The sequence below is a fragment of the Passer domesticus genome, chromosome 1 (assembly GCF_036417665.1).
Source record: "Passer domesticus isolate bPasDom1 chromosome 1, bPasDom1.hap1, whole genome shotgun sequence".
NCBI classification, from domain to species: Eukaryota; Metazoa; Chordata; class Aves; order Passeriformes; family Passeridae; genus Passer; species Passer domesticus.
The window spans coordinates 103,892,247-103,964,335 of record NC_087474.1 but is presented as its reverse complement, the minus strand read 5'-3'; the positions used below and the strand labels follow the sequence as shown (position 1 = coordinate 103,964,335).

Sequence of the window (72,089 nt, the reverse complement as noted above, 5' to 3'; positions counted from 1 at the left end):
AACAAGTAGCCATGAATACATAACCCTAAATTTTGATGATAGTTCAAGTCCTAACTACATAACCATAAAAAAACCACAAAACATTTAATAAGTTAAAAAGGCATCCCACACTAAAAAGTTAAATTACATCCAAATTTGGAGGTTTTTTTAAACATTTTTATTCTTCCCAACACCTCTCAATAATCAGAACAGGTTATTTTGAATCATTAGCAAAACAAGAATCAACCATTAGTGCTGATAAAAATCATAGTACTTCTAATCAAGTTAGTGAATTGCAAAGTCAAAAAATAAAAGTGATAAGAGCGTGGTTTCTGTTTGAATTAATTAAAGCTGTACCAGTTTATTTCAGCCAGTAACTCAGCCATATGTCTGTCCCTAGAGGGACACAAATTATGGTTTATTTCAATAACTAAAGTGACCTGAGAAAAGTTCACAACACAAACAGGCAGCATCAGCCTTAATCTGATTTCAATTTACTTTGCACACAGAAATGAGCTGGTGTGAAGACCAAAGTAATACTGAAATCAGTGTAAAAACAGTAGAAGCACGACCAATAATTATGTCTTATTTTTAGCTCTTTGCCCTAGCAGCCCCTTCCTTTGCTATGATTTGTTAAAGAGAACAAAGCACTCATTAAGACTTATTTCAATTTGCTCTTGGCCTGTGCTGCAGGTCATCCTTTTGTTTTCCTTAGGTTGAAAGCCTGCATGGTGCTCCCCACCCCACTGAGCCCAGCTTGCCCAGCAGGGGTGACTCACCCTACACTTTGGCCTTTCAGGGAACATTGCAGCGCGAGTGTTTTGTCTGTGAGGGGCAGTGGGGTAATGCAGCTACACTACCTGCTTTCATCTCAAATGGAAGAGTAATACTGAAAAGGGCCCTTGCATCTAGGATATGACATCCTAGTGAAGTTCTTTCTAATTAAAGATTCTTTCTACTGAACAAGTAGCTAGAGCTTCGCACTGTGCATTAGAAAGATGAACACAGGGGGCTCATGTCCACATTCAAAACTATGATTAGAGGGGTTTAAAGAAATTATTAAAGACTCTTCCTTTGTTCACAAAACCAAACACCTGTAACTCATGCTAACACTGCTAAGCTCCTGTAAAAGAGAACTTAGCCAACTCCCTTAGAAGAATCAAGAGTAATACCTGCATCTTAAGTGACTGTACGCATAACCTGAATTCATACAGTCTTTTTACTCACCCATTGTGTAAATGAACCATTAAATCACATAATCAGATCAAGGGGGAAGACAGCAAGAACAGGAACAGAACGAAAGCCTGTTTTTCAAAAGTATAGCCAATCAAAATGAATGAGAAATGAGGTTGCAAGATTACCAGGTCCACTCCATTAGAGGATAATCTTTTATTTTTTTTCCTCTGCTCTATACTGGCCAACGTCAAATAAGAAGCTTTTTGTTAAAGTCATAATAGCAATAATGATTTCAGTGAATGATGCTCTTAAAAGCCACTAGACTGAGGAGATCTGCTAGGTATGCCTATCTCCTTGATATGTTTTGTGATCCCTAAAGTATCACCATAACTATGGAAACAGAAAAATACTGTACTACTATGCTGAGACATTATTGTAATACAGAATGGGAGACTGTTCCCAGGGCTCTCATGTGACTGTATTTATGCCAGTTATAGTTTCTATATATACATCCACACTTGCAATGAATGGTCTAAAATACTGTTTTGAAAATTGCGTATTTCACACCTCCAGGACTAATCCTTAACAATTTACAGTCGTGTTCAGGAGTGACCTCTTGGTCATTTTTCATCAAATGGGCACTATGTAGAATTTCAAATTTCTGGATCCCTAGAGAATCGTTGATTTTTTTGAATGTATTTTACCCTCTTAGAAGAGGAAAAAGAATATTGATCTTATCACACAAAAGACCATTGTGAATAATACTGATGAAAGGTTTCTATTAATATTAATAACTGTAATCTATCTGTCTGACTAATGAGTAAAACATAGACTGAAGAGGTCAGAAGTTAAAAAAAATTGCTAAGTTGCTCCAGGATTTGATCCAAACTCCCTGAAATATAGGCATAACTTTTCAGTGGGCTGACCTATAATGAATAAGACAGAATGCAGAAGTCCTTTTGAGCCCAGTGAGAGACATATTTGTACAGAGTATTCCTGATGTTAATTTTTACATAATATTAACTTTGCATGCAGAGAAGTTTTTGTGAGTTTTAAAAGGATTTTCTGCTATCTTAAATATTCACAGATAAAAATTTGGGCAGGTATTTTAGTTTTTCTCACAAGTGCTTTGAAGGGACAGAGCCTAGAGCCACGTGGGCATGACTTCTGGTGGGTGTGGTACTGGAAGGTTGGAGCAGTGCAGTGCAGACTGGAGGGTGCGCTGCTTGGGTGTTTGTCTGTTGCTGGTTTTCAATTTCTTGGAGAATGTCACCTGCAGGAATGTCCACCATCTTGCCTTTGTGTCCGGAAAACCTGGGAGTGTCACTCCCAGGCTGTGGAATCATTTGCCGTGTTGTTTTTGTCTGGGCAGCCATATGGAACTTGTTGGGGTGCTGAGCACCTTTTTGTGTGTAATTCACCCCCTCTTTTATACACTTTTGTTACTGATATTGTTGCTGTTACTGCTCGTATCTTATCTCATTGGTGGTTATCAGTAGATGGTTGTCTAAAGCCATGGCCTCAGCCTTTATCCCTCTCTCACTAGAGGAGGGTGGTCTTACTTGGAGTCTAATTCAATGCTGATTTTAAACCACTACATCAGAGTTACAGGAAGGAAATCCTCCTCTGTCCAACCCAATGTGCTTCCTTGAAAAATTATACCCTGCACCGTTTTAATAAGCACTAAAATATTTCTTCATAACTATTAAATTATTTTTTGTGGGAGACAGTTGTATTTAATTTCTGTCACATTTTCTTCATTATCACTATTTTACATTTAAACCCTGAACAAAAGGCCACTTAACTCTTTTTCCATATATTCATCTACCAAATAAATTTTAAATATTTCACTTATAAACTAAACTTCCTTACATTATGATTTTCCTTTGAAAATTAATTTGTGCAGCTATAACTTGATTCTATCACTATTTTATGATCTCCTTTGCTTTATTTGTGCTAAACTTGTATCAAAGAATCTACAGCAGTCTGCCAATAGACCACACTATAATTATAAAAAAACCTCTACTGATATTCCTTATTTTAAGGCATCAGCCTCCACTGAGTTAACCAGAGCAAAACTCTGCCACTATATCAAACTATAAACATACTATCAAAGTGCAGTTCACTGTGTGCTATTGCACAACCTCACTCTATTAATCCCTGACAACTCACTCTAAATTACTACTTTGCAGAAGTTGAACTCTCTTGAGTAAATTTTTAAAGCTAATTTTCCCTCATTTTCATTTTTCACTCTGTAATTCCAAGTTCAATCTATTTGTACTGCTGTCAACTACTTATATGTATATATATACATTCCTAAATGTACATATATTAGGCATTTTCGTATCCTTTTTCAAACCATTAGGATAGAAACATAGGCTTTATCCCCCTAGACACCCTGCTATACCTCATTAGACTTCTCTCTGTGAACGTGTTGCCTGTACATTATAGGCATTTTTAGTATTTCAAACACTCATTTCAGTCTTTAAATGTTCTAAAATTCAAACCAGACAGCTGAAATATTTCAAAAAAAAACTTTCATGGATTTTTACCAAGGTCTTTTTAAAAATACAAATGCACATAAAATAAATTCCATTAGTTTGCTAATTTTGTAATGCTGTGGAAAAGAAGGACTGACAAGAATTCTCAATTAATTGGATCAGTACAGTTTAGGCCTTTTCTCTCTTGAAATTGCTCAACTTCTACATCATCTGTTCTGACAAAAATATAAGATTACTCCTATTAAAAAATTTTCTAGGATTATTACTGAAATTTGATGATCCTCCGTGAAAACTAGACTGATGTTACAAATCTACATTTCTACTCCCTACTTACCATCATCAAAACAAAAAAAAATTTAACAGACATCTAAAATCTGTGTCTCAACAATACATTCTTTTGGCTGAAACGTTTTGTACTAAAAGTACAAAAAAAAGTTAGGAAAATAAAGGTTTGTATGTGACCACTCAGACACAAGAAGAGAAAATTATATGCCAAACGGGAAGGTTTACCTTAGATATTAAGGCCTCAGTCATTTCTTTTTAAGGTCTCTGGATTTTTAAATTTCTTTCTATCTTTTAATTTAATGACATTTTTAAGCAGAAAAACTGCAAAAATGCAGACTAATCATTGTCCTATGTAATTTAATTATAATTTGAAAACATGATGTAGAAGCTTAAGAGCTTCCATATAAAGCAGAGAAGCATCAAACTTCTTTGTTGGATTCAGGAGGAAAAACTATCTGGTGGAAATCTCAGCATCATCTTTGGCCCCAAAACTGTGCTGAGAAACTTATTTGACTCTGAATCATACCAGTCCCATGCCAAAATACCCCAGAGAAAAGTTCTTGAGGAACTATCTGGAAATCCCAGATGAGAGAAGGAGAAGAAATCAATGAACAGGCATGAGAGTTTCAGAGGGATGATACTTAGGGCTTCAGACAGTGCTTTTGTTTTGTATTTTTTACTGGGGAGTGGTTACCCTTGTTAAAACAAAATGATTTGTGGTTTGGTTGGGGGTTTGTTTTATTTTGTTTTATTTTTTCCAGGAAAAATAACTGAATCCAGGGTTAAAATTATTTTTTGTGACCATGTTTTATGTCTACATATGTAGATTCATTTATATTTGTATGGAAATAGCAGTCTTCCTGTTCTCTAGACCAATTCAATTTGAGTCTGGACACTGGCCATGAAGATGCTTGTACTACAAACTAACTAAATTTTAGTGTAAATAATCAATATTTACTGCTGTTTGAACTTATGTACATAACAAATAAAAAGCAGAATAACATGCAGGGCAATTTGGATGTGTATAGCACAACAGGACATCATAAACTTTACAATACAGGAGGGAACTCATTCCACTGAAGCACAATCCCCAATTTGCCCAAGAGTCTGGCTGCCTGGCACTGGCTGATTGTTTCTCCCAATCCTCCTTCCCTTCAATTTCACTCAACATCTTCTCCAGTTACACTCCTCTATTTTATCCGGTATTATTTGAAGTGCTCCCTTGTAGGGAACCTCATGGAATTAATGGCCCACTATGCTTTCTGTTTGACAGGCAAGACTAAAGACTCTACTCAGACACTTCTCTTTCCAGTAAGAGCTCATGCCTACATACAAAATATTTTGGCTGAGATCCTAATCATCCCACAATAATAATTATTAATACATATTTCACAATAATATGTGTGAAAGATAAAAAATATTAAAGAGACACCAATCTCCCTCCTTTAACTGGCAAGAAGCATGCACACGTGTTAACACTACCACCTCAATGACTTGTCAACCTATTCTGATAATATATGAGAAATCTAGATGGACTTTAAACTACTCAAAAGAAGTTCTCAAATGCATATCTTACAGACATATAACCTAAAATTAGTTGAAACTGTTCAGAACATACTTTTTCATGAGCAGAGGTAACATACTTTTGATTGAACATATTTATAGGTTTGAATTTCTTAAAGAAGGTCTTTAATTCAGTGCTTTGGGCTCAATGTGGGTATTCTGGATAAAGGCTATGTCCCGAAACTATAACAGCAGCCTACAAAATTTGACTGTAAAACCTAATTTTTTCATACTGCATTCCAAAATAATGTTCTCAAACCCAGGAAAAAAGTCAGATTTCAGTTTGTACTTAGGAGTTTGATTCATTTTCCAGGTGGTTTACAAGGGAAAGCCGTCTATGGGCAGGTGCAATAATTTCAAATAGAACGTGTTCATAAGTGATTATGCCCTTGTTTGATGGAGATCTTCCAGTTTCTCATTGTTAACAAAGTCTTTTGGAACTGTTTTGAGACAACCTTAATGTAAAAGTAATACTTTTTCAGCAAAAGATGTGTTAGCTCATCAGCTAAAAAGTTCATATATTCTGGCATACATTTATTACACCATGTTTGATCTAAAACAAGTTTGATTTTCAGACTATTATATTTTAGTGAGAAGATAAGATTTGTGTAATCATTTTCAATAAAATGAAATCGTGTATATTAATAACATTTATATTACTTATATTTCCAATAAAATCAAAATGCCTAGATTTCCTACTTAATTGCATTACCACTGATTTTATTATATTTCCTGTTGGTATAGACTGCTCAAAAATATTTGAAGTTTTTATCGATCTAGTATGAAAGTCAAGGAATTCCAGATGCTAAATTTTACTGAATGCTTAATTCCATTAATATATTCATGACTATGAGCACAGAGGTAATTTTCTGGAAAGCAAATAAAAAGTGCCAATACATATGCATATGATTATGAATAAATTTCATGGAAAAAAACCAACCTCCCCAGCCCCAGTGTGGCTGGGGATCAAAATTATTCATCAATAGAGGTAAAACAAAAAAATACATACACTAGAGATAGGGTATTGTGCAAAAATTTAATTTGGTTTGCTTTCTAGCACGTACTCTACAGTTCAGGCAGAATGCAAGTGGATTTCTAGTGGATTTCTACACACAAGAAATGTTTATATTTAAAAAAAGTCACTTGTCCTTATTTCTTCCAAGTAATACTGCTTCTGCTCACTTAATTTCTGTCTTTGTGTGGTGATTTGTTAAACTAAGAAAAGCCTAAAGTAATGAAACCCAAAGATCTAAGGAATGGGTTGTAAAATTATGGCTTCTGCTTTGTTATATCACAAAATTAAAATATGCAGGTGAAAATTGTCACATATTGCATCTGACGTATATAGACAACGTTCTAAATTCATATTTTGGATTTCAAAGATGACAGCATCAGAAACTGCTCTGAAAAATCAAATAATATATTATGTCATTCCAGAAATAAATAAAAAAAATCAAAGGACAGAAAAAGAGATGGATAAAATCTTATAATAAAATTCATAGAAACTAAATAAAAACATCCAAGAGCAAATATTTAATTTATTGAAAGATTATTTAATAGTAACTACCTTATCATGATGTAAAGAATAACCCAGTATCCATACTGACAGAAGATGAGAACATGATTTTACCTTGTATTCATAAAATGCCTTTCACAATGCAGTCTTAATCCTAAGATCACAAGGCAGTCATAACAAGTAAGCTAAGCAGCAACACCAGCAGGAAAGATTATTTTAAAATAGAAATCACACAAGCTAGAACCTTCAAAAAGGTATTCATAACACATTGAATTTACCCACGTGCTTAAGCATCCTTTTAAGGATCAGGGTCTATGCTAATGACAAAACTGATAGGCAAAACATGCAGATGGGTAAGGTCAAGAAAGAGGAAAGAAAGAAGAACAGTAACACAAAAATATGTTCCACACAGAATGTGTGAGCTGCTGCCTGCCAAGTGGTTAGCAGTAGGCAGTACTGTGTAGGCATCGTGGAAGAAGCCAGGCGTGCAGAAAGAGCATGAGGTCTGCTTGGCTCCTCATGCTGGAGCTTCATAAGTACCACAAGGAAATATTTGCTCAAAGTCAGTCCTAGTACTTCACCAATGAAGAACCATCAGAATCATAACTACTGATCCCATGTCTTCTAACTGCCTAATTCAGCTAAATAATCTAGCTGGGCAAATTTACCTTTTCTATTTAAGTACTTTAGGGACAGAATAGTGATTCAGAATAAAGAATATATGCAGCTGGAAGTTTCTTATATTACTTTATATGGCATGTTTTATCTCATTGAAAATGAATTTTTTGCCAATAAATCCTATGTGATGTGTTTAAGATTTTGTAGCAGTAGCATTTAGTCTTCAATATCTGGAGAAAATTTGAGAGCAGTGGGTTAACAAGAACAATATGATGTTTAAGAGACAAGTAGAAAGTCTTGCACCTGGGGGGAAGCTAACCAACCTGCCCAGAACAGAATGGGATCTGTGTGGCCGGGGATCAGCCTTGCTGGGGTGGTTCTTGGGGTCCTGGTGGACAACAAGCTGAACACAAATCAGCAGTGCACTTCTGTATCAACAAATCATATCCTGTATTGAATCTGCAGGAGCATGACTACCAGAGCAAGAGTGATGATCATCCCACTCTACTCAGCACTCCTCAGGCTGCACCTGGAGTTCTGTGTTCGATTCTGGTCCCAATAATCAAGAGCAATGTGGAGAAATCAGAGGGGCTGCACAGGATGACCTTGAATATGACCAAAGGACTGGAAGAGTTGCCTTGTGAGGAAAGACTGAAGGTGTTAGATCTTTTCTCCCTGGAGAAGAGACCGCTTTTGGGGAACTCATCACAGTATTCCAGTACTTAAAACACAGCTACAGAGAGAACAGGGGCTCTTTCTTCACAAAGAGTGACATGGAGAAGACCAGAAGCAACAGGATAGGTTTCATCTCAGCACAGAAAAAGACATTAACTACCAACAACCATTCACTGGAATGGGATGTGGCAGAGTCCCCATCGAAAGAGCTTTTTGAGGTGCAATTGCACAGATTGCTAGACAATCTCATCTAGGCTCCCATTCTCATGAAAGATTGGATCAGATTATCTTCCCTTCCAAAATAGTCTGTCCTGTGATTCTGTGATATTTGTCACTATAAATTGTAATTGTGGTTTTATAACCTTAATTGATGACAGGCTTTCCTTGCTTTTAGATCTAAACAATCTTGGACTTAGATCCGCTGCCTCCATATGGTTCTTTTACTACATTCTTTTAATGTAGTTCTATTACTTGAGCTAGATTTTATATTACTGTGAAAAATCATCTTACACAGTTAAAATGGAAATTTACAAATCAACACTATTTTTCTTAAAATGCAGTGCTATTATGGTATTCCACTACAAACCCACAACCACAATAGATAAACATATTTCCTTTTTAAAAGAATTTAAATTAAGTTAATAGCACTGTAAATTTCATAATTTTCCTACTTTAACAGCAACATTCTAAATTTGTGAATTAAGTTCCAACCAAATTAACCTGCTATTGTGTGTTTGAGAAAGCAAGTAGAGACCATAAGTGCTCTTTAATCTTAGTGAAACCTGAGTTATTTACAACCCTTTATTTTTCAATAACAGAAACAAGTTGTTGACCTCATGTGTAGAAACACATATTTACCTCATGCAGAAACACATATTTACCATATCTCCAACATGTTGCACAGAACACTGTTACTACAAAGCACTGTTGGTTAAGCATATTTCCTACTAAATTATCTGATCTCATTTTCAAATTTTTGTAATTTTATCATATTAATATGTTGGACTGAGGTTTTTCATCCCAGATGTAAGTAAACCGAAAATTTGTTTAGCTTTCTTACAGCTGTAAGGGAAAGTGAGACAAAGAGAAGGAAGAGACTTAGTGCAGATTTTTTACTTTTTTAATGACTAGTTAAATATATATAAAAGCAAGGAATATAAAATATTGTTGTGGAAGACTATGTCTGTACTTATCAATCAAAAATTCTGTGGCTTCCATGCACAGACAGAATCTCTGGGGAAACATGTTTTTAAACCTGACTTGGGAAGGAAAGAAACAAAGTTGACGGTCTTCGCTTGATTGTCTCCCATTACAAAATTGTCGGGAGCCAGGACATCTCTGGATTCCCTGGATGTCTCAAAGCCCTGGCAGGGGCTCGCAGACCCTGGCAGGAAGCCAAAGACACCTGAATGTGAGGAAATGAGAGAATTTCAGGCCTGAATGGTGAGGGGATGATATTCACTTGATAAAACTTGAATTGTAATGCACTGTACAGGGGGGTTTTATATGTTGTACAGGGGGGTTTGGAATTCTGTACATGGGTCAGGAGTCCCAAGATGGAGGAATTTGGGCGTGCCCTGTCCTTCTTCTTTCTTTTCCTTGGCATCCATGTTCAGGATGATGTTGGCATGTGTGGATTGGTTTATAGAGAAAGTGCACTTGACAACAAGGGCAGAAAGTATTGGGAATTAAAGGTAAATATCTAATACGTAGTTTTCACTATAAAAGAGACAACTGCCCCGTGGGCGGGAGAGAGTGCCCTTGGCTGTCTTGCTGATCAGACCTCGGCTGGACAGACAGAAAAACTTTGTAGATAAGAAACAATAAACTCAACTGAAGACCGAAAAGCAAGAGTCCAGACTCCTTCTTCAAAGCGCGGCCTGCCCAGAACCACTTTTTTCCGTTTTGGGGCAGAGACGAGTAACAGCCGACCCCGACACAAAATTACTCCCTAAGGTCTATTCCTACTGCAAGTCAGGAAAGGCATTTTTTAAAATTTTTCTTTATATCATGTCATCATTGAAAATACCCTGGGTAAAAGAAGATGATTCACTTTTTTTCATTTCGGCTCTTTTTTTAAATTATCTCTTTTAAAGATTATAATTTGTGGTGCCTTACTTTCGCAGCACTATCAAATTATAAACAGTATTCCAGGCAAGTAACTTTTCTCCAAAAAATCTTCTTCAAGCCAAACTACACTTAACTGTGACATAAATTTTTTTTTCTAAGTAGGGTGAGTCAAAAAAATCTTGAAACATAAAGGTTAACTAAACATTTGCTCTACTGCTTCCACTGTATACCCACATATTTTCCAGATCCCTTTCCTTTCTCTATTAACTGTACACAGCTATTAACCATGCATGGACAAATTTAATTACTGTATGCAATCAGTGTCACTCCATAACTTTGCCTCTAAACATTGTTAATGGATTTTTGTGGCAGTTGTTGCAAAAAAACTGATGACAGTTTAGCTTGCTTGGTTAGAAAATGTCTTCCTATGAAAGTATGACTCTGTTCAGCTGCAGTGTCTTACTAAATACTATATATACTTAGCATCTTGTATGCATTGCTTCAAAATTATTTTTCATTTGTCTATGTGCACACTTTGTGTGAGGCAATAAGCCTAGCATATCTAAGCCTCTCCGTAACAAAAAAATCCATCTTCTTTCATTATGGCATTAAAAGGTTATGGCTGGATCTCTAAAGTAAGGTAAAATTATTCACTCTTTCCTAAACAGCAAGAGCTGAATGCAAGATAAAAAAGCATCTAAAATAGCTGATTGCATGGATAATATAGAATTAAATTTAAATTCCCATAAAACTCACAAATTCTAAACCCAAGAAATTAAATGCAAATATTTTGACACAATACAGATGAAAGGACAGTCTTTAGGGTATTCAAAATAAGCATGGTTTGATTCCAGGTTGGATTGAAACAAATATCCCAACAGCAATATATCTCTGTGAAATGGAAATTATGAGTTTCAAAATGTGAAGAAAACAAAAAGGTTCTGAGACACTGTACTGATTTAGGACTTCCTGAAAACCTTTGCCAACAGGGTATCTATGGATCTCAGCCTGCTTTTTCAGAAACTAATAATGCTTTCTGCCCTTTCTCAGAAGTCTGGCACTTCTGTGCTCATGTTGAGTGCAGAACTGTGAACTCAGCCAAATGGAGTCTCCATCTGCCCAGATCTATAGGAGCTGTATTTCTGTGCTTATCTCAAAAAATATGCAGTTTTCTCTATGTACTTTATTGTAATCATTGATTAATTTTTTCCCTGTGTTTTTGACAGCTTTCACCCCCTCCCTTCCTGAAAACAAAATGCAAGATGAATTGACACGATACCTGTTAACTGAGACTTTGGCCCAAATTAACTCATTACCACCTAAACTTGTTAGATCAATATAATGTAATTTATTTCCAGCATTTAATTTCTATTAATTTCTCATAATAACACAGTCATCATGTCAAGGATTACTGTCTCAAATGCTTTAAGCAATGCAGTTATGTGCAGGTTCTTGGGAATTATTTTCTCTCTTGTAAATAAATTACAGAATCATGGAGTGATTTTGGTTGGAAGAGACCTTTAAAGATCAGCTTGTCCAAACCCCTGCTCCAAACCCCCAAGTCAGGGGCATATTTCACTAGATCAGAATTCTCAAAGCCCCATCCAATCAGTGTTTTCACTGATGGGGCAGCAGGCAGTAACCAGGGGGCAGACATATTCATGACCAAATACTGTGGGGGGTTTTCCTGCCTTTCATTGTGAGTGCGACTTTATTGACAATTTCCCTTCAAACACTAAGAATTGCTTCTTCTGCTATGAGAATTCTTAATAGAACTGTTGTCATTTTTATTTACTCTTAGTAATACAATTGCAATGAACCAGATCACTTGGTAAAATTTTGTGGTTCAGAATGTAAAATTCATTCTCTAGACACTCATTTCTATGAATGAATCCACTATTCTCTATTCATAAATTATAGAAGAGATTTTAAGAAAATGTGGACTTTGGAGTTAGAGGTCTAGGAGAGGTTTATGCACAGAACAAATAGGGCAAACAGGTCGACATAGCAAGGTCTTTATAACGTCCTATATTAAGCTGGTAATGACTACTGGGATAATGAAATTTGGTTTTGCTTTAAGTTTTGCCTCCATATGTTTTATGTCCAGAAATGGTCTGAAAGCAATGATGAAAAACACTTATGACCTATTTCCTTCTTTCTTTTTTAATAATTTAAACTGTAAGCCTACTACCAAAATATGTGGTCTGTATAAGAAATAATCAAACATATTTTTCTTTGTATTAATATTCAATAGGAGAATAACTCTCAAGCAAGAATACTTTTAGGTAAGTACAGAAGTTCTTTGAAAACATGACATTTTATAAAATCACACTCATCTGAATCCCACACAGAAATTACACAATCAGTCAGCTAAATTCCCATGTTTTTTTCTCTGCTGCCTTCCTTACTTGGTCTGCAAGTGTGGTGTTTAAACCTGGCTGCACACCAGGTGCCCACCAAAGCCCTAGAGATCAGTTCAGGGAGAGATAACTTACCTTTTAACATCATGGATAAGAAAAATTTGGGGAAAATAATTTAGTTTCATACCAATTAAATCAGGGTATGCTAATGATAAATAAAATCAAATATTAAAAACACCTTCCCGCTCCCCACCTTCTTACCAGGCTCAACTTTATTCCTGATTTTATCTCTACCTTTTTCCCCACAGCCACACAGGAGGACAGGGAACGAGGGTTATGATCAGTTCATCACACATTGTCTCTACTGCTCCGTCCCTCTCAGGGGGAGGACACCCCACACTATTCTACTACTACAGAATAGGGGTCCCTCCCATAGGAGACAGCCCTCCAACAACTTCTCCACAATATGTCTTTCCCATGGCAGCTCTTCATTAACTGCTCCAGCATTGGGTCCTTTCCACAGGGTGCAGTCCTTCAGGAACAGGATGCCCCAGAGTGTGTCCTCCATGGAATCACAAATCCTACCAGCAAACGTGCTCCAGCATGAGCTAACTTCTTCACAGAGCCAGAGGATCTACCAGGAGCCTGCTCCAGCACAGGCTTCCCATGGAATAACAGCTCTTTCAGATGCCCACCTGCTCTTTCATGGGATCCTTCACGAATTGCAGATGGATCTCTGCTCTTTGTGCTCCTCCATGGGCTACAGAGGCACAGCTGCTTCACCATGGTCTGCACCACAGGCCTGCAAGGAATCTCCGCTCTGGTGCTTGGAGCACATCCTGTCCCCCTCTTCCACTGACCTTGCAGAGCTGTTCCTCTCACAGTCTTACTCCTCTCCCTGGCTGCAGTTGCAGGTGCACAGCAGTTTAATTCATTCTCAAAACCTCATTGTCTCAGAGGCTCTACCACCGTCACTGTCACTGCTTGGCCTTGGCCAGCAGTGGGTCTGTCTTGGAGCCAGCTGGCCTGTCATGGAGCCAGATGGCATTGGCTTTCTTGGACATGGGGGAAGTTTCTGGCAGCCTCTCACAGAAGCCATCCCTGCAGCCCCCCACTACCAAAACCATGGCAAGCAAACCCAGTACAGGAAGAAAAGCAATGAGATAAGAATTGTGCAGGTTTCTGTTGAGTGAAAAGAACACTATTTCTACAGATGAAAACAAAATCAGGAATCCATGTCTGCAGATAATGTTTCCAGAGAGCTATAGCAAACATTTAACAAATAAAAATGGTGAATTCCTTCAGAAAGGTCCTACCACAGCCTGTGTTAATTAACTGCTGTCTGCTGTCTAGTCTCCTTTCGTGGATAGTGATTCCCTTCAGAAGCATTGCCAGCTATGTTGGCATGGGATTCATGAGATAAAGGGAGTCTGAGCACTGGGGTCATTTTTCTGCCCATGTGTTAAGTTTTATTCAGATAGGAAACAGCACTCAAGTATTAACAATCCCTTTTCAGTATCTCAGTATGCAGGTGAAAACTCTTCTGTTTTCCCTGCAAGAATGTAAAATCAAGCTTTTTAAAGTACATTTTTTTAAATTTAGGTAAATAAATAATTTTTAAAGAATATATCATAAAGTAATGTGCTCTCTATGTCATTGCACAAAACAGATTTGGTTGTCTCAAACTGCTGCTTTCCTGCATTTTTCATATTTTTTCTAATGCTGACACTGGGTTCAAAAGATTTCCTGGAAGCAGCTGGGTCAGAAGCAGCTGTGTCAAGACTTAACTCTGCCTGTCACCTTGTGATAAGAAGAGTGGGAGCAGAAGCAATTTCTATGTCATTCTCTGAAAAGGAACTCTGACACTTCAGATGGAAACTAAGTAAAGAATGTGAGTGATGGTCTGCCACTTGCCTCTGCTGAGGTGCAACTCACTTGCCTAAATCTGATCCTATCAAGACACTCATGCTCAGGACTCCAGTCCTTTAGTTTTGCCAGAAAATATACAGAGCTTGTGTCAGACATTTTAGTCTGGTTGAACAGTCACACAGATGCTACAGGCTTGCTGTGACTCCTAAAATGCAAAAGACCATGGCAAATATACACAACGAGAGCAAAGTATTAACAGAACACTTGTAAAGTCAATAGATTAATAACCTTAAAAGGAGAAAATACTAAAGAAATATTAAAGTGAAGTTTTTAAGCACTACTGGAATCAGTTAATATCTAAAAATATCCACTGTATGCTTCCACTTCTGTGCAAGATCCACCAAATCATAGAAGCTATTGCTTCCACATGTTTGGGTTTGTGGGATTTTTATTGTTTATCTACAGAAATCACCATAGGCTACTCAGACATGAGAAAACAGAGTTTTGTGTTTTAAAAACATCCTTCAAAATGCCATAATTAAAAATCTTCCTCATTCCCTACTTAAGCTTAACTGTCTATTCTTTGATGTTCATTTGTGTCTGCATCTGTAAGCTATTAAGAGTATTATTAACAGCACTCCAAATTATGGGCCAAAGTAAGTGTTTGGAAAGTTCTAGCTACACTTTTTCTGGAAATTAGAAGGTAAAAGTATTAATTGCTGTGATAACTTAAATTCAGGTGTCTTTAAGATTACAGCTGAGAGTATGTAATTTCCAGCGTGCCTTAATTATGCTGCTAAGTACAGCTGAGTATGTGTGCCACTGCTGTTCTTTAGTGCTTGGTTTACTGTTATTACATCATATTGACTACAAAGTGATAATTCATTAAGTTAATAAATAAGGAAGAGAAAAACTGACTCAAAATCCCAAGATACACATACAGAAAAAAAATTTTTCTGGGATGCACTGTCAGAGATCAAATCCATCACACTGTGTATTCTAAAGACCCCTGTTTCAATTAGTTGTGCTGACAATAAGTAATAAACCTGCTATCTGATGTAAAGAAAAATAAAAGGAGAAAAGTATATTGGGAAGCACTACAGCACTGACATATAAGCTATGACCAGGAGTTATCAAAAATCAAGGAGGAAATAAGGAACACAAGGAGGTATGAAAATGTCATACAGGATTTTTTACAGCACAAATATTAGCCTTATTTCAGGAACACAAGAAAAAGATTGTCTCAGTTTTGATGGAGTAACAAAAGAATTAGACACATAAGTCTGCTAAACACCACCTTAAAGGCTGAAGTTGAAAGTCTAGACTCACCCCTTCTGCTTTCTGGCAATACCACCGTTCATACTTTTTCAGCATCAGAGTTCCCTGAACATCAAACAATGCTACTGGGGGCATTCTAACACCTCACTTTCAACAGCACACATTTCGGCTTGAGTCCTATGCCAAACTATGAATTTTTCCAGCTCTGTGACTGAAAGAGTTTACTGATTTATGTATTCACAGAATACTTCTTTTCCTTTTTGCCCATCACCCAATGGTACCAGACAAGGATAAAGTTCTATTCAGTGATCACATCTGTAACACTTAATTTTCTCATGCAGGAGGCATTCATATTGATTCACACCCATCTCTTTTGGAATGAAACAATTTTGTGAGGAGGAAATAATATTTAATATGTAATAAGTTAATCCAGCCAGCTTCCATTGTACCCAGATCAAGAGGTTACAAAAGGTTTACATATACCATTCAAGGTTGCCTCTTCTAGAAATGACCAACAAAATCCTGTACATAAACTCAGAGCTCCTCTGGCCCCCACTTGTGTTCTTGCAAGTCCAAAAATATATTTTGTCAATGAATGTGGTTCCTCTGTGATGATGGTTTGCAAAGTGCCACACCGCCCTTGGACACTTCAGACACTCAGAGCTGAATCCATCATCTTGCACCTTTTACACACACTTGGGAACTCTTGCAGAGCCTGTTTTGGACTTGCAAGAGCATTACATATGGGCCAGAGGAGTTATGAAGCTAAGGACAGGAATGAGTTGGTCACTTTTAGAAGGTGGCAACCTTGCTGTAATTGCACTAAAATAATTAATATAGCAGAGGGTGAGGGTATTTTACCAGTTACAGTCTTGCCTTTCATACATGCTGGGAGTAGGCACTACAACAAACATTACTCAGATGGGCAGCTGGTTTTTATTTTGGAGAGTACAAGATGGTTTGCAGTAAAAGGAAAAAAGAAAAGAAAAAGAGAAAAAGAAAAAAAAAAGGATTTTTTCAGAAGAAAATGAATGTTTGAGGAATGTGGGCAGCTGAGGAATAGGGATCTGGGACCAAACAGAGAAGCCGAGTTATAAAACTTAGATACATTCTTAGCAGTCTTACAACCCACCACCAGGTGATTATGGTATTCTGTAGGATACAAAAAAAAAAAATTGAGATTTGATTCCAAAAGATGGAGGAGGCTGCAGATGCTATAATTTCAAGGCAAGTTCCATAACCACTAGAAAAGAGACAGAACTGTCTCATCTTACAGGGGAAAAAAAAGGAAAAAAATCCCCAACCAAGCCAAACACCAGGCTCATGTTGGATATTTGAAAGCAATGTATACATGTGTATTTTCATGAGACAGTTTAAGTTAATGAAGCCCAGGTGTTGCTTAAGCTTGAAGTTCTGATGCCTTAAAAGGGCATAAGATATTTTAATGTACATCAGTGAAATTAATGTTCCTTCTGACTGCATCATGCAACTCCCTCTCCAGACAGCTCTAAACAAGCAGTGGGGCTTTGCTGCTTTTCTTGCTTGCAGGGCTGAGGGTCTTGGTGAAGTGACAAAATATGAAAGGTTTTATGTTACTACAGCCATCTATAGAAGCCAGAACTAGGTGACTGTTTCTGTCACAAGCAGTTAAAGAAACAGAGATTAAAGTCAGTGAGGTATTTCCTTCTCCATGTCCATACACAGATCATTCTGTTATAAACAGCCCAGAACTGCAAAATAATGGTTTAAAACTATCTCTACCTGGCATTTCTCACTAACCTGATGACAAAATTATGCTATACACTAGAAGAAATAATAAAATATGTATTATTTTTCTAATAAAGAAATAATGTGCATCCTAGAGCACTTATCCTGAAAATCAAATTTGTTTCACACAATTTTTTGTACATCTCATTTAAGTCATACTATGTTTTTCCCTTAAAACAAAGTATGCTACTTGTACACAAACATATATGAAGAAATACAAAATTACTTTTGACAATAAAAGACTAGATGACTATTAATATCTGTGTTTTCTCTATACATTTTATAAAATACTTTATAGAAAAACATATGGAAAAATGACTAACATATCACATGAAAGTAATTTTCTCCCCAGGCTGCTGAATTTCTTTTTTTTCCTTAAATTTGAATGCAAATTTTTACATGTGGGTCAGAAACTCCTTGATCCCAAGAAGATAAATATTAAAATCACATAGACTTGTAAAGGTTGTTTCTATCATTAACCAACAAGAAAGAGAAATAAATAAAGCTGTGCACTTCAATGAGCTTATTCAAAACAAAAGTACTTAGGTATAAGAAGAGGTTATTCCATGTCTAAGATCAAAGTAGAAGAAGCAGGACTTAAACCTCCAGGAAAGAGAATATTGGCTTAAATGATCAAGTGTAAGTGATTCATTAAGTCTAATTGGGCTGCTGCTGCTCCTTGAGGGCTTGTCTGAACAGCAGATCCAACTTGTCGGGAGCCACACTACCACATCTATCTTGTAGGATCAGAATACAAATTACTCCCTATATGTTAAGATCATCATCAACACCACCTGGAGCTCTCAGTGAGTTTTCAGCACTCAGTGTATTATTTTGAGGGTGTTATACTCTCTCTGTACCAAAAAGAATTCAGAAGAAGGGGATTATTTCCTGCTGACAACTGTAGAAGTTTCCAGAACCATTTAATTCAACAGACTTTCAATCAACAGTTTACAGTCTGTTTTGCTTTATATATCTACATATACATTGTCATGTTGTGTAATATATGTGTACACACACACACTATGCATGAACATACACTGTGTTTTCATGTTGTTTAACAAGGACCAATATGTCCTGTTCCACCCAGAATTTCCACAGACTTTGCAAAAATTGACTGATAAAATTGACTGATAAAAGTCAGTGGATTCACTAGGATAAACCTTGAGCTTTAATTGTTCCTAGATGCATTTCAGTACACTTTCTTTTAGATTTCTTTAGTTGAAACTGCTGGTTTCTTCTTGAGGAGAGGTCACCTTCATTGTAAAGATGAAGGCAAATCTGTGAGAAGCCTACTGAGATTACTTTTAGGAAGCCATTGTATTAGTTCCATCTCTGAATGTTTACAGATCTTTTTCTGTCACGACAGATTTTGTTCTATCAGCAGCAAACCACAATCAGCATAGGAATTTTTATGACAGGGAACATGGCATTTCCAGGTTTTTTTTCTAGCTCCAGCAATAATGCAAGATGTCAGATGCCACCCTTAGGGAAATGCATTTTAAATTAAACAAACATACATTCCTGGCTGCTTTTTTGCCTTATTTTTTAAGTCTATATGAAAGGAAAAGTCAAATCTAGTCTTTCTGCTTTGCTTTATTTATTAGGGTGCTCAAAGGCCTTGTTTGAATAAATGAGGTAAATGCAATTCACAATGAGGATTTTAAAAATATTTCCATTTTTCAGCTCCTGTCTTCTAACAATGATTTGGCAGTAGTTTCCCTTGCTCCCTTTGTTGGTTACTGAGAGATTGGTCTTATCTATGTGGTCTCATTTCAAATAATTAGAAGCAGTTGGAGACACTTCTGGTTTCAAATATTTCCTTGGAAGGCAGTGCACCTGAAGTCCTTGTCCTTTCTCCTAAATCCCTGAGCTGTTCCTTATGACAGATTGAACTAAAATCCATAAGAAAACACCCTCATGCCAAAAGCTGCAGCAGTTTGGCCCTATTTGTTTTCCTGTTCATAAAACCAGGGAAGCCCATTAAAAATGGAAAGAAACCTCATTAGTAAATCTGCAAATTCTATCTAAGTGAAATGCTCAAGCAGTTTTGGTGAAGAGAACCAGTAGATGAAGTAGAACCACTCTTGAGATGATTTTGAAAGAAAATTTAATGTGTCCAAGGCAAGTAAAAATAAGATTTAATCTGGAATATAATATTTTTTTAAGGAAAGAAGTATGGCTGGCATTGTGCAGCATGGATGAGTTAGGACAAAATTGTAGCCCTTCAGTATTGGTCAGTTTCCTCCCAATCTTAAATAAACCAAATAGGCTGTAAAATTTGACTGAAAGTTACCAGCAAGAGGTTTGCTTTGGATAATAAGCAAGTGGATAGGAACTGGGCCAGGTGTGAATAGTACAAATTCTTTAGTGGGACAAAAATGAAAGAGGACAGTTCTTTTGCTGTCCAGGTTTTTTTGTTTTTCCTTTTTTTGTTAGATGACTGGGACTTTTTTTATTACTTAGAGCTTTTGGGAAGGGTCAGACTGTTATTGTGGGTTAAATGAATGGGACAAGTTAATCCTTGTGGACTTTACTGCAAAATAGGTTAATTTATTCTTCAATATGACAGAAAATATAATTTATTGCTTTCAATCCACAATTTCATGGCATAAATCAATAAGAAATTAGAGAGTGAGATATGATGTCTAGAATCAGTGATGCTGAACATTAATACAAAAGCTAATCACATAAAAGAAAAAAAATCATTAAAATATTCCATTTTCTTTACTAAATCAGTGGAGATGAATCTGCCTGCTATACAGAGAAGCTCCTTTTTAGCTGCTTCTCTTCCTGTAGTCTGGAGGATTGCATATTTTTTAATATATTTGAAACCATTAACAGGACAAACAGTGAAGCTTGAAATTTATTCAACTACAAGATTAGTTTTCTGCAAAACTCCAATATTGTTATTAAGTTCTCATATTTGTAAATGAACCTATGCAAAATAAACTTCTATAAAAGAGTATAAAACATGTCTGTTTCTATTCTTGCCTTTATTCTTTGAGTGCATCCTGGGAGACATGTGGACATATGTATGTACAGTGAATATGAATATATACAAAATATCTGTATTTCTTGGGTACTATATTGGTGATTCGTGATCTTCCTAGTAACAAATGAGCTTTTTTTCCCATGAATCTTAGTCCCTGAGTTCTTGTCAGGGTTGTTTCTGGATCTATCTCTCCTTTCTGTACTTTCTATTGTGACAAATTTGGATAATGTTTTTCAGTGGACAACTTTTTCTGTAGTTACTGCATTTTATCCCCTTCCTTGTTGATGGTATATGAGGATACACTGCTACAAAATATTTGTCTAGACTCAAAATGTAGTGCCTAAATATAACAAGACAGTGTGAATTTACAATTTGTAGAAGAATGACCACTTTCTTTTTTATCCAAGTGTAACCTCTGTAATGGAAAGATTGTTAATTGAGGAGCTAAAAGTCCAGAAGGCACTGGAGATAAAAAAAAAAAACAAGTGACTTTATAAATCTCTGTGGCTGTGACTGCTGTAATAATCCTCCAGAACTGAACTGAGGTATCTTCTCCATTTACATGGGCTGGTTTAATGGAATGGGAATTGTTATGTATAAGAGTGCCAAATTTAAGGAGGTTTAGAGGGCACCCCTCCAGGGAAAGAATAATATTGATGATTAAAATAGATTGTGATAGAAGATAGAAATTACTTTCTAAAAGATATAGGCCCTTGGGCTAAGAGTAAGTGTGGTATTACTCAGCCATCAGTTTAATATCTGCAATATCTTTCTTTTTAACAGTATTGTCTATGACAAGGAATGGGTATATGATTAATTAGATCTTTACCATCTCTAATGGCTCTTGTCCTGTGATTTATAAATTCAAAAAAGCAGAATGTCCTATCATGAGGGACACTGAGAAAATGTGTGAGTAAAGAGGAAAGCTTGAAACCAAATGCCGTGAGTCATATCAGTTTTCTCTGATGGAGTATTGAAGCCTGAATGATCATCTAGCCTGACCTCTGTAATATTACAGGCCATAAAATTTCACTTTGTTATACCAGCTCTAAGCCCAATTTATCTTAATAAAGAGATTAAAAAGTAAGAGTCAGATTTTCAATGACATTTAGGTCTTTAAAAGGTGTCAGTAAAAATATCAGTACAAATTAGCTGCTTCTCATTGATTTAATGAAAGGTTGACATCCAACAACTTTACACTGTGTCTAAAAACCCGAGTAGATCTCTCTCTGAGGGTTTTGAATTACATTGAATGTCTGTTCACACACGTGGCCATATATACAAATAACAGTACATTACACGTTTCCAAATGTGATTCATGAGACAAGAGAGAAAGGCTCTTGGCAAGAGGCATGTTCATCCCCTTGACTGCACTGTAATAAGAAGCTAACATTTCTTCATTGTTTGGATGGGGATTTGTTTTCTTAACTCAAACTTCTTTCAAATGACCCCTAAAGCTAGTATCTGTGGATTAGAAAGAGTCCAGCATCCTAAACACCAACCCTGAAAAGTGCCTTCATCTCATAATCAAATTTATTTCTAAAATAGCCTTATCAATGAGATCGCAAGTATGTATTCTAAGTGTCATCTTTAATGATATTTTAACAGGGATTAATACAAACTTCCTACTTATGGCTGTGAAAAATTCTTCATGTAGTAATTTGGTAATTAAATAGCATTAAAAAAGTATATTATGTTCTGGAGAATATTAGCTTTCCAGATGTTTTAGGTAGAAATTATGAGGGAGTTCAGTAACTATCTGCAAATCAAGTTTTACCTTAGCTTTTCCCTTCTGTAAATTACATAATTGTTCTTCTTTTTACTGCTGAGCAGAAGGTTAGTAGGAGTAAAATTACAAAACACATAGAAATATATTATTTTTGCTGTGGAAAAAAAAAAAAAGAGAAACAGAAAGAGCAACACTAAAAAGAAATACATTTCCTTCCACCCTCACTTGAAACTTCCCAGTATGCATTCCATTACTACCCACCATCTCATAAAAAAGGTTAAGCCAGGTGCAAGTTTCATTAAGTACTTAGAAATTTCTCAGTAAACTTTCTTCACTTTTCAATAGAATGCAATAGAAATAGGGTACTTCAAAGTGCCAGATATATTTCAGGGAAATTTGAACTTAAAAATAAGTCTAAGTAACTGTGCCATGCAAATTATATTTCTCTAATTGGTAAACTGGGATGGAATAAGAGCAACAGGCATTATTCATTTCAACTTCACCAGGGTTTTCAACACCCTCTGTCACAATATTTTGCATCCAAGATAGGACAGTATGATCTGGATGAGCATACAAAAGGGTAAAAAGAAAGAACTGGGTGATCAGATCTAGGTCATGGTTAATGGGTTGTGTTCTCTGTGTTCTACCAGCGTGTCAGTAACAAAAGGGCCACTGCAGGAGGCTCTACTGGTTTGACATCTCTGTCAATGACCTCTGGGTTATAATGGGGTGCACATTTATAGAGGGTACAGAGGACACCAAATTCAGTGGGAACCTGCTGATACTCTTGAGGGAAGAGTCCCTACCAGAGGGGTTTTAGCAGGCTGAAAGGATGGCTAGATAGGAAACTTCTGAAATGTAGCAGGGAAAGTGCCAAGTGCTGCCCCTGGGATAGAGAAGGACAGATGTAATGGCACAGATTTTGGACAGACAGGTTGGGATCAGCCCTGAGGGAAAGTCAGGGACCTGATGGGCAGTGAGCTGAGTCCCAAACAGCAAGGTGGCCAAGAGATTTACGGGCAGGAACATGGGCAGTTAATACAGGCAGTGATTATTCTTCTCCGACTACAGCTGAAATATTGTGTCCAGTTTTGGGACCTCCTGTGCAAGAAAGAAATCAAAAAACTGTAGCAAGTTCAGCAGGATGGAGTAGGTCAGAGTACTCACCCTGTTTAAACTTGAATACAAGGGAACTCTGGACTCCTAATAGCCCCCCCTGTGCCTACTGGAAGATTTTTAGGCAGTCAGGCCCTCCACAGCCACACATGCTGGAAGGATGATATTCAGTGGTATGAACTAAAACTAGAGATGCTCATGTTGCATATGCAGAAAAAATTCCTGACTCTGAGGACAGCCCAGCACTGGGACAAGCTGCCCAGACAAGCTCTGGAGTCTCCATCTGTGCAGGTTTTTGAAATCCAACAGAGTAAAGCCCTGAGCAGCCAACTCCTACCTCAGAGATATCCCTGTTGTGAGCAGGAGGCGAGCATGGAGACTTCTTGATGTCCTGTCTGAACCTGGCTGGGGTTTGACTCTGAGAAACATTAGGCAATAATGATATCTCAGCTGCTCCCCAGCCATCCTTAAATGTGTAACTAGAAAGACCAATGTCTTAAATTGGTCTTTCAGCATTCAAACAAACAAAAATACAAGAGGAGTCATTGGATCTCCAATTTCACAAGCTATTTTAGCTATAAAGGCTGAAAATTATAAAGTACAAGCCTGTTGAAGCCTGACACCCTGATATCTGCCAGGTCAGAGGGTCAGGCTGAAGGCCAAGAAATTCATGTCTTGAATAAAAATCTCCCTTGGCAGACATATCACAGAATTCCTGCAGTTACACTAATATTAGAAAGGTTGATTTTGCTTCTTACCCACTGCAGTGGATGCTCCCATCTATTGATAATTCAGTCAACCATTTCCTTCTTTATTAACTTTAATTATCATATCTTACATTACCACAAAACTTTTGTTAGCATCATTTGTGAAATGTTTCACATACACAGGACTGCAAATATCAGTTTAACCTGCATTTCCTTAGAGATTATTAATTGCCTGAGATATTTATTCTTCATCTCTTTAAATAAAATTTGTTTCAAATGCTATAAAGCTGGTTTAAATTGTATTACTTTTTATTTTTGCAAACCATGGATGCAAAAAAATCTTCCTGTTTCTGAAGATCCATATCAGGGTGTGATTAACCACCTTCATTCAATAAATACCAGATGAACAGTAATTTCTGATTCATTCAGAAGATATTAAAAAAAATCTGGAGTAAATAATGTTTACCTACTTAATGCTGTCTAGTAGTAAATGATATTTTAAATAGTGTGACTTTAATTTTTTGGTCTACTTGGCCAACCCAACTCAAGAACTTTTCATGTACTTAGACACAACTTAGTCACTAGTATCTCTTACATAACTACTTTAATCTTATTTTCTTTTAGAGCAGTGTGCACATAAGCAATTATCTTTGCTTAAGACAATGACTTTAAGAGAACTGACTAGAGCAAACATAAGAAGTACATATTATTTTACAGCCCTTATGCTTTATTGCTAATTTAATTAGCTCCCATTTACCCACAAACACAGCTTGATGGATATATTCTCTTTTTTATTATGTCAATTATCACCCTGCAACATGGTGCTTCCTAAAATTATCTCATCTGTTGCAGAAGACAATGCTCCTCAGTGGTCATATCCAGCAATATGTAAAGCTCACTAGAGCCGGTCCCTGGCAGCTCTTCCCAACTTCTTCTTCCCTGAGGCTGAGACTGTGATAATGAACAGGACCCTGAAAATTCTCTGCTCTGTAGGTGGAGAAAAGAGAAAGAGGTCCAAAGGCAATTCTCCAGAAATCTTAGTTTTATCTATCAGTATGAGAAAAACCAACATACTGAAATGCATATTTTTGTTTTGTTTGCAGAGGCACTTGCAAACAAGGATTGGGAAAAAAAGACCTGTTGGTCTTTGCTGAAAGCAGAAAAAGCTCAGCCAGATTCACTGCTGCTAACTTTCAGAATCTCATTTTCAGAGGGACCTAGCACAACTAGTAACATCCAGGAGAAAAATGTGGAAAAATCCACATTTTCACAGTAAACATTTAGAGCTGGTCATGACAATTCCTATTGACTTTTATAAGGAGAAATTACAATCTGTCCAGTGTATAACTAAACCCAAATATTACTGTAGCTATGGATATTCATTTACAACAAAATGTGCACAAAAATAAAGCCTTTTATTTGTCTCTGCTTCTGTTCTGACTGAGCCACTTTGTGCTGACGTGGAGTGCATTATTCACTGCAGAATTCACGTAAACAAACGTCACACATGTATTTGCTCTTAGTCATGACCACATGATTTCATCTCACAACTGGTGACAAACTGGAGGCATTTTCAACTTCTTTTCTTAGAGAAAATACTAAAGCTGTCCAACTGAGCCAAATACTGCCTTTTCAGTGTGTGTCAGTGTTCCAGCTATTCACAAGAGGAGCTCCCTTTTACCCATACACAGCTCCCTCCAACTGCAGCAGGATGTCTGCACTCAGAATCTTGCACTCAGAACTGGAATATTTGAAATTTGAAAGTCCAAAGATATACCAAGCTCTTTCACCACACCTTCTCTGGGACAGCTCAGGTTAACTATTCCTAAAACTAAACAAATAAATCCCCCAGGACTCCTAAATTTGAAATTCTATGAGCATCGGGACTGTAGCATAATTGACTCAACTTTCTCTGCAGTTTTCCCATCACAGAATCCTTTTTGTACAGATCTTGGTTTCTGAATGAAACATATCCATATGCACTGGTTGAAAACATTTTTGCATAAAGTATTTTTTAAAAATACAGACTTATGTGATGTACTACAAAAAGTTGGAGCCTTTTTGAAACAAGAATAAGTTACTTATACCTGACTGACACTTAAAGAAGAATGTTCAACAGAAGATATTTGGTGAATTTTATGGAAAATCTTTTCTGTAATATTCGGTGTGAACAGAATGCATGCAGAAAACTTCCTAATTGTAGATGAAACAATGACACCATGTAATCGAACTGAGAATTAGTGTTCTCAGGAAATCAATGCCTTCCTGATTAATTAGCATACAGCTGCTAATCACCCTCTAAATTGTTGCTACAACCAGACATAACTCTGGCAATACACTTCACTAGAAATTACTTAATTGCCTGCTGCTTTTAAATTCCCTGTAAAAAGAAGGTGATCAAAAACAGAAATAAAAAAGATAGGCCTAAAATAGAAAATCTCGGTTTTCTAACTGATTTGGGGGCTGAGTTTATTCTCTAGCCTAGGGAAGTAGCAGCTGAACAAAGGAAAGAATTAATTTCTACAGTACTTAGGGTTTTTCCAGATATGGTAAAAGCTTATTTTTACTTCTGTCATGACAGGCTTCTTTCAATCCTAGTTTGTTCTTTTTTAAAATGAAATTCTAATATATATAAATATTTATAAAATATACATAAAGAGAGGTCAAATTCTAATGTTTAATATTACCACCTTCCCTTCCTCTGCTTCCTGAGTGCCCTAAGGAAAACATATGAATCCACTATTACATTTAAATCCAAGATATCACCCGTGAATTTTAGAAAGCAGATGAGTGTTTCCCACTGAAGGTCCTATTAGGGGTATTGTCAAATCCTAACAAATGTAAAAAAAAAAATTTAGGAACCCTTGGTGTTATATTGTATTATACTTCTTTATCATGCTTTGCCTACTAATAAAGTATAATTTTATTTATGCAGCAATTTCCATCTCAGAAACAGGAAGATGGAGAGAGAGGAATTGAACTTAGTTGAGCTTAAACCATTTATTTCCAAATTTTTTTTTGATAGAGTGTTAACGAGGCAGAGAAATATAGCAAGCCTGCCCCAGCAGATAGGCACTATAGAGAAAAGAACATTACATCAAATGTGGTGTGAGTTTAAGGATCAGAGAGAAGACTCTTAAGTTGAGCCAGAAATAACATCAGAAAGTGTTAGATGGGGTTCCCCTTGACTATACACTGATTTTATACACTTCCCCTTTGTGAAATCAGTGCCATCCAAACTGAACATTAAAAACTCATTGCTGCTTCAGGAGCTTCTTCTGGCTTTACTGCTTTTGGCACTGTGTCCATCAGTGCCTGGGGAAACCCATCCAGCAAACACAAAAATAAACAAATCCTTTCATCCAAAATGCAAATTAACTGGAATGTGGCCATTTTAAAGTAATTTCAATACCATGGCAAATAGCTTATAATACCAAAAGTATTTTACCTCATCTCCTGAGAGTTTTGGTTTGTTTGGGTTTTTTTGAAAAAAAACTTATTTGGGTAAAATAGGGTATGAATGTTAAATGTAATAGCTGTCCTTGAATAAAACTAGATGACTACATTTCATAAAAAGCATAAAAAGTGCATAAAAACATACACTGGAAAAAAGACTTCCTCCTGTTTAGTCATTTTATTAGTGTTTTGTCTGAATTAAAACCAGAATTTTTTTTTTTTTTTTTTTTGCCTAAAACAGTTAAGATTATTTTAATCTAGATTCCTTAGGGCTCGTGTTAAAAATGAAACTAATCTGTGTTATGTACTCAAATAACTTCTGTGTCAAGTCTGTGTATAGCAACATCCTAAATAGAATAATTTAGGTTGGGAAAGACCTCTAAGGTCATCAACTCCAACCATTAACCTGGCACTTCCAAGTCCACCACCAAACCATGTCTCTGAGTGCCTCATACACATATTCCAAATGTTTCCAGGGATGGCAACTCAACCACTCTGCATTTTGATATATTTCTTCCTAACATAGTTCCAATGAAACTTGAATTGAAACTTGTAGTCTAATTATTTGACTTGATTGCCTGAAATGACAAAAAATTCACATTTTTTTCCAAAAAAACCAAATACCTTGGAGCATTTACTTCATGCCTGAAGTAGCAACCAATCGAAACATTCAGTAGGAAGGTTATTTGTAAGGGTAACGCTAGAAAGGAGATGAGATCTTGTCATAATACATGGGAACTGGATAGTTTCTTTCTTTACAGCTTTTGGCATGCTTTATAACAATGGAGATTTTACTATATGTGTTTTATGTAAGACCCACAGGAATGTTAAGTGAATAACAGAAAACTAAACATGACAGCAAGAACTATCATGAAAATTCCCCTAATAGAAGTTAAATTTTCCCTTCTGAATTGGAAATGTTGCAATCTGGTATCTTTCCCAAACTGATGTTAGATTAAAAAAAGGAGAAAGTTATCCATCAACAAATTAAAGAAAAATAAAATTTTGGGGGTTTGTGTTTGTCCGTTTCTGAAATGTTTTTCTCGTGACTGGTCCTAGTACAGAAAAATCTTTGGGTTAAATAGAAAAGAAAGCATAAATTTTATGGCAACTTCATAGAATCATAGAATGGTTTGGGTTGGAAGAGATCATCTGGTAGAGATAATTTTGTTCAAACTTTCCTGTCATGAGCAGGAACAAATTCCACTAGGCCAGTTTTTTCAGAGCTCCAGCCAATCTGGCCTTGAACATTTTTGGGAACTTACTTATCTTTCAGGGTCCAAATAATGGAATGGTGTCAAGGTAGCAGGTTTCTCCTCCTTTCATCTGTTTCACCTAATTGCCAGTTACATTGCCATATCCTCATCTCCATTGTTACTGGAATGTTGCACTCACAGTAACTCCTACTGTGCCACTAGACCTGAAGTTTCTGAATTTCTGGGCATAGATATTCTCCCATCCCATGTTGTCGTGCCGTGAGACTTCTTTCCCTCTACTTATAAGTAGTAGCAGCAAGTATATAACCTGGAATGGCAGGTACCTGGTCTAGACACTCCAAATGGTTGACTGCATATACCAGACAACATCAATAGAGCATGAAGGATCCACAGCTTTATTGAAGGATCCTCTACTTTATTATTTAGTATCTGTAAGTATCTACTTGGGAGTAACTCCTGTTCCTATTTTGTCTGTTGCATATCTTGGGCAAATCAACCATACTTCTTAAGGAATTTATCACACAGATATTTGTTCATGTCTTTTTATAGTATATAGCTGTCCTAAGGGTCCCTTCTGTTCAAGTCTGCATAAGAAGGTGTTGTAGCTATCTGTAAGTTTGAAGGAAAAAACATTTGGGATTTATGACATTAACAACCTAATCTGTCTTTCATTCTCTCTCCAGTTTACTTCTGGCCTTTCCAACAGATGTTTTTGTCTTCAGTAAGGGCTATAAAAATCTGTGATAAAATCTGTCTCCTACTTCTAATATATAATCAAGAAACAGCACTTGAATTACAATCCAGGATGCAATACAGTGTGAAATCAGGTGTAAAATATTAGATCAGCAATTCATTTCTCCTAATGCCCTTTCTTTTTTCTGCGAAAGTTTATCACTCTTCATAATATAAAATTACATGAAACTGAGGTTTTAGTGTTTGCAAACTATGTAGAAGCCTTATTAGTTTTAAGATAAATAAAATGCCTAAAAGGGACTTGGTCATAAGGTGCTTGAATAGATGTATTTTAATATTTGTGTTAGTAGGAGAAAAATTCCAGATCTGCTGCAATATTTCAATGCCTTACCTAAAACTACTGCTGGAAGCTAAAAGCTTGTGACTGCAACCTAATTTATTGCTGGATGTGGTAGAAATAATAGAAATATGTAATAAACAAGCAAGGTTAAAACCAGGCTGACATTTCACTGATTCCCTGTACTTGCTGGAAGATTAATGTTTTTGTCTAGACATTTGCCCTCTTTTGATATCATGACATGACAAGCATTTGTTGCGAACAAATATTTAAAGACAAAGTGCCAAGGCTAAGAGGTGACAAATACAGCTCCTGTTTTTACACATAGGTGTAGGAAGCATTTCATTCTTCTTACAGGAAAGATGCTTACTGCAAAATAAATTTTACTGTGTTATTTTCCTACCTAAAATATGTTTCTCTAAATGCCTACAATTCATTTGTGGAGCAAAGTAATAGTGATAAACTTATGGCTCTATGCAAAGCAGTGAAAAAGTCATGAAGAATGACTTCAGCTTTTAAAGCATTGCATGCTCCTATTTTATATTATAAAAAGCAATACCTAAACATACTCAATGTTGCCAGGAACTATTTTGTCATAAAATAATTTCAAATATGCAGGTAGAAATGGTGAGTTCAAATGTAATTGTCAAGACATAAAGCTGCTTTCCAGTGTGTTCTGGTAACTGAAAGCAAAGTCTGGCCTAAAGATTTTTGTCTCTTGTAGATTATACTTTTAGAAGTAATTGCTATTTAAAAGACCCTGTAGTCTGCCTATCTTATTATTATTCATTATCTTGAAGAAGCATAGGACTCTCAGCACTGAGGGTGTCTGTTTATGTCATAAATAAAATCCTGCTAATGAGGAGTTTGTAGGACTAAAGCAATCCAATTAAATGCCTTATTTAATTAATGTATCTTTTAATTTACTTCTTCATTTAGCTACATGTTTCTTTCATTGTTTTATTATATCTCTGACATGAATATGTGTTTACAGAATCATACAATGGTTTAGCTTGGAGGGGACCTTAAAATTCATCTCTTTCCAACCCCGCTGCAGTGGGGAGGGACACCTTCCTCTACATCAGGCTGCTCTAAATTCCATACAACCTGGTCTAAATCGTATCTGGGGATTGGGGCATACGGAGCTTCCTCCCAGTGCCTTACCACATTAATGGTAATGAAACAATGAAGTTCTTCCTGATATCTAATTTAAACCTATTCTCTTTCAGTTTAAAGACATTACCCTTGACCTGTCACTATATGCCCTTGTAAACTGATGATCCTCTCCAGCTCTCCTGTTGGCCCCTTTGGGTATTTGATGGAGGCCAAGGATTCAAAAGAGGAAACGGAAGAGGTGGACATAGAGTTTGAATTTGTTCCTCTGGATGTCATGGGCCACAGTGTCATAAAATCACTTTCAGAAATCTTCAGGTGTTGCCTGAAAATTTATCATCTTTCTGGTCCATTATTCCCATGACAAGACAGGATTCTGTAAACATTTTCGAAAAACAGTTGTGGGAGTTGGCTATTTATTAAAATATTCATGTTTGCTTATCTTCCATGTTTAAATGGTTTTCCAGTACTACATTTTTTTTTTTCATAAATAAGAACTCTGCCAAATCCTGTTAGTTTTGTACAAAATTATTGAAAATTCAACTTTAATCTATTTATTGATAGTTGCTTGGTACAGCTAATGTTGAGTTCATTGAAGAAAAAGAAATATTTAAGAATTATGTTTTCGATACTCTATTTGATACCCTAATGCATACTCCTCTCATTAAAAATGAATGAAGCTACAAGTTCTTTGAAGAGTAAGGGGACCATTTTCAGAAGTTCATATTTTCATTTTAGGAATAACACAATCCCTGTCCTGAAAGAGTGAGCAACCAAATGAATATCTACTTTTGGAAGAAAAGTAATTTGCTTTAGTGAAGCAGTGACAATCATACCAAAATGGTTGCAAAGAATAGGCGTATTAGAAAGCCTGAGACACAATGAAATATCCAGTAAATTTTACCAGAGGTAATCTGACAGACTGAATGCCCACATTTGGGCATCCTGCATCAAATGCCTTTTTTTTTTTTGGAAACCACACGTGAAGAAGAAGTAGAACACTGGTGAAAAGCATTGAAAGAGGCAGCAATGCTGTTTGCAAATCCTCATCCTTGATATTTCCAGATTAAATTCCAAACACCCTTGATTAAAATTATCCAGAAATAGTCACAATTTTTATTTAAAATTTAAAAAGATCTTTAAAATGGAAAATACTGAAGTGATTTGGTGATCGATTTTATTCCCTAATGAGGACTTTGAGATCTGCTGTCTCTACTTGAAGATGCTCTATATTAATGAGTCTGTCTGTGCTGAGGATACAGGGAGTGTTTCTCCAGGTTTTAGCACATCAGACCAGCTGTCCATGTGAGGCAGGATTATACAGACCAAAATTCGGATTTGAGAGTTCCTCTCTCGAGGATGGTATGACCCATCCCTAGCCTAATAATCAGGGAAAATTTTCCTTTTGCATCTAAAAGTAATCAAGTAACATTGACAAAATTTCTCCAGCATGGTGCTTAATTTACAAGCCCCTGAAAATAAAATAATAAGTTCCAGAGCTTTGAAAGCTCTGGAATAATTATATTCATGTTTCCTATGATATATTAAACCCAGGATAAGATGTGAAGACTCAGCATAACAGTATACTGCAGAAAGTAAAAAACTGCTCTGCTGAATTGGTTCTGAAAGTTTAAATCATACTCCAGGGCTTTATGCATCAGATTGGGGAAGAATACAAAGTGTATATTTAGTGCTTTTCTCCTACGCAAACCGTTATTGTCCTTCCTCTTTTCCAACTAAATTCAGAAGCCCTGATTTCTTCCCCCAAGGCAAAATTAAGGCCTTGGCTGAGCTAAAAATAACTCCTTCTAATTTAGCATTTTACCTCAGAGTAAGTACATTAAGGAAGAAATCTCTGAGGGGCTTTTGAAATGAGATAGACTGAATTGACAAGTGCTCTTCTGGATTATCTGTCTCTTTCACTAAAAAAAATTGTTCTGCTGACTTTTTCCCTCAGCTGTAACCAAAACTACTGTAGAGTAAGTGTTCATTGCAAGTGTTTATGGCAATGCTGTCCAAAAATCCTTTTAAGCAATAATAGGTTTTGTTTCTTAACTGCCAGTTTCTGTTTTGAAAATACACCCCCCATGTTCCTTGAATTCTCAGAACAAGTTCAGATTTATTAGTTTCTCATCTTTCTCCTCTGAAAATAAAGGGGTTTTTTTTCTTTTTACCATTTTAAAGCATTTTGAGAAGTGATTAGACTGCAGGCACTCACTTGTTTTGTTTGTTTTATTTTTATTTACAGAATTTTGCCCACTGGGGGCTTAAGTTACATGCCTAACTGCAACCAGAAACTGACCTTTTACTGGTCTTGCACTTAAAAGAAACTTTCAGTTCAAGTTACTGCAAGAGGTTTATCTATTTACTTGTAGTTTTATAAATATTAACACTAGAATAAAATTATCTATAGAAATTTTTGTTTTATATGCTCCCGATATCAAAGAAGATAGTGGGTCTTTAAAAGAGAAAACTCCTAGAGTTAAAAGCTTTTGTGTAAGATAAACAAGACAGTGTCTACCCCATCTTAAACAGACAGGATTTTTGCTTGGTGATTTTGAATGCTTATTAGGGAACACTTTATGGTATGAACATTAAACCAATTGCCTTTATTAATGCTGAAAATTTCATGCTTTAGTTTTCAAGAGGCTTAGGTAGCTATTTTCAGAAGGAAGGAAATGAACAACAGAACTAATGTTGTATTTCAGCTAGAAATAATTTTTTAAAAAAAAACAGGAGGAAGATGGTGAAAGAAAGAAAAAACTGTTATTTGAAAAGATAAATGTGAATTCTTCCTCCAGTGGATTTTTTCATCCAAAACAATTTCAGTCCAGGAGCTAAAACTTATTATACAGATTAATAGCAGGGGTACAAACACAACAGTAATGGTAAATCCCTATTTGAAAGGTATGAATTAATTGACAGATTTTCAAAGTACATACTAAACACATAACTTCACATGCAAATAAAGTTCATACTCCTTACATTAATCTCCTACATCTTAATCAGAATTCCTTCATGCTCTGGCTTTGTGTCCATGGAGGTCATTACTACTGCAAGTGGATGATGAGGAGTGTCCTGTGAGACTCTTCATTCCAAGACACACTGGTCAGGTTTCTCTGTAACTCACTGCTGAGTATTTTGCTTCAAAGTAGGACGTAACCTCTCCCTCTTTTAGCTGTCTTTATTCTGATCTTTGACCTTCTGTTCACTATCCAGTGGTTTGCTAACCAATAATGATTTTGAGAGAGTCCCTTTGGATGTACATGTTCTGTGGATCAAAGGTCTCTTCCCTTACTCATAGCTTTGTCTTTTTTTTTTTTTTTTTCTTTTCAACAGAGAGCCTATTTTTCTCCAACTAGTGGTTTTGCAGGGGGTATTTCTTATGAAATAATCCTGAAATGGCAGCTGACTACTTGTATCAAAAATTATAGCAGAGACCTCTCATCTCTGCACAGGGCACAGGAAGGATCTGTTTTCTTTGTCTGCCATATTTTCCTTTTTTTTTACCAGGTTTGACATTTCTGAAGACTTATTACAGGGTATTACTTTTTGACTGTGAGCTGAGAAGAGTCCTTATTAAAATTAGAACACACAAACATCTGTAAATGTAAATGCAGATATCATGAACATGGGAAAGAAAGAAATCATCTGATCAAATAGTAGCATATTTCTAAACTACTGAATAAAAGATGACATAGCAGGAGAAGAAGGAAAATTAAGTCATGAACAAATGAGATCCACTGAATATATCTTAAATATATCTATTTTTGAACAAGGAAAGTTAAGGGTTGTTTTTTTTCTTCTTCTTCTAAATTAAAAGTCAACTTCTTTGGTCTCAGAAGAACACAGAAGTTGAAAATTAGAATCCAATATTAGAAAATGTTGAAGTATAAAAGGGAAAGCACTTAGTCTTTCTCATTAGCTTTTATTAACAACATTCTGAGTTTGTGAAATTTGTGTAACAAGTTACAAATGATGCATGAAATTAAAAATTTCTGTTTACCCTATAGAGCTTTCATCCATGTCTGGCAATGCTCTTCTGGAATATATGCAGTAAGGGGTTGACAGTCTTAGCCAAAACATCTCCAAAATATGTGGTTTCTTAGCCCAAACAGAAGCAATAAAATGTTGTAAAGTTTGGGATTTTTTTCACAGAAACTGTTGTTTTTACTTTGTTCAGGAGCAAGTATCTCAAATTCATTCCAAAAGTTGACCATGACTCCATGTGTCTTCATGAAAGAGGTTCACCTCAGAAACCTGCATGCAGAGCACAGGCTGAAGGGCACTGGGCTGAAGCAGATATCATCAGAAAAAAACCAACAACCCAAAATCTAATATTTATGACATACTGTCTCACGAGACCACACATTAATCATGTCCATAAATTCAGGGCTTGCTAGGTCAACACTCAACAAAATGGTTCTGTGCCTCCTTCAGGGATGATTTGTACAAAGCTTCTGACAGGAAAGATACCTATATGTCTTAAAGCATTTCTTTCAGGGTAACCATACCTATTAGGACACACAAGACCTCAGCTCACTATCCCAAATTCAGCTGTACTAAGCTGAAATGATTTCTCCCTGTCTTATGCATGCTTTCAGGCTGTTGTCATCCCGTGATTTGTGCACATTGCAGGTCTTTCCACGGCTCCATGTTCGTGTAGGAGACTTTATACTTGCTTTCCTCCACCTCCTTCTCATTCTTTCTTTAATCTCCCTCCAGGTATTTCTCAGGAACAAACTGAGAATTATAAATGAAATGTTTTCAATCCAGAAAATGTGAAAGTCACATTCTTTTCACTTTTTTTTAACGCTGTTAGGCTGCAGCCTCTTTCCAAATTACTTCTGTGTTTGGAAACATTTTTAGCCATAGCTGAATGTTGCCATAGAGTAAAAGATAGCTTTCTGTTAGAACAGGATAAAACAATGTTAGAGCAAGATAAAACAATGAGATCACAAGACATTATCTAAGTTATGAGGTGTTCAGAGAGCCAAATGATGCATAAAAAACTTAAATTTTCCCCACCATTACTCCTGACTAATGCTGCTCGTTTCTAGTGCTTTCTTAGGCCTGAATTTGATAAACATATAGAGATTTAGGCAATAGTTTCAGGTTTCAGTGAGGAATCTGACAGCTGTTCCATAACAAACTGCAGTAGTCTCCCACCTCTTATTTGTTTTCGGGTAACAGTAAATAACCCAATAATCCAGTTTGCATAAACATAGTTTTGTGTTGTTCAGTGATGAATACTGAGAACCATGCAATGAAAAGAACCCAGCTCTCAAACAAAAAACTTTTTTTTATTTTGCAAATTACTATATTAAAGCATAGTGCTTTGGCTTTATCCATGCTAAAATTTTATTTAAGCAACACTTCATTTCACTACAACTTTCATTAAGATTTTTCATTTTATATTAACAATGGTTTTGATAAATTTATAAAAAGAATAGTTATTTGTTTTCTAACCCCAATATACAATACCACAAAGTAACAAGAAGTGCAAGAAGCATTTTCTGTATGTATAAATTATTTTCAAGTACAAAATCTTGTTTCTTCTTTCCATGTTCCTTCAACATAAGACATTTTCTTATTCTTTCTCTCTTTTTTGTTTTGTCTCCTGTAAGTTTTAACACTATAAACAAAATTTCCTTCTGTCAATTGACTTTAGCATCTATGAAATACATAATTAAATTAATATTAAATCCTACTTGGAATTTTCTCCCAAATATGAGACTAAACAAAATGGAAGCTGCCAGTGAGTCACTGAAAATATATTTGAACTTCATCTGGTGAGCCTTTTATATTGCAAAACTGATACTTTTAACACATACATAAAATATTTAATATAAAAAAATCAATAATGATGAAAGTGAAGACATTTTGACTTGAATTAAGTTGAACACAACTGATATTTGTATAATTTACAGCAAAAGAGTGTAGCAAATTGTTAGGGGGAAACCCTTGTTGGATTCCCTTTTTACTGAACTGAGTAATAACTAAAGGATTTTGCTGTTCTGTATGTTTCTTCACTTTCTTGCCCAAAAAATAGAGTTATTTTTAAGATTACTTTCATTTGTGAAGTGTAGACTTTTAGTATTTATTTCTACTTTACAGTACCTGTTATGAAAATAGGAAGTAAATAATGAAATGCATACACTAGAAAGCAATAGCAACATTTCTGGCTGTATTAAATCTTTTATAGATTTTTAAGATCTCCAGTTCCTGAAATAAACCTTGGTGCAATTATGCAAACTCATAAATACCAAGATATATTCAGGCAGCGCATAGTTACATGTTCAGCTTTGGGCAGTTTATATCTGTTGCTCAAGGAAACTTGCAAACCTTTTTAATAATAACATCAGATCTATATGGGATGTGTCTTCATAATCAGCATCAATTGTCATCTCTCACCTGAAAGACAAAGTTTTTCAGCTAGTCGATTCACAGAATTTTTCAAGGCTGCTAGGGACCAAGAATGATAGACAAGCGACCAGTTGATCTCAAATATTTCTTTGATAGCCATTCTTGCTGTGTCTTATTTCATTAAGGGACTTGTGATATCTTCAGTCATCCCATTCTACTGCAGGTAACCACATTACTTAAATTATTTTATAAACTTATCAAACTCTACATTTAGAAAAAGTTAGGTATCTTATGCATGTTACTTTATTTGGCTAATACTTAAAATTTAATTCTCATTATTACCAAAAAAAAAGTGGTTTTTTTTTTCTTGAATATATTTCTGTCCAGTTTAACAGCCACTTACAGCTATGCTAGAACTATCATTGTGTTTGAACAGCTCTTGTACTTCAAGTAATGTGTTTCATGCGCCACTTCTGCATTCATTTTGCTAAACAAGCCAGTTTTTAGTGTCTTCTTTTAGAAAGAGTACATCCTTCACTGTATTATTTTATTAGAAGATTATTTGTAATTATTTTTCTGTCTTGACCATCATGAACAGAACTGTATTTAGCATTATAGATGACAAATCTATAGTGCTTGAATTGATTAATTGTAGTGCACTGACAAATTGCTATCCAGTGCATGACAAGTCCTCTCCACACAAGCAGATGTATCTTCATTGATGTTTCCAAAAATTAAAACCTTTTAGTAGCTAGTCCTAATTACAGATGACTTGCGATCCTATCAAGGCTTCCTCATTCATTCCTTCCTCATTTAGCTAAAGCATATGGACATATTTTTATATTAATTCAAGTTATGTCATTCCAGACATTGAGCCATACATATATGTGGAAGGTCAGTCCTCCAACATGATATTTTGGTCGTCGTCTATGCTGAAAATATCTCCCATCTTTTTTTCTTAATCAAAAAAGCCTTGCATTAGTTTTCTGCTCCCTTTGTGTTTGCTTTTTTTTTTTTTTTTTTTTTTTTTTTTTTGGTTAAGGTTATAAAAATGCTAAATAAGGTCTCTGACCTGTGACAATTTCATTAGTAATCTCTTCTCTTTTTTTAAAATAAGTCAATTCTTCTCCTTCAGCTTTTCCCCAGTTTATCATTCTTATAAAAATCCTGTCTTCCTCATTTTAGCTTAAATTTTTCAACATGGTAGTGCATTATATGCTTCACTTACGCCAAGACAGATGAGATATACATCATTTCCCTTCACTATAAAACTCAGTTATCTCAGAAAGATACAAGAGTACTCTCTTGAAATAGTCTTCATAAATGTAGTAGGGTATTAAAGCATATGCAACATATCTACATTTAGAAATTTCCCTTTTTCTCCAGTACTGCAAAGAGAACCTTTCTCTACTGAGCCTTAGTGCCCCAGAGGCTTAACTTTACTGTCCATATGGAGTTAAATGTGACTGCTTGGGAGCAAAAGGCACCTTTTCCCTCAAGCCCTATGTTTCTTTCTCAAGCTTATTTTGCTGTAAGATTCAGGAACCTTGGAGAAGGCAAGATACACATAGCAAGAACTCTAAAGTTTTAATGACAGCCTTTTTCATGATAACCCAGTGGTGAGAACAGTCTCTGACAGAACATAAGACTATGTCCCATCTAAGAAAGAAGTAATATCTCCTCCCCAAAAAAATTAATTAATTGCCTTGCAAAAGGTATTTGAAAACCAGAAATCAATGAATTTTATGCAATACTGACCAAAACAAGGGCAACCTAGATCTAGGCAGCTTTTTAAGGATGAAAGTGTAATAAAAAGATTCTGATCCCTGCTCATGCAACTTCTATCTTAGCCAGATACCACTGCAGGTAATGCAGTGTTAGACAGTTATACAGCCTTGTGCCATTATAATACATGTTACAAATAACTAGCTCTGGAAGCCCACTTTTATTCCTGTGTCTTTACTGCCTCCAATAACAGGTAAGAGGTGGATCCCCTCATTTCTCCCCCATATCCCATGGCCCATGAACTTCATGGGAGTGATAAAGCAGCAGCTTCTCCAACTCAGGTTGAATGTCCCCTAGCTCAGCACAGAATACTCTAAGAATCATGAAGCTATTCATTATAAGGTTATTTTTCCACAGATACAACTCCTTTAAGTACCCATTAGCAGTAGGCAGAATGCCTCATGGGGATTTTTTAGATCAAGACTGCTGTTTGGTTTTTTCAGTTGTTTTGGTTTTTTTTTTAATCTTTAAGGTTTCAAAAGGTGGATGTTTCCAACGATGCTACTGGTTTAGCATGGATAGATCTTCAAAGAACCAATGTCTAAATGTCTAGGCTACATTTGCCTAATTGTATTGAGTGATAATTTTTGAGAGTGGCAGAGGCTACTGCGCAAAGGTCAGGGCCTGATGCAAACACAGCTGATTCCAGCCATTCCAGCTGGATCCAGTGGACCACCTCTGGTCAAAGTCACGACCATCAGCCAAGCTGGTGTTGCCCACAGGGAAACAGGTTGATGAAAAGCTAAAAAGATGTGAGACAAAACATTAGAGAAACAGCCATACAGACACCCAGGCCAGAGAAGGAGGGGGCAGGATTCCCCAAAAATTCCTCTGGACTTACTTAAGGATTATTCTAAATATTTGGCTATTTCAGTAACCTGGTCCTCATTTCACATCCGCTGACCTTGTTTTGGCATCTAGAGGATTTTGGAGAATAAAAGTCGCATCAACAGTTGCTTATCAATCCAGAGTCCAAGATGCAAAAGGGCATCTTAGTCAACCTGCTTTTAAAGGTGGTTTGTGGTGCCTGTCTCTTGCAAATCTTTCCAGCTGTACCAAGATAGTTATTTGAGATTAACTGCAATGTCTATGTGCAATCTGCAATTCAAGGTCATCTCTTCCTTAGGCAGATTGATATTTTTGCATTGCATTTGTGTAGCTAAAATGCAAATATGAATATGTATATAATTGTGTGCAACTTGTTAAATCTAGTTGAAATTTTTCTAAATATTGACACAACTGCAGATATATATATATACATATGAAAATCACTGTTGTAGTGCAGTGTAAAAGGAAACAGTAAATCTCTGGTGTCTGAGCATATTTGATAAATCAGCTTGATTTCTGTATTCCCATCACATACTATCAGCTGTTAGTTTGAAAACAAGCTAAACTGTAGGAATGCAATAAAGGATATGAAGTGCCTTTAATTTTTAACTCATTTGCAATATGTTTTACATTACTCTGGAATTTTTAATATAGTCTTTCATTAAAACACCCATAACATCCCGTCATTCTTTGACAAGCTGAAATGCATAAGTAGAATATGATAGTGCAATAACAACTACTAAAATGTTTAAATGATTTATTTAATTTAAATTTTCCAATGGGAGGTGAAGGCAGATTAAAACGTTAGTGCCGTTAAAATGAAACTACTTTGGTTGGTACCATAGGGAAGCAAGAGTGAAAAAAATGGAGATTACAACCAGAATCCCAAAATGAATATTTTTCCACATAAAGTATATTAAGTACAGATATTCAAGAAATAGTTTGATCATGATGCCCACAATTTTTTCAGTTCCATCTGAACCCAAAACTCTTCTTAATATAGACATAACCAATATTTCCTCATTGCTTTTTTATGCTAGTTTACTCTTTGTAATAATAGTGGATAGTTTTTTATTGCAGTCCATTTCTGGGCATTACTCTTCCACAGGTTCTTCACCAGGGCTTACTTTCTTTGCATTTCCAAGTGCTCATCACTCTATTATGTTTCAGGTTAATTTGTGTGGTATATCACTTTTGAAACTTACATAATAATACTAAGCTTTTTAGAATATATTTATTCTTACAGCTTTCCACAAACACTTTTCAATAATTAATCCAGTAAGCAGGAGCTGCAGAATAAGTAGCAACTTGATTAATGGTGTATGACCATACAACCCGTAATGGTAAAAAGTAAGATACTTGTAGTTGAACAAAAAAAAAAAAAACCATTGCACAAGTACTGTGTCCTCTTAAGTAATAAAAATTTCTATTTTGTAACACATTCACATTTATCAGTGAAGGTTTGATGTCAGTGATTTTGGAGAAAAAGAACATAAGACCACAGCATTCCCATTTACATCAATAGTTGACGGCTCTTTGCTCATTCTGTTTTGGGATATATTATCTAATCCACATTCAGTCCATTTAATATATGCTATTTTTCTTTCATGCCAATTCAGATTCTTAATAGAAACATTGTGCAGTAAGCAAAATTCATTAGATATATTTAATTACCATAATTTAATAAAATATAAACTAATTTAATACTTAGCATTTATAATAGTTAGCATTTTATAAAATTACATACAGCTAGTTTAGTAAAATCAATTTTCCATAAACTCATACCGAATCTAGTATAATTATTATTTGTGTGCGCTCTTTACTTTGTATGAAAATAATGGCAATCATCATGGTCATTATATTCACTTGTATCTAGTATCATTTTTCATGCACTGCTCTGTAAATACCCAGTGATATTTAACCACCTGATATCTGCTATATCTGCTGGAAGCACAAAAAATATGGGACACAAAAACCTAGGAGATTTATAGAGACCACTCAAAGCAGCTTTGTGATACAGGAGTCAGAGATCGTCTTTGTGGTATAGATGACAGGAGTCAACACAGGTGATGGAGGAGAGAGGGTGCTCTGCTAGTCAGGAAAAAGGAATGGCTGTTTGCGAGTGCGAAAGTCTAGGCCAACTTTGGTTCAATGATCAGTGCAGTGGTAGATTTCAAGATCCTAAGAGGAGGGACCAAGGCAAAATGAAGGACAGCAGCCATGGATTTTAGGAGAGCAGACTTTAACCTTATCTATCAGCATGACATTTCAGAGCACTTATTTTTCAGAATTACAGTCAGTTTTATCATTTTCACTGTATAACCAATACATCCATATGTAGATAATAATCCACATATACATAATATGAAATCATACTTTTTCATTCTCTAGCTAAACAACATACATAACACTGAAAGTGAAAATTTAAATTCAGAATCTTCAGCTGTCAATAAAGCTATCTGGATGTCAAACACAAAATGTATTCCTGTCAGAAATACTTATCTAAGACTCAAACCTTTCTAGCCTACAAAACCTTCAGGAAAAGGAAAACCTGAATCTTCTCAAAACATCTGGAGGGGATCCAAGAATGATTATGACCTAAAGTTTAGGTTAGTTATTTATTGTTTGTTTCAGACATAAATCCTTTCTCTTTCTCCCCCCTCCTACTTCTCTTTTTCTTGAGCTGTAATCCTTGATAATAGAGGTGCGCAATCCTTTTTTCTCCCCTTTTCATCTCTAAAATTTACCTGTTGCCAGTCTGACACCCACTGAACTTCCTCAGTTCACATATAAATATATTTCTAGCACTGTGCAAATACAACCTGAAATACTTGAAAGGACTGTGAAATATAATCCAGGATACCACTTTCTTAAGGCTCCATGTTGTGTAAGGACTCCAAATTTATAACAGCTTGAGCCTGCGTCTCTCACTCTGCTTCTAATGTGTTTCTCTTCTTAACAAATCATCACGGGAAAGTTGCAGTCAATCTTGAGAACTATAATACCACAGGGGTGATGAGAGAGCTGGTGATGAAAAATAATGCTTGGACAGTGGTGGGCCATATCTGGAAATATTAATAAAGTAAATTGCAACATAACCAAATATAACTCCCAGCAGTTTTTAAAATACTTGGAATCTGAATCTATAAAGTTATAAAACTATAAAGCACCAGGTGCAAATAATTCATCTGGCAATACTATCAAACTCATAACCCTCCAATCTAGGAACAAGAATGTTACAGGGGAAACTATATCAAAATCCTCACTGAAGTACAGGTAGATGAGTAGCTCTTCCATTGTCTAGTGATGCAGTCATTCCATTGTAGAACACAACTATGTTATCAGGCAAAATATTCCATTAGTGAAACCAAGTAGGCTGTCTCTATTGCCTTTACTAAAAATTTGAATAGAACAGAATTTCAAAACTATTAAGTCAGGCAAACTGAACATAAACAAAAGACTGTTAGTAATCAAACTAGCAATGTATTGCGTTGCAATGCAACGGTCAGTTGACTTCCATATGTTAACATATTTAGTTGAATTTTCACACAGATTGAACTTAGAAATCAAGACCAGAACATTCACATAGCATTGTTCATTACAGAAGTTTTAGTAATTTAGGGAAGAAATCTTTATTTTTCTATACCTTTGCCTCCAGAACCTAGTAAAAGACCTTCACACAGTCTCATTTTTTCATTTCAAGGTCACAGGTCTTCATAGAACTGATGTCATGTGTAACAGCAGATCAGGCACAATTCTTGCCTAGATTATAACAATTAGAAAACATAGATTATTACATATTAATTACCTGCATTAATTGTTCATTTACATTTAACACATTTACATGTACATTAGGCATATACATTTAACATTTGAGCGAAAGGAGAAAAATTCAAATATTATCTATTGACTCAGTGGGCTATTGATCAGTGGTTTCAATTCACCATGTGCAAAAACATAAAGTTATATGAGAAAGACATGTTCTGTCTTGACTACTACAATACCTATATTATACAATACTATCTATAGTCTACTACAATATCTATGGATGGACATTACAGATGTATATAACTGCAGAAGGCTGGTGGATCCTTCACTTGGATCCACTGTGGATCCTTCCTTGTTTCCACATGGAAAGGGGGTCTGTAAACTGTATTCAACCAAATAACATACACTTGATTGCCCATCATATGCATGATTTCTATCTCAGACATCAAGAGCAACTGGTGGTATATTTCTGATTAATAAATCAAACCATGCAAAAAGCGGAAAAAAGGTTGTGAAATAAGGGAGGATTCTGCAATGCATTTACAGTGCATTTGTTCTCAATTTGTTCCCTGCTTAATAGGCTTTTATGATGATTTTACTAATTATTAAAATCAACTATTTCCAAGGATCAGAATATACAAGGGCCATTAAAACTAGAAGCAAATGAGAATGTATAATCAAAAACTATGCAGGCTTCAAAAAATCCACACTGCACTCATAATAACCAGTGATTAATATACATTTTAAAGAATAATTACTTGCCAATGTTGCATTAATATGCTAGGAGCTTTTGCTCATCTGTAAATTGCTATCATCACAATGCCTGAAATTATATGCATATTATATTTTTAATATATATTTTTATAAATTACATTAGAAAGTTACAAAATGCATCTACATCTTTGAAATGCTCACAGTTCTAAGACCCACATTGCAAATCAATACATTATTCCTTTGCTTCCAAACACACATTTTTAAAATAAAAGTCTGCACAGTTGCTAATCTGTAGTTTTCTCCTCTATCTTATGCTCTGGTAATAGAGAGTCTGATAAAAATATGTACTTTGTGCTTTAATTCTAAAGGAAACTACTGCTGAAGGAAGCAGATTTCACAAAAGACTCCCACACAGAAGTTGCATAGCAACTGTACAGAGTATGTCCTGTAACAATAAACCCCAAAGACTGAAGAACCTACTGTCCAGTGTGTTCTTGGTCACTTGCATGATACATTTACATCATCAGAAGAGATTGCTTCTGGGATAAAGTCCTAAAACAAAAGGCTTGGAAAAAAACATCCTTAGCTTTAAACATTTTCCTGCTGATCCACAAGGCAAAATACCATCTATCCAAGAGAAGAAAAAAGTCAAATGCAACTGGAAAAAAAAAATTCATTGAGAAAAGAATTGTCATTCAGTTTTTCCCAGGTTTGACATGCAATAATTGTTTTCCAAAAGTAGACAGGTCCATCTAGAGTTTTGAATAATTATGTTAAGTTCCAGCCAGCAACTCAATGGTGTAGTTTAATACAAACACATAAAATTATTCCAGCTCCAACATAAACTGTGTTTAGACAGAGAAAAATAGTGGGCATGCACTCCTTAGAAATAAGACTACCAGGGCTGCCCTGTATTCAGACTTCTCTACCAGGATTTTGGTTAAGTCATAATACAGTCCTCATGAACACTGAAAGTAAACAAAAGTCCTCTTGATGTATCCCTGAACTTAGCTGGTTTATTGTAATCTGTGTAGCCATTCAATGCAGGACATTTTGCCTTCAAAAAAATCCAGTTCATTGATCAGTCTCTTAACACGTAAGCTGGCTTATTTGCTCAGCAATCTGTTCTCATGGAAACAAATTCTCCTAAATGCACCATCCTAGAAAAATCAAAAGTAATGCAATTGCACATTGATTTTTTTATGTCTATGCAGACACTAGGCAAAAATTTGAGAAAAATCTTGATGTAAGTTCAGAAAAAAATCAAGAATCTTGTATGTCAGTTTGTTTTTATTTTAACCAAATAAATTTATTCATTATATTTGTTCATTTGCAATCCATGTTACTTCTCATTGCTGAAATATCTATTTTATTTATTTTTTAATTAAAAATAGAACAGAGAAGACTGTTCAGTTACTTACTTAAATGAACACAGTGATAACCTTATCAGAATTAGAACATTTGTATGAAAAAAAAAATTAGATACATTTCTACAAGTATACTATACCTGTTCAGAAACTGGCTCTCAACCAAGCCTGGATACTCTACAAATCACATAAAAGCTCAGGGGCTTTGTTTGCTTATTTTGGGGTTTGGAGGAGGGGTTTTTAGTGGAAGAGAAGAGAAATTTAAATGAAGCTACTAGTAGAAGAATATCACACCACTACCTTTACATTTAAGGAAAAAAGTTAGCTAATTCTGGAAAATTTCCATGTAAACAAGGACTTTTATAGGCAGAACCAGGAAGGGCCACACACCATTTATATCCTGGAACCATGGCAAAGTAAAGGAATATCAAAAAAGTCACCTCAATATCCTTGATGTTTGCACAGTTTTGGTTTTTTTTTTTTTTTAACTTGACTGTAGAGTATGGCAAGGACTCTGAAACAGCTCTTGACCAAAGACCCATGGGAATATGTAAAATAAATGCCTAGCACCAAAACTCTGTTCTTCTGTAGTCTGTTTTCTTTCACTAGCAACCATAGGATGTATCATTGTCAGGCTTTTCGTCTCACTCCGGTTTGGATTTTAGTTTTTTGTCCTATCCATTTTACATTCCCATATTAGCTACAGAAAACAGGATAAAGGAAGGAAACCATTAACGTAAAACCGAAAAAAAATTAAATAAAATACTGTTTCTTCTATATTTGGTAGACTAATAATTAATTTTCCTCCAAAAATTTTAAAATAATAAATAATAAAAAAATTAAAAATAATTATTAATTTTCCTCCTTAAAATTTAAAAATATTATAATACTTCCATAAACTCACTGTAGGATATTCTGGCACCCGCTCAACCTGGCCTCTGCAGTACCAGCAGCAGTGAATGTATCACAGAGGATAGCCATGGAGAGGACATACACAGCTGCAAGGGTTATATATCTGTGCTGGAGAGCATTCTTGCTACTTGCCAAAAGACATTTGAGTGACACATCCATTAATGAGTTAGACTTGCAGAATGTTGGAGACCTTGACTGGGACACATGAAAAGCAAAAAGAAAAAAATAATAACATTTCTGTTGCTTCTTTATTCCTTTTTCCTCAAACTCATAGTAAAGCTCTCTTCTGTAAAGAACAAACAGGACAGTCACTCTTGTCTGTACCAAATGCTTAAAGCCAGTGTTAAGCCCACAAGTGGTAATGCAGAAAATGTTCAGCATCTGACAGTGAAAAGAAATTGGAATTGTCTCAGACTTTGCAATTACTGACATAGAGATAAGAATTACATGGGAAAATGATCCAAGAGATAGAACTGTTACACTATGGAGACATTTAATTCCCTGTAGTACACATTAGTAAACCAGATGATTGCTCATGTAGGTAGGACCAGCAGCATAGAAAAAAATGCATGGATCTACATCCATTAAAATATACTTCCAACATTCAAATTTCTCAAGCATGGTTTCACTTCAAGTGGTTCCTCAGGGAACGTTAGGAATGAACGATTGGCTTCTTTCCATAAAAACATTAATACATTAACCTTGTGAACTGTTGAGCCAGTGAACAAGGCTGATTGATTTAAAAACAGCCAATTCATTTAGAATGTGGAGGTAATGGATGCATTGATGCAAGGTTTATGTTCAGAAGTTAACTGAATAAGCAACTGGCATTTGATAAGTATTAATTTACCCATAATTTGGTGAGCTACATAAGAACCTCAGCTTTGAGTAAGTCACTGCCTTTATTCTGAGTTTAACTTTTCACATTACCAACTGTGAAGAACGAAGCAGCGGAACAAAGATAGAAATAATGTTTAAAATACTGAATCAATTTGTTCTGGAAAACCAGAAATATTCACAAAATATTCACAAGATTCTATACTAAGAATTTTACCACTCACTAATCAAGTTTTTCTTCTGTCAGGAATCAAAAAATCATGACTAGACAAAAAGTGGTAGGCTTAAGCAATGATAGATATCATCTTGCCTGTTCTTCAACCACAGATTTGATGTCCTCTTGCACATCTGGGATGCTTCAGTGAATTTCTTGAACTCGGCTCCCCATTGATACAATTTGGATCCTCCAAACAGAATGTATTTAAATCAACCTTCCGCCCGGTATTGCTAATATGTATTAATTAAACAGTATGAGCCATATGTTTAATTAGGAAAATTTGATTCACAGGCTAAGAGAAATTAAACAAGGAAAATATTCTTAAGGAGAATAATTTTTACCTATACAGATTCTGAAGTTGTTGACTGTGAAACCCTTGAAATACATCCAAGTCCTTGTAATATTTCTCTCTGTTGTATACAAAGAAACTATCAAATACTCTGAAAAAAAATTGATGTCCTCTTTCTATATAAAGAAATTATTTTTGAAAGTAAATATTAATTTCATCTTTGTGGAAGGAATGCTGAAACAAACCCACAATCCACAAGGATATCTCATTAGCCTTTAGATAGATCTATACCACAAAGCCTTTACCCTACAGATTCACTGGACCTTTTGGACCACAGCGCCAAAAATAGTTATACCATCAGCACTGGATTAATATTAGTCTCCTCAAACGCTGGCAAAATGAAGTTCTGGAATTTCAGCAGTAAAAGGGTGACAGAACTCTTGTCTTGATCCAGGACAATTAGTTTGAGTTGAAAGCAGAAATACAGCTCTTTGGCACAGACAGTCAACTTTATGCCAAATATCGAAAACAGTACAATCATAAGGAGATTGAAAGTCCCTCCATGAAAAAGCAAAAACTTTCATTTCCTTTTATACAATGATATTTGGATTTGTAATACTGACATTTCAGAAACCTTAAAAGGATGAATATAGCATTTGTAAATGATTAATATACCATTTATTTTCATAAACCAAGATACTGTTAATTAAAGCTTGTTGAAAGTAAATGAAGGTGCCTGATAGCAGCTTTCTGATGAGATTAATGCTAAAATAAAACTAAATGTTTGAGAAATCAAACACCATATTTACAGGATACAAGAAAATCCAAAAAATCTGAGGATATTCAATGAACAGTTCATTCATCATGATTGAAATTATTCAAAGACAGTAATGAGATCTTTTTACTTTACCATTTTTGTTACTTATTAGTTCTGTATTTACTAAAAAGCATTGCTCCTACAACAGCATGCTTATCTGCTTTCTGATATTCTACAACTGGGATCAATCATGAATAAAAACAATGAACACATCTTCAGATATTAATGATTTGAAGCTGATAATTCTATGTTAATAGAAACTAATACCTGTGATGAAAGCTATACCATCACCCACAGCTCTTTCAGACAGGGTTACCTTGATTTTACCTTAGAGGATGCTTTCCTGATGCTCCCCATTCAGAGAAAGTTGCCTCACCACATCTTTGATGGTAACAGCTGAAAATAATATGGATCATGACATTATACCACTTCTCCAAGCAACAGCCACTAAGTGTGGAAGGCTAGGTATGATTTAAAGGAACTTTAATAGTGCTGAGGAGAGGCAAAATAGAAAAAAAATTGGCCATCACTTTTGCCATCCCAGTGGGAAACAATGATTGTAGTTTTGTGTCTCCACATGTAAAATATTATATTTTGCCCCACACAAGTGTATTTTATCAACAGAACTGTAATTTTATTTCAATATCAAGCAATGACATATGTTTAGGATGTCGAATGATCTCCAATTAGATGAATGTGTATTTTGCTTAACTTTCATCATGATTTTGCTTAGAACTAGAATTTTAAGAACTTTTCCTGTATCAAGACTGTAATAATAATTTTTTGTGTCACAGAAATGGTCAATAATATTCATTAATGTTTAGTGCATTTGCCAGTCTGACACAACCAGCACCTAAAATGAAAATAATCAAACGCATAAAACAACACCTTTCCACATTTAATGATCACACAAATAATGGCATAAGCTAATGCTGAGAGATAGAAAGTCAACAATATCATTAATTTAAAGATTATCTGCAATGAAGGAAAAATAACATATATATTTGTAAAGGAACATCAATTTAAAACCCTTCTAATTACATTGACAATAAAGCAGGGCAATGGTGAGGAAAAATATATATTTCTGAAGTTGTACATCATTATGGCAGGCATGTATTGCACTGGTACAAACTGTTCTCCACACAGTAAAATACAGCTTTATCTTCTTCGGTGAGAAATACTTGAAGTAATTGCAAACAGTTGAGATGAGGTCACATAAATCTCCTTGACTGAATTAAGGGAGTCAGGGATTGATTATTCACACTCAGAAAGGCCCAACAGAGCCTGGCCTCAGATATCAGTAGAAACAGGAGCAGTCCCAAGGTCCACTGCTGTAGAGGTCTCCAAAAAGTATCATCACTATGCTTTGGGCCCAATACTTAAAAAATTTATCCAAAATGTAAAGTTACTGTGCATTGAGCTAAATACTTAATTTCTCATTTTAATTACTGACATTGAAAACATACAATTTGAACTTTAATTAACATTAATTCTGCATCAAATACTAATAGGGCTTAGTAATAAACAGCAATCAACAAAAAATGAGATTACTTTGGCTGCATATTCTGCCAGCAATAAGAACTTTAGGTGCACATTGAATGACTTAAAATATAAATACCATCCAAGATTGCAATTAAACAAATTTTACTGTTGTTCTTTCAAATTACTTGCTACACTCTTGTATATATTATGTTGTAGGTGTGCTATAAAGGAGATAGAGAAATTTGAACCAAAAGATAATATCTCATTTTCATTCTGTAAATTTATGCTAATTACTTTTTAATTTGGCTTTTTTTTACTGCAGTCAATGTATCACTTTTTCTGTTGTCTGGTCTAATTGTTGTTATTATGATCATACACATACACACCTTTATGTCTTTAAAAGACCAAGAAAACAAAAGTAAAATTTTATCAGCAATGTTACTTCACGGTAGACAGAGTTCACATAGAAAAAAGTTATGTTAAATAACTCTAAATAGATCAGAAATAAATAATATATAAATCTCAGAAATAGATAACATCTATCTAACTATCTAATATCTGCATCTCATTTCATAAAGAACACTATCATCCAAAGATGTACCAGTCCTGAATCCTCAAAGGAAATCTGAGAGTCCTCTGCTAACATTTTAAGTTTCTCTTCTGCACTGCTACAACTCGTGGATTTTAAAAAACGTTAAGAATATCCTCTACTTTTCCCCTAGATTAGTTTCCTTTTCTACACTTGTTTTTCTCTTATAATGATTTTGGTGCTTATAAAATCTATGTTAAAACTTCTGGATGTTCTCTGACTGCAACTGTCAGACAAGACCCTCAAGTGAAGCAGTAGCAGACTACATTTTTGCCAGAGTCATGTGAGATAAGAATTTATTGTTAGTCCAGTTAATGTTTTATGGCTAATGATTAGCCATCCAATCAAGGAATTATTTAATTAATAAAGACATGTTTAATTATATTGTTTAATATCTATTCTTTCAAAATATTATGCTCACCCTAGATCCTGAAGTGGGCAGTTTTGTTCTACCCCAAGAAGAGTGGAGGATTAAAAGCAGTTATCAATGTCCAAAGGTCTGAACTGGGAAGTGTCTGGTCATGGTGATAATGATGGAGTTCTTTGCTCCTCAGTCTCAGTGACCACTTAGGTCATTTTTACATGTGTACTTATCACAGCTTGGTTCCTCCTCCTTTGTTCCCTGCTACAGCTTGCACTACACACTCCCTCAGTCCCAGTTCTCTGGCACTGGATGCAGAGTGCCAAACCTAGATTTGTCAGACTGTTTGAAATACGTAAGACTCACAAAATCACACTAAACCATGTGAGGTTGTGGTCACTCTACCACCATGATATCAATAAAAATACCCAAATCAGCTCTGGCTAACACAAACCAACACAGGCTCTGAGATCCTGCACTCCCACATCAATACAAAGAAGGTGGCTTTATTTTAGTGATGGCAGACCTATATCAGTCAAGCTACAGTCATGCACGCTCTCCAGCCCAGCACTGCCTGGTGGGAAGCAATCCATTTATATATTATCTGGGGATGCCTCAAAAGTGCACCAAGAGTGGTGCTGCTTGAAGAACAGCAATGTTCTTCCCCCGTGTATAATTCAAATTTAAATTAATTTAGCAATCCTAAAATTTACCTTGCAAAGAATATTTCAGGCACCACATTGCTCAAGACTTCATTAGCCAAAAATGTCAGGAAAAGTCATGAATTCTCTCATGCCCAAAAGATAAAAACTGAACCTGGTGACATTATGAGAACCTCCCTTGTGAAATTTAATTAAAGGATTTAACCTTGCATTCTCCTCAGACCACCTGATATCATAAGGATGAGGAAATGATAAAATCAAAAGAAAAATGTGTTTCTGTAAATAAATGCTAAGCCCCAAAGTGGCTTCAGTATAACAGAAAAATACAAACAGGGTGGGTAACAGATGGTTTATTCTGCTCTTGAAGAAAGAGTCAGTAAATAAATTTATGAACTGCTGAAATTTTTAGAGGCAAAGGTCAGTATCATTGTAAATGCAAATAGTTAATACAGAATTTTACACTGAGTATTTATTGTTCTCAAAAAGTTATTCCTATAAATATTTTTCCATTAACGTGAAGCTTATATTTATTATTCTAATGTTGCATGAAAAAATACATTAGATGATAGGGGTTTTTTTATGAACAAAGGATTTATATAATCCTTTTCATAACTTGGGCAAAACTGTTTCAAAGTCACATTCCCTTTTGTTTCTTCTGCTATTTGCAAAGATAAGCATTTATAGTCCGCATTTTTTAAAATAGTCTAGCCAATGGGAAAAAATGCCATTAAGTTGTTGCTTTGGGATCAGCACAAGCCCTTGAGGAAGAGATGCAACTTTATGAAGTGAAATCCAAGATGCAAGAACAAATATAACAGGGAATCAACTATTTTGAAGACCGATGCAAGCATTACAGTGCCTTTAATAGAGTTAGCCCTCCTGTCTCTTAATTCTTAGGTGAGTTAGTTTAAGGCATTTGCCATGTGAGGAAAAGGCTCAGATGAACAAAGGTTTTTAAAGACTTCTAAAAATTATGAACAATACATACACATACCCCAAAAACAGTGCTAACTGGACAATTAAGTTGCAATATTCCAGAAATATAAACACTGAAAACAGCTTGTTTCCTTTCTACTTGATTGCTCAGAGTAGGGATCACTAATATTTTTCTGACTGCATTTCTGCTGCTACTGTTTTTTGCATTGATCAAAGTGAGGCAATGAGACTAATTTCCCCTTCATTGTTTTTTCATGTTCACCAGATTTTCCAATGAAATTCTGAAATTTTAACTCATAAATTAATGCATTCACCAAAAACATTTTGTTCTGAGTTAAATACTTATATTTTTTACAGCAACTTTTATAACCCTTTCATGCCTCAGACATATCTCTTAATCAAGGATCACATTATTATCATGCCTTCATGAAGATTAAAAGGAAGAAATATGGGATAGGAAATTATTATCCCAAGAACTGACATTCTTACTAAGACAAACTTTAATATTAAAGACGTGACTGATAAGGGAAATTGAAATACAGTAAAAAATCAAGTCACAAAGTGTTTGGTAAAATGGACAGAGACTGTAAATCTGAAAAAGTTTTTGTGGTTTCAAAGACATGCAAGGGAATGTGAGGAGCAGATTTTGAAAAACATTGTTAACAATTTTGACTTATCATAGGAGAGTTTAAAAATGATAAAGTTTTTGGCAGCTGTGCTATTTACTGTTTCTCTATTCATAACTCGTACATAGGTACAGAATTCAAGGATAACATCCTTGAATTCTGCACGTGAACATGTGAGCTTCAGTACTGAAATTCTAATGCAAATAGCACTATCCTGCTGAAATGGTGCCATTCTCTGAAAGAAAAATCCTTATAGGGGATGAAAATGTAAACGGATGACAAGCTAGCTAATTTTTATCTACTAACATGGCAGATTATATAGTTTTTTATGTGATGTGATGTGATCTTAATTGTTCATGTACCTCTGCATGCTAAAATGAGATGCTGGGTGCACATCAGATACCTAAAATTCTAACCGTGCTGTTTTTTATGAAAGGCCACTATTTGGTGGTAGAAGCAATTTCTATTTGTAGCAGTAATACATAGATATTTCCTTTATCTGAGGCATACTCTTTCCTTTCCAGGCTAAGCAAAATGAGTACATATAAAATATTAAAAAAGGAAACCTGTCCAGCTCATTTGACAACAATGGATGAAATGAAAAATCTGATTAAATGAAATGTGTGGACGAGGCTTTACAGCAATTTCTGTGAGCCAGAGAAAAGTTTCATAAGAAGATACATGTTTACCCTTGCAAGAATTTTCTAGCAAGGTTGTTGATGTAGAAACCAAGAAAGAAAGAAAGAAAGATGAAACCTGCAACTGCCTATTCTAATAAGCACTCTGTGTCTCACAACCAATGAATAAAGTGTAAACTTATGAGCTTTGTAAGAATGTATAAAAAGCATGCATGCTACAATAAAAACAATTTGAAGCCTTCTGAAAATGGAGTGTGTTGCTTTTCATTGTCTGCATCTCAACTATGACAGTAATGCAATTAGATTTCAGTAACTATATGGAAGTCAGAAAACCAGAAAATCAGCTACACATTACACATGTTCATCTCTGAATAACCAGAAAGTGTCAAAGTATAATTAATTCCCAAGCAAAAAAACTCCTTAGTGAGTGGGTGTACATCTTAGTACCCCACAGGGAAAATTTCCTGTCTGTTTATAAGGTTGTTAGCCAAAAAAACAACAATGAATTCCTTACTGAATAACTTTGAAAATGACACAAACGCAAACTAAAAAAAGGAATAGGTAACAAATAAAGAATGGTCTTTATTTTTCAGTCAGGTGGTTAAAAGCAAACCTTGCATGGCATTACAGCAGAGTTTAACACTAATGCAGGAAGTACTTGCAGAACAGAAAATGCTGGTAAGCAGTGGCCCTAAAGAATTAAAACTCATGATACAGAAAGATCTTACAACCCTTGAGTCTGTTTTGAAGGTGAAAGTTACTAAAATGTTGCATCCAGCTTTAGTGTTCAAAACTGAAAAATAACTGAAGAATGACCAATGGACTAGAAAAGTGAGATGAAATACTTCCATTATTTTGTTCTGTTGAAAAAAAAAATATTTTTTGGTACTTTGTTTACAGTTTCTTTACTAGAATGTGCACATATATACATCTATACAATGCATACTGAATTGATAACACACTAAACTTACTGATGATGACAGATTAATTTTTTTATAGTTGAAGGGAACAGTCATACTGACAAAAAGCAGTTATCTTGTTCCAGCTAATAATTAGGCAGATACATTGATTTCAATATTTTTTCTTTTTTTTTTCATGTAGCATCAAAACAACAGCTTTCAATCTCTTATTTGTTTTGTTTGTGTTTACCAGCCTAAAGAATTCAAACTAAAATAAATAACTATGAAAAGAAAATGTTGTATAGACCTCCTAAGGTCTGCCACATTGGTGTCATCCATAAGTAGATAAATAAATAAATAAATAAATTTTGAATTATCATCTTTGTTACAAACACAAATTAATGTACCTTTTTTTAAGATAAAACTAATTATTAATACCCTAGGAAAATATCATAGATAAGATTGATTCCTTATTGCTAAGAATTTAAAAATAAATACCAAATATTTTTCAGAAAAATATTTCAAATCAAGGCTCAGGTCCCAGACTTGAAAAAGGTATTTATTCAGAAAAGCCTTATGCCTTTCAAAAAGTGAAAGTCTTGGTGCTTCTTTCTTTAATTTAAAAAGGAATTTTTAAAAAAGTTAAATAAAAATGCATCTGTTAGGTTGGTACAGAATTTTTGTTCACTTCCCTTCATATTTTTTCATTGTGCCATGAAAGGAGAGAGGCTATGTAATATCAATTAGGAATATAATGTCAGGCCCCTAAGGCAGCAAGAAAGAAGAAATGCAAACAGGCACTGCCTCTTTTAGCCTTATGAAATATGGATATTTGTTTAGAGTTCCTTCTGCAAGCCTACTGTGGAGTAAAATTTTTTTTCTCTATTTTTCCCCTCTGAAATATAACTGAAAAGACAAACAGATTAATTCTGTTGTTTCCTAACACTTGTGGTTCCACAACCAGAGTGAATAAACTCCTTCAGGTAAGTATTCTCCTGAAAATGCTTTGCTTCTACTACCAAACTGTTTAGAGATATCTTTGTCGGGCTGCTGTCTTTTGCACTACCCTTATGCAAAAACACATAAATGCCACAGGATCAAGAAAACATATTGAAGAAAACACTAGCCATAAACTTTCAAACCTCTTCAATCCTCATTTTCAACTGCAGTTCAATTAATTTATGAAAAATTTCCAAGAATTTCAGGCAACTATGAAATGTCGTTGTGAATAGTTTTAGATGAAAGGTTGAAGTTTAACATCATCAGAAAAAACCAAAAGACAAGACTTCCAATGAAAACTCCTAGAAATAAAATACAATATTACAAATAAAAAAATAAAAACAAACACTCCAATTCTCCAATGTTTTAAAAGAAAATCAATTGTCATATTAAGTTTTTATTCTAATCCTGAATATAGTATCCAAAACCTCAGGATTTGAAATTTCTTTTATATTTTGGTTTTTGAAATAATTTCTCATTTTCTTTCTATCAGCTGGCCTAATTAGTTCAATATTCAGTGTCATAGATCCATACTAAGGACAACTATTGTTACAATCTGAATTACTCTTTTCTTTGTTAATTATTAGTCTTTAGCATCAAAAAACATATTGCTTATTACTGTTGTGAAAACCGTAATGGATATTTAGCTTTTTATTGTATTTCAATAATATAAAATTCAAAGATTTTCACACCTTTCTCAAGATGAAGTGACTAACACATTGTAGGAAAAGGAAATTTAAGAAGAAATTTAAAGGAATGAACTTTGTGGGTGTTTCTCTCCAAGTCCTATGGAAGGCAGCAGAGAAAAGCTACTAGTTGAAGTCAATTATCTCTTGGTCAATAGGCCTGAGGTTGAGGGCTGATCAGAGGGGAGGTTAAATAGTGAGACAAAAGTAGGCGAATGACAAAGGAAATCTGCCGTCTAAAGTTTCATGCAAAGGATAGGAGGGAATGATAAAATTGAGGTAGAAAACAAGACAAAATTTTTCAGGTTCTGAGATATGGAAGTACTGGAATTCAAGTTTTGCCTGTAGAACTGTCAACTCAAGCATTAAAATTAAAACAGCCTCATCACAGCAAATGTGCATACAGAAGCCTGAGAAATCAGGTAAACACTTACTTTATAGCATGGAGTCATAAAGGAAAAAATCTCAAAAACAGATTCATTACCCAAGTTCACATTTCCAGTGCATCTCAGAATGCTGCCTAACACAATTCTTTCCTCACACAAAACAGTCCCTTCTTTATGAACTTCTGACATCACTTTCATCTGACAACTTATTGGAAATGGAGTGACATAAAACTGAGAGCCTGCCTGGTTCTTCTCCCACCCAGGTGATGGGTTCCTCTTAATTACATTGTAGACCTACTAAGGTCTATGACGTATTTCTGGATTCACCACCAAAAATTGACTTTACAGTGTTAAGCAGTCATACCTTACAAATTACTGGGATAAGGATCCCAAAGAAATTTTCTAGGGTTGGTATCACATCCCAAGACGCATAAAACTTTCCACATGTCCACGCCTCTGCCTCTGCCTGCAGTCTCTCAGACTGACCCAAAGAGAGAAGAAATGCAATTCCCACCTTTAAAATAAAATTATTTGTTATCATATCTCTAAATTTTCCTGATTCTCTGAATTAAACATAGTTGACCCTGAAATATCCAGGGAACAATATCATGATTTCTGGGAACAGTGGTTTATCTTTTGTATTGTATTTGAAGGGGTAACTTTGATGGTAGCATATAGTGTAGCCTGAGGCTGGTAGTTAAAAACAGAGTATACAGCAAGTGCAGAGAGTAAATTCCAGTGGTACTTTAGAGTAGGCAACAAGGACTGTGTTGATTTGCAGCTGAAGAGTTTGAACTTCTGCCTTGGGACTGAACGCAGTTGCAAAAATCTTATGATTGCATAAATTTATAGGAAGTTTTTCTGTGATTGTCTCCAGCTGATACAGTAACTTGGCAATACAGATATGACAGAAGGTTTTAAGGGTTTTAAAGCTAATGCTAAGTAGAACAGGAAAAGGCAGAATAATATCTTACATTTGAAAACCATCCTTGCAGCATAAGGCAATGATTATTCTGACACATCAAAGTGACAGAGTTTCAGAAATATCTCTCAGTTTTGAAGTTTGGGCAGCATATTTTGCAAAATAAAAGCTTAGTTTATAAGAGCGTCTTGCCTAATTAAAATTAAGGTTGTAACCCCTTACAGTGGAATTTGTCGGTATTTGTTTTGAAGAGAGAGAGGAGAACTTCCCAATGGTTTACAAGTAAGAGGTGGTTTAAGTACTTGTGTAACTGTTCTATCCCTCTGAGGCAGTGAGAGTCGCTCCAAACAAAGCAAGGAGCAACATTTCTAATGAGAGGACAGTGACAGTTCACCTTTAGCTGGAGCCATAGCCTAGGATGCTTTGTCAGAGATGAGAAACCACGCACACACATGGATGCACACAGTCTCCCTGGGTTCTGAAGTGGGCATTGCAAAGTGCACAGAGCCCAACATCAGTGCCTGCTCAGCAGCAGCATCTGCCAGTAAAACCAATCAGTGAATCTGGGCTTTCTGTTTCATTGAATGTGCCTTGCTGTCAATCTTAGTTTCATTATATGTGGCTGTATTTCAGGAGAATCATTTTAAAATAAAAGGATATAAAGTATTGTCAGGTTCTCTGGGCTAATAATGATCCTAATATCACACATAACACTAAACACATTGTAACCTATACAATGTATAGCCTCTGTAGAAGGTTGTGCAATGCTGTTAACATGTTCTATATAGCAAATAATAAAGAGAAATTAACTTCCACTGTCATTTTTAATAATACCTCTCTAATAGTAAGTTAGCAAATACTTTTCATATTCATAGGCAAGTCACACAATTTACACATTCTGGTGGAATTTCTTCATCATGCCAATCCATATTTTTCTTGTAACATTAAAAGCAGTGAATAGAAAACGCAAGTGCATCAACATCAAAAGAAAATTGAGGACTTTATCAATCTAAAATTCGTTTGTTTGAGATATTTTTAAGAAAACAAAAGATAAGTTATTTTCCTATTCCAAATTTATGACCATGTGTTTTACTTAAGGTGATGACACTCTATAAATAAAATCTTAAGAACTTATTCTTAAACAGTTTCTTTGTTTCTCTTCTTTGGGGACATAATTTCTGCTACTCATCACCATTAACCACAGCCTAGATGCAATTTTCAGTGGTTAGAGTTTTTGTAGTTTTGGTTTTGCAACAGTTTTTATGAGGAAGTTAATCTGACTTTTGTTATTTTGATTCTAAAACATTCAATTGCCTTTCATTTTTTTTCTACTTATCCTTCTGTGGTGGTCTGAGTACTTACTGACAGTGATATTGGGTGGACAACAACAGGGTAAAGAGAATTTTTTCTTTATTTACAGCACTGTGCTGAAGAGGATGTAAATTATTTTGTTTCAATAAAAATGGGAAACAGCATTTCAAAAGTTTGTGTCTGGATTCTGAATTACTGAAGTCACCTATAGGAAATTTGTGGCCTGGAGACTGACAGAAGAAGAAGGTAAGTGGCAAACACTGAGAGCAGTGGAACTAAAGGAGTTTTAGACTGAAGAGTGTGATTTCTGTTTGAGCAACAGAAGGACAATAAGAGTCCATGAAAATCCTTCCCTTGACCTCTGCCATGTTGCTAACTCCTTAGAGTAGTACTTCACACTAGTCCTTTGACATCTGGCTCTTTTCCAAAGCTATGCTGTCATTCTTTCCTGAATCTGCATGAGTCTGCCAAGAGATATTTTTTTTATAAATGTACATCTTAAAGTAAGCACAGGCCTGAGATGCAGTTAATACTTCAAGTGCCAGAGCTTGAAAAACCTCAGTCTATATAAGTGCTTTGCAGGGACGATCATGAACTCGGCAGAGAGCAAAGATGATGCTCACAGCGGTACTGTGTTGCATGCTCTTAGGGCTCCTGGGCATCAGGAATACTGGGTCATGCACAGGGACCAGGTATTCTATAATTTGGTGAGGAAAAACTGTGTGTGACTTTTGATGAAGTTGTAGCTAATGGAAACAACTGGAAATAAAAGAGTGAACAGGACAGCTAGACTGGTAAGGGAGATGGGTCAGGCCTCAGTCACACAAGACAGATACAGATAAAACAGGTTGTAGGGAGAACCATCCATTACAAAGAATATGAACTGTAAGAAAAAAAAAAAGGAAAGTATTAAACAGTGGAACATATTCCTGCAGGCCACAAAAGCAATAAATGCACGATAGCTTCACATTTTCTGATTTCTCGTCAACTTTGAACTGCTTTTACTACATAGGAATTTAAAAGATTGTTTATAGAGTATTGGTACACATGAAGAAATTGATCCTCTGACAAGTAGTTTTCAGCCTGGCTAAGTATGCTACTCCAGGATTCTTTCTACACAGCAGAAATTATTTTGGCAATCCCAGCTCCAATTTCTCTCTTACATAATCTTTGTCCAAAACAATGTATTTTCTATTGAAGTTGAGTTGCTAACCTTTTTATAATTGTTACAGTAAAAAATAATCATGAGGCTATAATAAATGAATATTGCACTGAAACCAGCTTCTTAACAATATAACAATAGTTCAATCAGCTGCAGCATTGGTTCAAGTGCATTAATTGCCAAAAACTACAACCAGATGCTTACGAGAGCCTTCTAGTCATTACCAGACATTAACTGCATTGATTCAGAAGCACTTTTCTCTTACATAACATTACTTACATCATCAGTATAGGTGTGCTGAAACATCAGTTTTGGACAATATCAGTGCTTCATGTTGTTGCTCTATAAAAAAGCAAAAAAGGGAGTCTTCAATAACCAAATGATAGACAGACTTAGATTTTTCATGTTCCCAAGTGGCAGAGGTTGAAGTTTCAGGCTATAGATGAAATATACATGATACATTCCTCAGCTAATTATTTGTCAGTATATTAATAAATCACACCAGTCCCTGCAAGCGTATCTAAATTTAGAAGGTTCATGAGATGTAATATATAATTAATACCCTTAGATTGGATGGCTTAAAGGCAAGTGATTTCCTGATCTCATGTGAAGTAGAGAACATTTATCATTGTCCAAGTCACGAATTGCCAGCATGCCTGCTTTTTGGGACTGTGTATAAATGTTTCTGTCATTTACTCTGGTTCGTGAGAAGAAAACAGAAAATATATAACAAGCAGAGATAGATTTTTTTAAAACTCATGAAGCTGTGTTTATGAATGATAAAGGAATATAATCCTCTACTTGCACATAAGGATAATGAACTGACATTTGATCATAATCATCAATGGGAGATTTACCACTGATATCACAAGATTGTTGTCAGGTCACAAATATATATGTGCATGCAAAATTTTCCAATCATTCACGCATATGTCTTCATGTTCTTCAATCTCTTCTCAAAATGTTCAAATGTTCAAAATGTTCCCAAAAGCCTTTTGGGAAGATGGTCCTCATAGCTTCCTGCACTGCACATTTCTAACCCTTTTCTCCGTGGCTCTCCATAGGACTCTTTCCCTGGTCTTATTCTCTCTTCTTGTAGGTTTTATTTTTGCATGTCATTATTCAAGTGGAAGGAACCACAGTGTACAGAATTCATTTTTCCCCAGATGCAAAGAAACGCAGTTCTTGCACAGTTAGTTAATCTTGCTAGAGTGATACACTCTGCAATGGTTTTTGTATATCTGCAAGGTTTCTACATGCAGGACTGCAGACAAATGTACAGGCTGAAAGAAGATAGTGTGTTCGTACCTCTCTCCTTCAATTTTCTATCATCCACAAAAGCTAGCTTTTTTTTTTTCTGAGAAAAATTGCCAAAGAGTATGAATTAAGTTACAGAATCACACAGAATCACAGAACTGAGTTCTACAAAAATGCTTCTGCTTTTCTCTATAGACATGAATTCTCCTGTCCGAATAGAATATTACCTGACTAGGAGAGCATCCCTTCAATATCAGGCTGCCAAAAGCAGAGCTCCCTCCTCTCCTGCAGACCTTCTCCAGTATCTTTCTGACCACAGTGGATAGCACACTCATACAGTCTTTCCTCTGTGGAGAAAATAAGCAAACCCTTCACTGATGAGGTTACTTTCCCCCAGGTTTGTGACAAAATTTATGCCATCATTTATGTGGTATTATTTACACAATTGACTTCTCAAAGCTCTATCAAGCAGATGGCTTAAAATCTTCTAAAATTCAGTGATCAGAACAGTCTGTAACTCCAACTGCAACAAGGCCGACCATTTTTATCCTGTCTCTTAGGTCACATGTGATCCACTCCACTCAGAAAAGGTAGAGTGCAAGCAGAAAAGGTAGAGAACATCAAGAATCAGAGGCAGAAAATGAAGTTGGCAAATTTTTTATCATATAATAAAAGAGGAGAAAAAGTAACCATCTCCAGGTGGAGGAAAAGGAAAATAAAAACATAGCTAATGGCTCCATAGTGACTAGTGCTGAAATACCAGGTTTTGAAGTAAACATCCTTTCAAGTTACCTAATTCCTTGAAATATTTCCCAAAATCTTTCTTCTGCAATTGAACATACCTTTGCAATCACAATTTAGGCCACTTCTTGCCTGTGTGGACAGATACCCAGGCAACACTGAATGTAGACTCAGCAGCATTAAAGAAGGCCACCTGGATAAAATCCTGTTTCTCATCTCTGACTTGACCTGATGTCCTGGCAGCACCTGGGATGGAATTTGTTTTGTTCTCAGTAGCTGGTGCAACGCTGTGTTTCAGATTTAGTATGAGAATGATGTTTACAACACACTGATGTCTTTGGTGTTGCTCAGTAGTGCTTACCCAAAGTCAAAGAGTTTTCAGTGTCATGATCTGTCAGTGATCTGCCAGTGCAAGTAGCTGGGGGTGAGCAAAGATGGGACAGCTGATCCAAAGTGGCCAAGGGGACATTCCACACCTTCACATGTTATGCTCAGCATATGAGCTGAGGGGAATTGACCATGTGCCATGGACAGTTGCTCAGGGACAGGCTGGGCACTAGTCGTTGTGTGGTGAACAACAGCATTGTGCATCACTTGTTTTCCTTGAGTTTAATTCCTCTCTCTCCCTCCTTTTCATTTTTATCATTATTATAATTAGTATTATTATATTTACCTTGTTTTGGTTGTTAAACTATTACTATCTTAACCCAACAGGGTGGGCAAGAGGGAGCAGGAGGTGATGCATGGCACTTAATTGCCAGCTGGAGTTAAGGCATGGCACCTGCTTTCAGCAACTATTTTCCTAGCTTTCACATACATAAATTTATTCCACAAATATTCATAGATAAGTGATCAGAAGAAAACGTGTTCCTGTGCTTTTTTTTCACTGGATCCTTACTTTTTTACCTCAGAAAACCCAACATATGGGTACAAATAAAACCTGGATTTCACGCAGGAAGTCCCTGTTTTCATGCTACCTCCTTGCTGTCTTTATTTTGAAAGATCTTTTGCCATATATGTACAAAACTGAATTATTATTTTTATCATCTCCCTTCTGACATCTTCAATGCCTATTTGTTTCAGGACTTCAGGATTATAGTAAAACTAATGATGGCTTCACTGTTACCTATTACTCAGTGTCCTAGGGTGACTTTCTGATGCTTGTATCCCCAATCCTCTGTTCTGCATATGCTGAATATTGAGTTTTGTGCTTTTTAAACTAGATCTGAGAATGAAGAGGGGGAGAAGGAGAAGTGGTGCAATGTTTGAGGTGGCTGTATTCAAAAACATAAAGATAAGGGCTTCAGCTCTTTTTCTCGCAGACTGTGTTGTCTGCAGCATGAACAGTGGACAAGCTCTCCTTTGCTCTTAGTAAGATTTTTTCTTTTTGTTTTTCTTTTTTTTTTTTTTCTTTTTTTTTTTTTGGTTGGTTGAGACAGAGAAGTTCCCTTCACTTTTTCTTGGAACTGATCAGCCTTGCTCTGGCCTGAAAACCCAGAAAAACACCAGGAGCTCACACCTGTGGCCCACCAGGGCCTGGAACACAGCATTTTCCAACACAGCAGGGACTGATAAGAGACTGAGTGAGCTGAGCTACAACCCACGAAAATGATTCTCTGAATTTGCCATCTCTTCAGAACAGTGAGAGGTTCCATTATTTATTATTATTCATTTTTCCATGTTTGTGAGTACTTTGCTTGTTAAATAAACAGTTTTTTCCACTTCTCTCAAAGAAGGTTCATATCTCTCAAACTGGTGGGGGGAAGGGCTGCTTGAATTTGCTTTCTAAAAGGACCCCATTTGGACGTTTTCTCCCAGATTTGCCCTAAACCAGGACACCAAGAAAGTGCTGCCTGCTGAATGTAGAGGCAACGATTACATTCAGGGAATCATTGACATGCTTTGTCAAAGACATAATTTTCAATATCTCTGCCTATTAACTTATCTTACCCATATTATGGGAGAAAAATTGATCATCCTGCATCTCTTCTCATATATTTCATGAAGATATTTTTATTCTTTTATGCAACTGATGCTGTAACTGTGAGAGGGTTTTCTGTAATTCACTGCTGGTTTTCATCAGTATTTTCAGAAGACTCTGCTACAATCTTTAAGTTTAGGATTGATATTTTGCAAATAATGTTTTTATCTGTTACCCTTATTTGACATTGTTATACAAAATAGAATTATTAGTTTGTTGTTATATTTATTATATTTTATTAGTCTTATTGTAATGTAAAGAGGTGAATGTGCAAATCTAAGATAAACATATTTGAATGGATTAGTTGCTGCTTCTGCAGTGATCTACTAAGTGGTTTTGTGATTTGTACATCTACCACATGCTAATAAACATTGAATACCTTGTTATTTTAAATAAATACCTGTAAATCTGGTCAGTATAGAGACAGAAGATAGCTTATTAAAAGCATGAGAATTACTTTTCCTTCTCTGAAAACAGAAAAAGTCTATAATGCAATTGCTTTTCTGAATGCAGAATTTCCTATTATAATGATTACAATAAACAGACAGAAACAATTGTAACAATCAGGTCTTGAAATTTACATATTTAATTATAGCAAAGGGAAAAATTCTTCTTATAGAACTTGCAAGCAGCTTCAAACATATGTTTTATAAAGTGATTTTATTTTTATAATTTAAAAGTTAAATGTTTCTGCTCTAACAGGTCAGAAATGTTTTCCTTACTATAGGAATATTTTGTATGAATGACGTATCTCTTGCTCCAAATTGTTCTTGAATAAAAAAGTGCTTGTACACTGATAAAATATTAAAATTCTTTCTTAAGGAGTTCTTAAGTTTTCCAATATATTGAATTTAATTTTTATCTCTCTTCTGCGGTTTAACTCTGGAGATTTTACTACAGAACTACAGAAATGTTAAGAAACTAGATATTCACTAACATTTTTAGAGACATATCTTTAGAGATATCAGTACCTACACATGGAATGTCTTAAAATTACAAAAGTACTGTACCTGAAGGTGATGGACTGAGTTCTTTGATCTCTCCTCCTCTTTTTGGTTGAAGGGTAAAATCAGACACTTCAAATGTTCTAGTTTAGACCCGGGGGAAAAACAGAATGCTTGTTCTGTTATGTACTTGAAAAGTGGAAAATTTATTTTAAGAGAGATGGATGGTTAACACAGTAAGGAAAGGGCAAGAATAATACCTAAAAATAATATGAAAGAAAGAGTAACAGATTAAGATATTTTTTTTCAGATTTTTGTACTGAGAGAAAGCATGCCAATCTTTTTAAATTGTTTGCCTGTCCTTGTGTTTTCATTTTGTCCTACTGTTCTGCTTAGGATCATTCCGATCAGCACTAAAATGCATGTATTGTTTAACAAAACCCCTAGATTATTTTTCCTATCTGGAACACATCTCCAAAACACACAAGATGATCAATCAATGCTGAGACAATTCCTCACAGTAATGCAATCTAGACAGCGAACAAGTTCACAGGAAAAAATAAGATCATCTTTCATTCAAGGTTTATAATCTCGGAGTAACAATTTCTAATTCAAATTTGTTGTACTGCAGCTCCAACGAGGCAAAATAGCTTAAATTTAAAAAAGCCCTCTGAAATTAAATACTTACATATTTTTTCTCAACATCAAATTTCAAAGGAGCTGTTCTATAAAAAAATATACTACCTTTTAAACACCTGTCCATTTTGCTGAAAAATAAATCTGACAGAAAAATCATAAAGTAGTTGTAGAGGTCTTTTTTAATCAAAAGACACAATTTTTTGTATTCACATTGTGATAATAGTCATAGTCACACCATGAGGCAGGGTTTCTCCTAAGACAAACCACATGCTACATATGTGCTAGCACTCCAGTTATGTGGTGGTTACACTCTGATCCAAGGTAGGGCCGTACCACTATAATTTTTCATATTCTTAAATGTTGATTTTTGGCATATGCAAAGTGGATATAATTTTGTTTTTAATGAAATAAAAATATTACATGGGAAAAATATTAGTACAGTTTATAAGCTGGAGAACATTTGCTTCTATTCTTCATGGGTAGAAATAGAAAAAGATTTGTAACAAAAAATGAGTATTAATTAAAGATTTTTAGACATGTAAGTCCAATAGGAAAGGAGCTATGGACAAGGTGACTGTGCTAAGAAACATTGCAACTTAATGAACGGCAAAGGGAACTCTACGTACGACCCTGTAAAGTCAAGGTCAGAAAAAAAAAAAAGCTCCCTGAAAAAACTGGTTACGGGCTACATAAAATATTTTGACTATTTTTAAGAAGATTTTGAAAAATAAATCAACATGGAAGGATGTAGCAAATTTATTTTGTATTATTTTAATCCCTCCTTTCATGGTATGATTATTTTGCAATCCTGAGCTATCAATTTACTGAATGTTCAGTCTTGAATAGGGATTAAAGTATAATAAACTACTCAACACAAGCACTCTGTCTGAGGACCAGATTTGGATTTCATATTCAGGACTGTGCAGTATAATGAGAGACAAAGATTTGTCCTCTGACCTGCTCCAGTTCAATCATCCTGCATCATATTGCTCAATTTTACCCATGGCTGAGAAAAGACAATAGTTACAAGTGATTCACAATGACAATTGTATGGTATACGCCAAGTTACACTTGCGATAAAAATTATTTACTTTTCTTTCGGTCTCTCCATAACTTTCTGACAGTGATATCATATACTGAGTTTCATATAGAACAGCTAAGCCACTTAGGGAAATACAATACAACACCTGTGAACTTCTAGTTGTAAAATCCCAGCATTTAAGATACAAATTTATTATTGAATTTATTATTGAATATGTGTGTTCTTCCTTTTCCTTATTATTTTTGTATCTGTGTGATTTATAGTTTCAGACCTGTAATCAATAGCAAGTGCCTGCCTGGAAAAAAAAGTCCTGCCATTGTTAGAATTTTTGGAGGAAGAAAAGCCTGTCTCACACAAATATTTTATTTAGATTTTTCTTGCTTTTGCTAATCTGAAATCAATAACCTATTTGAACCTGCAGGCAAAATTAGGATGCACTCATTAATAGTGAGACTGGTGGCCCTCATGGCAGAAAACAAAATTTGTGTGTTTCCTGAGAAGGCAGGAGGCCGAGACAGGACCCCCTCACAGCTCTTACCCATGCGAGCAGCTGACAGGGAATGTGTGAGGAAATACAGGTGCACATTAATGCAGGTCACAGGCTGCTGGCAAGGCTCCACACGTGGGCTCCCTGCACTCAGCCCTTTGAGACTGCAAGGATGGCTGCACCCCTGGCTGCTGCACACTTCATCGGTGAGAAAATCAAAGCTCACATTAAAAAAAAAAATCCTTTACTTTGTCAGACAACTGGGAACTTGTCAGCAGAAGCAAGTCAAAACACATGAGCTGATTCCAGGTGGCCTTGTGCCATTTTCAGGCACATGGAACTTTTTCAGATATTTTGTCTAATATAGCTAAAAATCATAACCACGATGACAGCATTATTGTAACTAGGCTTTTCTGTAGCTGCATTTTTATTGTATCCACTGGGTCAGATACACTGAAAAACTGATTTCTAAATGCCTTCAAATTATCCTGAGCAAATTTCCTCATTTTCTTGGGAGAAGAAGAGGTACAACAGGGAACTTGCTTTATTTATATAGTAGCATAGCCAGATATATAAGCCAGAAACCTCACTGGTTGTCTGCCCGTCTGAAATGAGCACCTGAAGATTTTCTATCATGTTAATGGCAATTAAAATAGCAGTTTTTTATCCTTATCAAAGTGATTCCAGATCAAACTATCCCATATAAACAACATTGCTTGCTTAATAAACAAGAAAATGCTATGTTTGCCTACATTTTCTCTATATTATTAAAACCTTGTCAGAAGCCATACTAATTTTTCTCAAATAAATACATCAGGGCTAGGCAATGAAGTCTCCCCAACAATGAAACTGAGAGGCAAAATTGTAGGTAAATACTCTACAAAGTATTTCAATGATAATATGTTAAGAATTTGAAATAATCAAAATTTTCATTATTGCCAACTCTAAGCAAAACTGTTCTTCATTCATAGTTTGCTATCCCAAAAACCTGCTAATAAAACTGGTGCCTTAGGACATATCAGAGCTAGCGCCAGCTGGGAAGAAACACAGTCAGTTTAATCCAGTACTGAAGCTGAGTTTTCAGCTGACTTGGAATGCAAGCAGATACACCTTATACCTGAAAAGATGAGGGTCATATCTATATGAAGTGCCATGTGAGTTTGTCATGCTAGAATATGTGATCTAGACAGATTCTTCCTGAGGTGTACCGTCCATCCATACAGTACATCTTTTCTCAGATTTCTAATTTTTCCTAAGATCTCTAATCTTCTTCCCTGTTCCTTTCTAAATTCCTCCAAGTAAATATGGTACATTATTTCTTTCTTATCACATCGTAGGACTTATTTTATCCATATTTTCTCATCTAGTATTTGCTTCAGGCTGAAAATCCTGTGCCCTTCCTGCCAACTGCAGCCTTGACACAGGGAAATGTGGCTGCTTGCACATGCCTTCAATGAGGCAGGAGGAAGCTATAAACAAAGAGGTTCATGTTCAGACACCTTCAACAAATAAACCAGATATACAGAGACCAAAATTACGCAGATGAGTATTTCATGGGGCATAAATCTGTGCCCACACTATAAACGTTAAGGTTGAGTGCTCTTTAAAAATGTATTTGGAATAAATCTCAAAGCTGGAAAACAGTAAGTGAATCCTTAATGTGTCATTAGAAATAAAGTCTCTAATACTTAAAAACATATATATTGTTATCAGGAGCACTCAACATAGCCAACTTAATCTGTTTAGAGCTATACCTTCATATTGTCTTCCTTTTTGCCCATCTGTGCTTGCACAAATCTTTCCTGTAGGATTTCAAAAAGCGCCATCATTCTGGGAAATGATAAGTGCATTAACACTAAACCCACGCAGGTAGTATGTGTGCATAAATCCTAGAAATAGGTGTTTCTCTCACGTGGATTTAGGAAGTATCACATCCATTCTGTGTAGAGAATTAAAAACATTAATCACTATTTACAATGGAGTCTTTAAAAGCATAGCAAACTCCTATAGAACAACATATTAAAATAAATAATACTGTCCACATTAACAAATTCTCATGTTGTTGTCTATGTCTAAGTTTGGATTTGTGTTTTGTGGGGTTTTTTTTGTATTTTTTAATTATAGTTATAGACACTCACTTTTAACATAAATTTTTAATTAGCTGTTAGGAGAACTTGACCATATATGCAGACAATGCTGCTACCAGAGAATGCAAGGACCAAATTCTATCTATATTCATATTAAATAGCTGTGTACTCCTATATTGCAAAACCATGATTGGAATAACAAATTGCAATTACAGCCATATTTTGAACAAGATATCATCTGTGTTTTCAGATGAGCTGTTATTTCTCACAGTCCAATTTCCTGTAATGATACTTAATCTAACCCAAGTACTTTAAAAGTATCTTTTTTGATGGATACCCACTAGTAATTGAAATAGCAACCATTTAGTTTAAAAATGAGAATTTTAAGTTCATTATCGGTCCCCCGCAGAATATGCATGGATAATTTAGTCCTATCCATAATTCACTCCTTGAACAACTCTCATTTGTACTGTGAGAGACTATGAGAACCATATGCCCTGCTTTTATTTAGACTTTGATACAAAATACCTAATTTCTGGCACAAGTTGTAGTTTCTCTAGAAATTAGATCCTTCTTCCTTTTCTTTCCATGTGACTTCATTTGTGCATGGGAAAAAATGATTGTTCAGAACAATATTTGCTGAGTGGCATTTCTGTCTTTTTCAGTTCTCATTTTGAAGCTAAGCTACTTACAGAATTTTTGCTGTTAAAAAACACATTTAATGATCCTAACGATGTTAATCTGTATGTACAAGAACAGATAGATGTAAAAGTATACAAGAATAGATGGATATAAAAGTATCTGCCTACAGAATTTAATAGCTTTCAATAAGATTAGGTCCCCTGACTTTATGGATACCAAAGAATAGTACAAAATCCACTGAAACAAGCAGACATCTCAAGTCCATCACGTAGACAGAGAATTCCAGGCTCTGCATTTCAGAAGCCAAGTCAGAGCCAACAAACCAGAACTTGGGTGTCTGGAATTTCTTTTTCATATATTTAAGTCTTGATGTAATAAAACCAGGGACATCTTATGTAATGTGGCATGTTTGGGGTTGAAAGAAACATCTGGAGTTCATCTAGTACAACAGCCCTGCTAAAGCAGGGCCACCCAGAAGAGACTGCATAGGATTCAGGAAGTTTTGAATATCTTCAGGGGGGATCCAAAACTTCCTGGAGCCTGTTCCAGCATCCTACCACCCTCACAGAAGAGATGGCTGCTCTCACATTCAGATGGAACTTCCTCTGTTTCAGTCTGTGCCCCCTGTCCCTTGCCTTGTGTCTGGGCACCACTGAAAAGAGTGGTCTGTCCTCTTGACATCTGTCCTGAAGATATCTGTACGCATGAGATCCTCTCTCAGTCATCTCTTCTCCAGGCTGTCGTGGTTTGGCCCGGAAATGTGTTTTTGGAAAGGTCTAAGTCGGGCCAATCAGTGGCCAAATTCAAAATTGGCATGTAATGTAGCCACTGAGGATCTGGATACGCCTCTGAGAACACACGGGGGTTAAAAGCAAGAGATTCCCAGAGAACTTCCTCTTTGGGAATCCCGTGTTGGTGAGTAGAGTCTGGCCTCTCCCCTGCCCAGCTGCGTCTGGGTGGGGGAGGGGGAGGCCATGACAGGGAGGAGGCCGGGAGCCCCAAAAGGTGCAGAGGTGGAGGAGAACATGCAGGGGTTGATGAGAATTGAGATGTCTGGGCAGCCCCCCCGGAGAGAGAGACAGAAATTGTGCTGGCAACTCAGCCGGCCAGAAGCGGGGGATGCCTCGAGAGAAGGTGCCCGACAGATGTGGGAGTCCTTGGGCAGGCAGAGTTGAAGATTTTAACCCCTTTGTAGACTAATAGAAACCTTACAAATACTGAATCCTCCTGAATCAGGATGAGGTGAGAGAGAGATGAGAGATGGGCAAGCATGAGGAAAGCTGGAAGAGAGAAGAATCCTGAGTGGAAGAGATGATGGAGTGGCCTTGGGCTGGACTCTTTCTTGTATAGCCATGGACAGACCCGTGTTTTTTCCCTGTGACCCAGAGACTGTATTTAGGGGGGGCAACACCCGGGAGTCAAGAGTGAAGCAGCGGCGTGAACAGAGACGGCTGAAGGGGGTGTGAGATGCCCTCTGTCTCCACGGAGAGGAAGATCTCTGTTCATGAGGCCACTCGGCCCCAGGGGGTGAAATTTGGGGGGGACTGGTGTCCCAAAGTTGAGACTGTTCATGAGGCCCCTCGGCCCCAGGGGGATGAAATGTGGGGGGGACTGGTGTCCCGAAGTTGAGAGACTGCTGCTTCTGGAAGTGGGTGGAGCATCTTTAAACGGGGAGCCCTAAAAGCAGTCC

At 35.7% G+C, this 72,089-nt stretch overlaps 1 long non-coding RNA gene across 1 annotated transcript; it reads right to left on the bottom strand.

Moving 5' to 3' along the window:
- Positions 1-40,462: 40,462 nt before the first annotated feature.
- On the bottom strand, positions 40,463-69,656 carry LOC135307778 (uncharacterized). Its single transcript, XR_010368424.1, has 10 exons — positions 69,425-69,656; positions 65,569-65,691; positions 62,679-62,823; positions 62,064-62,183; positions 60,859-60,921; positions 49,248-49,316; positions 46,753-48,001; positions 44,962-45,046; positions 43,646-43,761; positions 40,463-43,064 (listed from the first exon to the last, which is right to left on the bottom strand). It is a non-coding gene; the product is annotated as an uncharacterized LOC135307778 (long non-coding RNA).
- Positions 69,657-72,089: the final 2,433 nt, after the last annotated feature.